The sequence below is a fragment of the Enhydra lutris genome, unplaced genomic scaffold (genome assembly GCF_002288905.1).
Source record: "Enhydra lutris kenyoni isolate GAN:26980312 unplaced genomic scaffold, ASM228890v2 scaffoldscaffold97, whole genome shotgun sequence".
Taxonomy (NCBI): domain Eukaryota; kingdom Metazoa; phylum Chordata; class Mammalia; order Carnivora; family Mustelidae; genus Enhydra; species Enhydra lutris.
The window spans coordinates 1687103-1746117 of record NW_019154181.1 but is presented as its reverse complement, the minus strand read 5'-3'; the positions used below and the strand labels follow the sequence as shown (position 1 = coordinate 1746117).

Below are 59015 nucleotides of genomic sequence, written 5' to 3'. Positions count from 1 at the left end.
TGTTTATTGATCTCTCTGCTTTGCTCGTACATTATTTTCTTGTTCCCCACATCTGTTTTTTTGTTTTGTTTTGGGTTTTCTGGTTTGTTTAGTTTTTTTGAGCATCTTTAAGACAGTTGCTTTAAAGTCTGTCTAGGGGGCACCTTGGTGGCTCAGTGGGTTAAAGCCTCTGCCTTGGGCTCAGGTCATGATCCAAGGGTCCTGGGATCAAGCCCCACATGGGACCCTCTGCTCAGTAGGGGGCCTGCCTCTCTGCCTACTTGTGATCTCTGTCAAATAAATAAAATTTTTTTAAAAAATCTTTAAATCTTTAAAAAAATTTTATTTATTTGACAGAGATCACAAGTAGGCAGAGAGGCAGTCAGAGAGAGAGAGGAGGAAGCAGGCTCCCCGCTGAGCGGAGAGCCCGATGCGGGCCTCGATCCCAGGACCCTGGGACCATGACCTGAGCCGAAGGCAGAGGCTTTAACCCACTGAGCCACCCAGGCGCCCCAAATAAATAAAATCTTTAAAAAAAAAAAAAAAAAAAAAAAAGGTCTGTCTAGTAGATCTACCATCAGGCCTTTTTCAGAAACCATTTCTATTGATTTTTCCCCTTTGAATTGTGGTAATCCTGGAAACCAGTTGCTCTCCCTTTCCCAGTATTTATTGTAGTCATTGTAGTAGTGGTAGTAGTAGTAGTAATAGCAGCAGTAGCAGTCGTAGTAGTAGTTGTAGACTGTCTCTGTGCCAAGGCTGAACCTGAGGGATAAGTTCTGGGCCTGCACATCTGGGTAAGTTTCTAATTTTCCCTGTATATGCAGTTGCTTCTGAATGTCCTAGTCTTTAAAGTCTGTCTCCCAAAAGGGGGAAAATGAGAAAATTGGGGGTGTGGGGAGGGAGTAAGGAGACCAGCCTTTAAATCTCCCAGAATTCTCAGCGGTTGGAGGGGTAGGGCTTGGGACAAGGGAAGGAAGTTCAACCCTAGTGGCTGCCAGGCCCCTTGTATCTCTGTGATCGGAAGCAGCCATCAGCTGTCAGAGCACAGACCTCCACTGTTTGGAGGACAGAGTCCTTTTTGCCCAGCCTAGCACCCACAAGCTGGGCGGGTGGCTCCAGGAATATGGGTACAGCTGCCTGCCCCGAGTCTGGGAGTGTGGGGAGGGGCAGGTATCTGCAGCTGTACTAAGAGCTCAGTTTGGCTAAAATTAACCATTTATTGTTCAAGACTCCCCGTGGAGGTTGCAAACCTTTGATAGACATCGGAGTTCCAAAACCATCAAATCTTATCCCAGAAATTGTCTAGGAGACAGACTCCTGCTGCTTCCCACTCTATGGTCTTCCCCAAATCCTGTTTGGTTCGTTTTTATTATTTTTTATTGATATTCTCTATTTGGTGAGCCATCTTTCTCCTGGTTTCCTTTCAAGGCTCTTTGGGCATATTTAAAAATCATTGATTTAAAGTCATCAGTAAATCTAATATCTGCCCTTCCTCAAAGAGGGTTTCTATCAATTTTTTTTCCTATGTGTGGGCCCAGCCCTGTTTGTTTACATGCCTCAGAATTGTTGTTGTTGTTGAAATCTGGGCATTTTGAATATTATAATGTGGGAAGTCTGGAAATCAGACTCTCTTCCTTCCCCAGGGTTTATTGCTGCTTGTAGCTGTCTGGTGGCTTTTCTGAACTAATTTTTGTAAAGCCTGTATTCTTTGTTGTGTATGGTAACTGACAATCTCTGTTCAGTCAACTGAATGGGGTTATCCCAGGCTTCCTTAAGCCTGAAAACAAAAGAGAAAAGAAAAGAAAAGAAAAAAAAAAATAGAGGAAGGGTGAAAGGGAGGGAAGGAGGGAGGGAAAAGAACCCAGTCTGCAGATGGGCTGCGTGTCTCACAACATGCCTTCAGCATTCAGCTGGGCAGACCACAGCTCTGCTTCAGCCTTAATTCTTGCTTGCACAGTCTGCCGCAGAGCTGCCAGAGGTGAGAGCTTACGGCTTTCTGGAGTCTTTTGTGAGCGTGTCCTCAACTCGGTGCAATCCCATGCCCTTTGTATCCCCAGGAATGTGTGCGAGCTTTTCAAAACCCTTTCCCCCTGATGTATCTCATCCCCTAGCCTTTCTCCCAAGCTTTTAGTGCTTTCATGGTATGCCCCAAGAAGAGTGGCTAACACATTTGCCTTTATATTTTTTCAACCATTGTCCCTCTGTTCTTTGGAGTTCGGAGTTGGGTAAAATTAAGACAAGTCCTTTGAGTCAGTACTTCAAGCAGCCAATAGACAGGTCCAAACAAGTAACTAATTCTGAGAACAGTATTCTACTCCCACTGGTACAAGGAACATGTACCAGAAATGCAGGTTATCATCTTCCACGCTGCCAGGAAACATGAAACGAAAGGTACTAGGGTCAGTTAAAGTGCCACAAAGCAAACTTGTCAAGAGTCAGCCATTTTTATTATTGTTTCGCCTTTTTTTTTTTTTCCCTTAACTGACCATTTACTTGGTTGCTGTAAACTTTGGATAACTTTCTAGAGTCCCAATACAGTTGATTCTGTTTTTGCCCATTGATTATCTCCTTTTATGGAGGAAGAGACTTTTGGAGTTCCCCATTCCACCATCCTGGTAGACGTGTGTCAGCTTATTCATTTGGAAGTAAAAGGAAAACATGGTTACTTTCAAGAGTCTCATAAAGCAAAGAAAACCATGCTCGCAACGTAGAAAGGAGAGAGCTTATTTTAAGGTCACACAGTTCTAAGCAAGAGTTAATGTCCGACATTAACAGTGCAGACTTCTACTTTGATCAGATCCAAGCATTACTTTAGGGAATTAACAAAATACCTTTCTTTCATGCACCTGCGGGAGCCCAACCACCACAGGCTGCCTGGCTGAGATCGCGGATCAGGAAGGGTCTGGACATTGCTGGGTGTGATGAGCACAGAGACGGTCCCCTGCTCACCACTGTTAATGGCACTCCTGCCCGCGCAGGGCCGCAGAACTGCTCCAGAGCAAGTCGTCAAGAAACCCAGATATGGCAAACAGTAAGTGACCGATCTTAATTTTGTGCCAAGTCACTTGCTATTTTATTCCAGATTCTAACACAGGCAGAAACCACAGGCTCAAGTGTTTTTGGAAGGAAAAAAAAAAATAGTCCTGGGGCTCCTGGCTGGCTCTTGATCTTAGGGTCGCGAGTTCAAGACCCACACTGGGGGTGACGTTTATTTGAAACGAAAAGAAAAATCTTTGCCTCCGTGAATTTGATGGGAGCGCCACTGCAGGACCTTGGTGGGAGAACATGCCGGCCTAACTCCCCGGCACCCAGCGTTCCCGAGCCTGGTACAAGTGTCACAGTCAAGTTCTGAGTTCTGCAGCAAGAACCGCCTGCTGCGCGGTTCTTGCTGCCGGACATGAACAAGGGTGTTATCAGTTGCCCTCCGCGACCACCGTGAGAATCTCGTCTTCTAAGGCATGCAGAGGCAGCACTGTGCTCAGCGCATGGCTGTGCTACTGAGCAGGAGCCGAACAAAGCCATGCCAAGACGCAGGCGGCAGCGCACACCAACCCGCTGACCTGCCCCCCGGGGCTCGCGGCCTGCGCCTCCAACTCCTCTCCTGCCACAGCCAAGTGATCACGCGTCAGACACGTGCAGGTCCTGGACAAACAGAATGGGAGACATTATACCCCTGGGAGGCTACTGTGCCACCGTGACAAGCCACAGAAGACAAAACGCCACAAGCGGACCCGACACTTGGACACTCGCAGCACATGTATTCAGTGTTCATTTTATTTTAGTTATAAACAACGGCCCGGACACAAAGTTTAAAAAAAAAAACACACACAATGTAAGTTTCATATTCCTTCTTTTGTTGCGGAAAATAAATAACGGTGAGGTAATAGTCGTTTGCCTATGCGTGTCTATAAAAGCGTTTCTAAAAATGTCACTTGCTGGGATTCGACGGGATCATCTTTTTGGCTTCTCAGTGGCAGGTATGACACAGTATACAGATCATTTGATTTCATGAACTTTTTTAAGCACTTGGGCTCCAGCAACTTTGGGAAAAGCTGTCTGTGGGCTTAAAAATCTTACTCCAGGTTATTGTTGAAATAGTTCAGCTATAAACAACCAGGTTGTTAATTCATTTAGGAGGAGAATATAGTTTTTCTTTTATAAAAATTGCCCAAAAAACTCACAAACACCTAAACCGACATTAAAAAGTTGGTCTATCTTCGTAGGAATCAACAAAAAGGAAGGAACAGAGCACAGACGGCCCCTGGGTAGTACATCGCATCAGGCATGACCCCTCACAGTACTGTCTGTTTCCAGTTTGGCCCTCCGGAGTTTTAAGAAAGGAAAGCTGTTCAGTCATCTAAACCTATGTTTCTGAAAAGGTAGGACATGGACTCCCCATTGTGAATCCGACGGATGGCTTCTGAGAGGATCATGCTGATGTCCACGGTTTTAATTTTGGGGCATTGGAGCTTCTGGATTTCATGTGGAATCGTATTGGTGACCACCACCTGCAAATCGAGAGGACAAAGATCCAAGAGCATCAGAGAACCAGGCAGCTTCCTGGCCGGATCTGAAAATACCACATATTCTCAAATCTCTGTGGTTCTGCTTGATAGGACAGTGAGCCTACTATACCTTCAGAAGTGTTTTCAGTCAATGTGAACACTACTTGTGTTTCTTCCTTTTTTTTTTTTTTTAAGATTTTATTTATTTATTTGACAGAGAGCGAGAAAGCACAAGCCAGAGGAATAGCAGAGGAAGAGGGAAAAGCAGGCTCCCCACCAAGCAGAGAGCCCGACGTGGGGTTCGATCCCAGGACCCTGAGATCATGACCTGAGCCAAAGGCAGAGGCTTAATCAACTGAGCCACCCAGGCGTCCCCCCCGCTTTTTTCTTTCTCTAAGATTTATTTACTTATTTGAGAGAGAGAGCATGAGTGCAGAGGGAAGGGGCACAGGGAGAGGGAGAGAGAGTCTTAAGCAGACTCTGTGCTAAGCACGCAGCCCAATGCAGGGCTCGATCTCACGACCTGAGCTGAAACTGAGAGTAGGACGCTTAACCAACTGTGCCACCCAGGAGTCCCCACTACCTGTTAGTCAAGATCTGATACCCTGACACCCACTACGTCTTAACTCAAGATCTGATACCCTGACACCCACTGAGACAGCTACAGGCAAAAAATCAGAACTACCGTGAGGTTGTGGGGAAACCAGACCCCTCAGATGCTGCTGGTGGGAGGGGTGAAAAATGGTTTGGCTACTTTGGAAAACAGTCTGGAAGTTCCTCAAAAGGTTAAACATAGAGTTGCCATAGGGCCCAAGAGAAATGAAACCGTATCTTTGTTCAAAAACTTATACATGGGGGTGCCTGGGTGGCTCAGTGGGTTAAAGCCTCTGCCTTCGGCTCAGATCATGATCCCAGGGTCCTGGGATCGAGCCCCACATTGGGCTCTCTGCTCAGCAGGGAGCCTGCTTCCCCACCACCCCCACACCTGCCTCTCTGCCTACTTGTGATCTCTGTCAAATAAATAAATAAAATCTTAAAAAAAAAAAAAACTTATACAGAAATGTTTACAAGAGTCAAAAAGTATAAATGACCCAAACTGCCATAAACTTACGAATGAAAAGGCAAAATGTGGCATTTCCATTCGACGAAATATTCAGCAACAAATAAGAATGCAGTACTGGTACCCTGCTCCGGCAAGGATGAACTTTCAAAATAGCACACCAAGTGAAAAAGCCAGATACAAAAGGTCACACATCCCAGGATTTCATTTATAGGAAATGCCCAGGTTCGGTAAACCTATAGAGACAGAAAGCGGATTAGTGGGTGTGTAAGGCTGAGTGGACTGGGAAGAAATGGGGAAGGAGTGGACTGCTAATGAGAATCAGGGCTTTTTTCTGGGGGGATGAGAATGGGGGCTGCACAATTCTGTGAGTACACTAAAAACCAGTGAATCTTAAACTTTCAATGGGTGAACTGTATGGTATGTGAATTATATCTCAGTAAAACTGTTTTTCTTAAAATTAAGATTTGATAAAAATCAAAGAAAGACAAGCACTTTCCAGCAGCTACAAATGGGAAAAAAAAAAAATACTCAGCCGTCTTTAAAAAAACAGGGGATGGGGGGGTGCCTGGGTGGCTCAGTGGGTTAAAGCCTCTGCCTTCAGCTCAGGTCATGATCCCAGGGTCCTGGGATCGAGCCCCGCATTGGGCTCTCTGCTCCGCGGGGAGCCTGCTTCCCCCTCTCCCTCTGCCTGCCTCTCTGCCTACTTGTGATCTCTGTCTGTCAAATAAATAAATAAAATCTTAAAAAAAAAAAAAAAGGGATGGGAATGATTGTTTAATTTTATTTATAATCTATACTCCCTACTTCCGAAATAAGCCTCGCGACTGCTTATGATAAGGACGCGCACACACGAGACTGGTGACACAGAGACGGACAGTCAGGATTGCTCCAAACCAGCACGAGGGACACGAAAGCCTAGCCTCATCTGATCCTGGTGACTCCTGCTTTTGTATCTGACATTCCTGGCAACTGAGGCAACAACGGAAACGTCAAGACTCACATAAATTATCACGGCCTGTAAAAGAGAACAGTTCCCAAATTCAACAACAACAACAAAGCAGAACCCCTACCCACTGGTATCAAACACGGGCCTCTTGGCACCCCTCCCAGAGAATTGGCGGGGGGAGGGGGGTGACCCCAGGGCAGGGCTGCTGTGCCTGCACTCCATGCCCCATGCTCCCTTGCAGGGGCCGGTTTTTCACGCGTCAACCCCCCTCACTGGGGAATGGATCTTCCACACCTATTCTAACCACGTTTTAGAAGACTGGCTTGAGGGAAGCCTGGGTGGCTCAGTCCGTTAAGCGTCTGCCTTTGGCTCAGGTCATGATCTCAGGGTCCTGGGATCGAGTTCCGCATTGGGCTCTCTGCTCAGTGGGGAGCCTGTTTCTCCCTCTCCCTCTGCCCCTCCCCCTGCTTGTGTGCACTCTCTCTCCGTCAAATAAATAAATAAAATTTTAAAAAAGCACCAGTTTTATTGAGATATCATTCGTGTACCCTCTAGTCAGCCATTTAAAGCGTACGCTTCACTGGTGTTTGGAACAATCAGAGCTGGGTTTCCCATGTCCCCCAAAAAGAGACCCTGCACCTCTTTGCGGTCACTCCTCATCTCACCCCTTCCCAAAGGCTTGGCAACCACTAGCCTACCACGTTATGGATGTCTATTCTGCACATTTAAGTTATTTGCTAAAACAAACCACAAACCCCACTTCCAATCCTGATTCATCAGGCCCGAGCACTACAGGCTCGTACTCCAGAAGAGGAGGACGGCAGCCTCCCCGCCTCTCCCCGCTTCCGCCTCCTGACTGGGGGCTCTGCTGTTGCCCCTGCCTGGCTTACCCTCCACCGTGGGACTGTGCTTTACCCGTAAGCTTAGAGGAAAAACCTGAGCATCCTAACCAGAATGAACACAGAAACCCCGCTGATTTATTTTTTATTTTTACTTGTAAAGATTTTATTTATTTGAGAGACAGAGATAGAGCGAGCGAGAGCAGGGAGGAGAGGGAGAAGCAGACTCCCCGCTGAGCAGGGAGCCCGACGCAGGGCTCAATCCTGGGCCCCAGATCATGACCTGAGCCGAAGGCAGGCGCTTAACCGACGGAGCCGCCCAGGTGCCCCAGAACCCGGTGTAGCCACTATGTCACTGGCCTGACTCCCCGTCCTGGGCATCGGCGTAAGGCCCCTCTCAAGACACAAGGGCGCCCATCCGCAAAGGCAGCCTCCCGTGCACTTGCGTCCATTTCTGCTGCTTTTATGCCTCCTCTCCAAAGTCCACTCTGCTCTAGGAGGCCAGGCTCCCGCAGGTCCCCCACATTCCTGTGGCTTGCTCTCTTGAATCTGCCCACACGCAGCGCCCGTGGGAACCACGTGGACAGCCCGTGAGAGCTGCTGCCTCGGGCCTGAAGACCTCTCCGTGTACTCAATATGGGAGTTCCTGTATCCGGTTTGTGGCCCTGAACGCCTTTCACGTGTTCTTGGCCCTTAGGATTATCTGTCCCGCTGAATAAGGAGGCTGGATGTGATCCCGGCCACACCAGCCTGGCCTCTGTCTGTGAGAAGGCACCTTGAACCCATTAACAGGGGGCCAGGCTCAAGATTGACCGCTGAAGAGAAGAGTGTGGGACTTGGAAAAGTAAAAGGAGTCTGAGCCATGTACAATTCAATACTCAGGAATTTACAGGGCAGAACACCTCCATTTCTTAAGAGAGATTAAAAATGTGATTTATGTGGTCGGAGTGGACAAGCAGATAAGCCGGCTGACCTGGGGGTTGGGGGGCAGACAAAGCAGGGGGAGTAAACCAGGACTTGGTTTCAGCCTCAAGGGAGCCACAAGCAGCTTGGGAAAACTGCGCTGTGTGCCTTCCTCCCAGTTTCATACCACAGGCATCTGTCTGTCCCAGTGAGAGAGCCGGGCTTTGCCATCATAAAGGCTCAGCCTACTAGCTGTGTGACCTTAAGAAGTCCCTGAACCTTTCTGAGGTAGGGCCTCCTGTCTTTCTAAAAGGGCTGCAGACGGGGAACCTGCAGGCCTGTGATGGAGTCTGGGGGTCAGGGAGGGGGTAGTGTGCATGGCACCATGCGTCACATGCCCCATTTACAAGAGTCAGTAAAACAATTACCATGGGCTAAAGACAGGCTTCCGGGCCCTGAAACGCAAACATAACCCACATTGTGAATCCATTCTTAACCACAAAATAACGCCCTCCCCCCACTTGCTCTAACTGGGACCGGGAGGCACACAGGTGCCGGGGCAGCTGTGCCCAGAGTCGTGGCCGTTACCTCGTCGATGGCAGACTCTTCAATCAGCCGGGGAGCATCTGACGACAACAAGCCGTGAGTTGCCATCACAAAGATCTTATACGCGCCCCTTTCCTTCAGGGTCTCTGCCGCGGCGAGGAAGCTGTCCACGTCATCAATGATGTCATCCTGTCAAGTCAAGGAGGGAGCAGAAGGTGCATAAACATGGGGGCAAAGGCGGGTTCCCCAAATCCAAAAAAACAAAGGGTATCATTCCACTCCAGCAGAACTGCGGCCCCATCTAACGTGGGGATATCGGGACACGGCAGGTCACTGTGCTCCTGACACATTCCCTGCAGGCCTCTTGGCCACACTGGGGGCTCCCTGGGGCCACCATCTCCACATTAACCCTTGTGGGTCTGGAAATGTTTCCTCAGTGGGCAAAGGCTCCAGAAATGCTCATTGAAGGTCTTTTGTTTTGTTTCTTAAAGATTTTATTTATTTGACAGAGAAGAGAGCAGCAGAGGGAGAAGGAGAAGCAGACTCCCCATGGGGCACAAAGTCCCATGCAAGACTGGATCCTAGGAATCCCGGGTCATGACCTGAGCCGAAGGTAGACACTTAACCGACTGAGCCACCCAAGCGTCCCGTTAAGGGTTTTTGGTTTTTTTTAATGCATAACAAAACTGCCAAAAGTGCTAGGCTCTAGCTAGTCCTTTCCTCTTTTCCTCTTGGTTTTCCTTATTTTCCACATCTTCTCCTCTGGGCACATGGGAAATATGCTTACTTACCTATGGCTTTAAAATGGAAAAGACGGTAATGGTGTTTTAACAAAATACACAGTCCAGTGGTTTCCCACCTAGGTGCCACAGGCTCCCAGTATGACAGGGTAGAAAATATATATATTGGTCTCCACCCCAGGCTCCTGGAACAGAGTTCCTTAAACCCTTGTAAATTTCTAAGTGATGATGAGAACACTAAGAACATCTTTTGTTCTACTATTTGTCTCTGATCCTGTTCCTGACACGGGGCTCCTAAGACCCTTGTAAATTCCTAAGTGATAAGAGCGCTAGGGGCATCTTTTATTCTGATGAGGTGACTCCCGGTGGGATCCTGAATGGGGGCTTGTCACCAGAAAGACCACGCCATGAGGAGAAGCTTGGGATTTCCATCCTCCAAACCCCATTCTCCAGAGAGGGGAGGAGGCTGGAAACAGAGTTAATGATCTATCATGCCTACGTGATGAAACCTCCATAAAACCCCCAAAAGTACAGAGTTTGGAGAGCTTCCGGACTGGTGAACACATCCACATACTGGAAGGGTAACATACCCCAACTCCATGGGGACAAAATATTCTGTCCTCTGGACAACCCCAGACCTTGCCCTATTTATCTCCTCATCGGTATCCCTTATGACATCCTTTAATAAACTGGTCCATACAAGTGTTCTGTGAGCTGCTGAATTCTGTGAGCCGCTCTAGCAAATTAATGCAGCCTGAAGGGGTCATGGGAACCTCTGCTTTGTAGCCAAATCATACAGAAGCTGCGCATAACCCAGGGCCGTACATGCAAATGGTATCGGAAGTAGGGTGGGAGAAGTCTTGTGGGACTGACCCTTAACCCGTGGGGCTCTGACACTAGCTCTGGGTGGATAGTGTCAGTACTGAGTTAAATTGGGGCACCTGGGTGGCTCAGTTGGTTAAGCATCTGCCTTTGGCTCAGGTCGTGATTTTGGGGTCCTGGGATGGAGCCCCACATCGGGCTCCCATGCACTCTTTCTCTGCACAACCCCCCATGCTTTCTCTCTCAAATAAAAGCTTTAAAAAAAAAAAAAGACCTCAGTTAACTTGTAGGACAAGTAACTGGTATCACAGAGAAAAACCCCACACGTTTGTGTGAGCTGTGAAGGGGATGTGCAGGAGAAAGACACAGGAAGTGGAAAACAGTCTTTCCTATCACACCCAGGCTACCAAAGTTACTTTAAGCCCACTAGGGTATCAAGCATAGGCTAGACTTGAATAAGTATTCACGCATTTATTTTATATGCATAGATATTATTCCTTTCATGTGTATACCGGTATTACCATGATCAAAGAAGAAAAACGTAGGTGTTACTTTAAAAGTGTTACTGGCAAAATGGTACAACCACTCAGAAACAAAGTTTGACGGGTTCTTATAAACTGTGTTCGCAATCACCGCGCAAGCCACTAATCGCACCTTTGGCCATTTAGCACAGAAAAAGTAAAACTCTGTTCACACAAAAACCTATACACAAATGTGCACAGCAGTTTTATTTCTAATAGCAGAAAACCAGAAACAATTCAGATGTCCTGCAGTGGTTCAACTGTGGTACCAACGTGCGTGGAAAACAGCGCAGCCTAAAAAGATGTGTTACTATACATAACCACTTGGCTGGATCCCCAGGGAAGCATGCTAAGTGAACAAAAAATCGATCTTAAAGGCTGACTGACTGTATTCTCCACTTGTATGATTTTCTCAAAGTCACCATTATAAAGACAGAGGACAGGTTAGCCACCGCCACAAGTTGGCATCAGGGGGCAAGGAGGGACCCGGAGATGAAGGAGTAGCATGAAGGAGGAGCCTGGCAGTGATGGCGTCGCTCTGTATCTGACCACGGTGGTGATTACACAAAGCTCCACGTGTGATAAGCCTGCACACGTCTACACGCATACATGTCATACCAGGGCTTTGGGGAGCAGCTGTGTGGGTGGTGGCGACCTCCATTTCCAGACTGTGTTACTGCACCACAGTTAAGCAAGGAGGAGGAAGCTGGATCAAGGAACTTAAGACTTGTCTGTACGATTCCTATGAATCAAAATTACTTCAAAATAAAAAGGGTTTTTTTTTTTTAAATGCAGTAGAAAGGGGGCAAAGGCATTACTAAATTCACAGCATCTTATTATGACAGATTTTGTTAAATAACGAATAAATTCATGGGCAGCTATTATTCTAGAAGATGACGTCAGAGACTCTGAACTCAGAAAAGACTTTGTGGATTCAGAAATTCACAAGCAAAACCTCAAGCACTGGGAAGAGCGAGGGGCCCCCACCATGGAGTCTTGGTGAACTGGAGCGACCACTCTGGAAACAGGCTGGCACCAGTCAGGGAAGTTGGAAATGTGTGTGCCTTCTGACCCAACCGCCCCACTCCCAGGAACCCAAGAAAGTTGTACATGTATGGTCCATAAAACAGGCATAAGACTGTTCAGAGCCAGTATTATCTGGAAAGAGAGAAGCTGTATGTTCATTGCCTGGAGAACGGATCGGTACGCCATGTCACGGTTGTACCAGAAACAGAACACAATGTGCAACCACATGTTACTACATGGAGAAATCCCAAACCAGCACTGAAGGGAAGTCATAAAGTACACAAAGACTTCATTATACAAACAGCAAGAACATGAAAAACAGAACCACCTAGCGTTTAGGGATACATACGGTCATGGCAGAATGTACAGCAAGTAAGGGCATGCATGGTGACTTTCGGGTTGCTGACAACCTCTGGGGGGAGGAGAGGTAAGAAAGACCAGGGAAGAGCCGAGGCGGCCTCATGGGGACAGGACTACGTTCTGTTTCCAAGCGGAGCAATGGGGTACACACACGTGTTCGTATTATTGTTGTTTTAATGATATCGGCATTAAATGTACTCCTTCTGTGCACTGGTTTTGTGAAGGGCAAGAGAATGTATGTTTTAAACAGTTACCAATTTTGCACCCTACCTTTATCGCAAAAAAATTTCCCGTGGTATGACAAACAGCTGCAAACATTTAGTAAAACTAAGGAGTTAGTTACAATTTCTTAATAAACTAATGATAACAATTTTCAGCTTGGGGACCAAAGTAAACATTTAGCACAAGGTACCAACTTAAAGGAGACTTACCTGGCCACACAGCTATCCCCACACCATTAACAAATAATTCAAAAGAATAACAATGGCAAATACAACAATTAATAATAAGAAGAGAGATCTACATACCACAATGATGGCGATCCTTCCTCCAACATCGCCAACAACTGTGATTGGGGGCTTTTCCTTAGGAATCAGCACTGGTCAGAATAAAACACACACACAAAAATCTCTATATTAAAGCCTTTAAAAAGTTAATGTCTCATGATAAAAAGAGCCAGAAACTAGAAACAGATGGGAACTTCCTCAACCTGAAGGGCAACTATGAAAAACTCACAGCTGACATCCTACTTAATGAAAGACTGAAAATTTCCCCCTAACATCAGGAACAAGCCAGGGATGCCTGCTCTCACCACTGCTACTCAACACGATACTGGACGCACTAGCCACGGTAATTAGGCAAGAAAAAGAAATAAAAGGGATCCAGGTGGGACAGAAAGAAGTAAAGCTATCTCTACTAGCAAATGACATGATCCTACATATAAAAAACACCAAAGAATCCACAAAGAACTACCAAAGCTAACACACCAATTCACCAGAGCTGCAAGGTAACACACAAAAATCAGTTGTTTCTACACGAGCGATGAATGAGCTGAAGGAGAAATTAGGAAAACAACTCCACTTGTAAAAGCAGTAAAAAGAATAAAATCCCTAAAAATAAATTTAACCAAAGAGGTGAAAGACCTGTACACTGAAACTATAAAACACTGCTGAGAGAAATTAAAGAAAACATAGATAAATGGAAAGACATCCCATGTTCATGGATCAAAGCATTAATACTGGTAAGATGGCAATGCTCCCCAAAGTGATCTACAGATTCAATGCAATCCTTATCAGAATCCCAACTGCTTTTCTGGCAGAAATTACCTGACCCCAAAATCCTAATATATCGAAATAAATGGGACCCCAAGTAGCCAGAAAAATCTTTTAAAAAGAAAGAATAAAGGTGCAGGACTCACACTTCTCTATTTCAGAACTTATTACAAAGCAATTAATCAAATGTGGTACTTGCATAAGAATGGAGATAAGCAGATCAATGGAACAGAACCAAATGTCCACAAATAAACCCAAACATCTACAATCTATTCTTCCCCCAGCTTTCTTGATATGTCATTGACATATAACACTGTGTACAACATAATGATTTGATAGACGTACATACTGCAAAATGATTACCACAATAAGATGAGTTAACATACCCATCACTTCACATAATTACAATTTTGTGTGTGTGTGGTGAGGATGTTTAAGATCTACTCTCTTAGAGGGACCTGGGTGGCTCCGTCGGTTAAGCATCTACCTTCGGTTCAGGTCATGATTCGGGGTCCTGGGATCAAGCCCCACAACAGGCTCCCTGCTAAGCAGGGAGTCTGCTTCTCCCTCTGCCTGCCTCTCCCCAGTTTGTGCTCTCACTCTCTCAAATAAATGAGTAAAATTTTAAAAAGAAAAAAAGCTACTCTTAGTAACTTTCAAGTAAATAATGTAGTATTATTAACTACAGTCACTATGCTGTACGTTAGAGTCCCCAGAAGCTATTCATTTTATAACTCTGTTTCATCCATCACCCCCCAGGACCTCGTAACTACCACTCTATTGTCTGTTTCTGTGAGTTCAACCTTTCCTTTAGCTTCTACATGTCATTGACACCATACAGTATCTGTCCTTCTCTGACTTATTTCACTTAGCACAACATCCTCAGAGTCCATCCATGTTGCCATAAATGGCAGGATTTCCTTCTGATGGCTGAATAATACTCTACTGTATATATACACATTTTCTTTAACCGTTCAACCACTGAGGGACACTTAGAATTGATTTTTGACAAGAGTGTCAAGGCCATTCGATGGGGAAAGGAAACAGTTTTTGACAAGTGGTGCTGGGAAAACTGGATATCCACATATAAAAGAATGAACTTGTACTCTTACCTCACACCATATTGAAAAATTAACTCGAAATGGATCAAAGACCTAAAAATAAGAGCTAAAGCTATAAAACTCTAAGTAGAAAACATGGGAGTAAATCCTCATGACCTTGGATTTGGCAAAGGATTCTTAGCTAAGACACCAAAAGACAAGCAATAGACTGAAATACAGATAAACTGGATTTCATCAAAATTAAAAGCTTCCATGCACCAAAGGACATTATCAGGAAAGTGAAGACAAACTACACAATGAGAGAAAACATACATATTTTCGACAAAGAGTCAAGTGTCCAGAATATGTAAAGAACTCCTACAACTCAACTATAAAAGGACAAACAACTCAATTCAATAATAAGCAAAAAATGTGAACAGACATTTCTCCCAAGAAGATACACAAATGGACAAGCACATGAGAAGATGAAACGTCATGAGCCATTAGGGAAATGCAGGAAAAAACTGTAACAAAGTACCCTTCAACCCACCAGGCAGATGATCATCAACAAAATCAGAAAACATTGGGGCGCCTGGGTGGCTCAGTGGGTTAAAGCCTCTGCCTTCGGCTCGGTCAGGATCTCAGGTCCTGGGATCGAGCCCTGCATCGGGCTCTCTGCTTAGCAGGGAGACTGCTTCCCCTCCCTCTCTCTGCCTCTCTGCTACTTGTGAACTCTGTTCTCTCTGTCAAATAGGTAAATAAGATCTTTCAAAAAAAAGTCAGAAAACAGTGTTGGTAAGGATGTGGAGAAATCAGAACCTTTAACCTTTGCTGGGAGGAATGTCAAATGGTACAGTTGCGATGGAAAATAGATGGGTAGCTCCTCAAAAAGTTAACATAAAATTACCATATGATCCAGCCACTGTAATCCTAGGTATAGACTCTGGAGAAATGAAATCACGTCCAGAAGAAACCTGCACGTGAACAAAAATGTAACAGCCTCACAGCCAAAGGTTGAAACAACTCCAGTGTCTATCAGCGGATGAAAGCACAACATGCTGTGGCATATCCACACACAATGGAATATTACTCAGCCATCAAAAGAAATTAAGTCCCGATACACACAAAGACATGAATGAACAACAAAGACAGTCTGGATGATTCCATTTATATGAAATGTCTGGAACAGGCAAAGTCATAAGAACAGAAAGCAGATCGGGACGCCTGGGTGGCTCAGTTGGTTAAGCAGCTGCCTTTGGCTCCGGTCGTGATCCCGGCGTCCTGGGATCGAGTCCCACATCGGGCTCCTTGCTCAGCGGGGAGCCTGCTTCTCCCTCTGCCTCTGCCTGCCATTCTGTCTGCCTGTGCTCGCTCTCTCTCCCTCTCTCTCTCTCTGACAAATGAATAAATAAAATCTTTAAAAAAAAAAAAAAAAAAAAGAACAGAAAGCAGATTAGTGGGGGCAAGGGGCGTGGGGTGTGATCATTCAGTGTGTAAGGGTGTTCCCTGGGGTGATGAAATGTTTGAAACTTAAAAGATACAGGGGTTGCACAGGACTGTAAATGTACTAAATGCCAGTGAACTGTATACTTTAAAACAGCTGTTATGTGAGCTTCACTTCAATTTTTACTTTTTACTTATTTTTAAAGATTTTATTTATTTATTTGTCAGGCAGGGAGAGAGAGCACAAGCAGGGGGAGCAGCGGGCAGAGGGAGAAGCAGACTCCCCACTGAGCAAGGAGCCCAATGCAGGAATCAAATCCCAGGATCCCGAGATCATGACCTGAGCCGAAGGCAGATGTTTAACCAACTGAGCCACCCGGGCATCCCTCACTTACAGTTCTGGAAGAAAAGTCAGTGTCACCAAAGGAAAAAAGCAGGAGCACTCCAGATCAGAGCTTCTCAACCTGGGCACCAGTCACATTTAGGGTCAGATAATTCTTTGTGGTGGGAGCTGTCCCGTGTGTTACGGGATATTTACGGCATCCTTGGCCCCCTCAATTATGACCACCAAAAATGTCAGACATCTCCAACCAAGTGTGCTCAATGGGACAAAATCCATGGCACCCCCCCACCCCAGTTGAGAACCAATGCTGTGGACTGAAGGAAGCTAAAGACATAGGACAACTAAATGTCATGTGATCCTAGGTGGCGGGGCGGGGGGGGGAAAGAGGGGGGAAGGACAACAGAAATGTAAAACCAAACAAAGCAAGATAAATCCCAAAACTGAATTTTTTACACTTTCCATACTTCCTTTCCCAGGCACCTGACCCCAGGACTGGAAAAAGAGTACAACAGTGTAGCCTTTAGGGAATCGGCCTGACAAAGAGCCGCATGAACAGTCTTACCTTTGAATTCATAAATCTCATGCATAAGCCCAGGTACAGAGCAAGAGTTTACCCACACACGTCCACTGAAACATTACACTGGCAAAGGACAGGCGCAAACATCAGGGCACCTGGGTGGCTCAGCAGGCTAATCATCTGACTCTTGCTTTTGGCTTGGGTCATAACCTCAGGGTCATAAGATCAAGCCCCGCATGGGGCTCCGCGATCAGCGCGGGGTGTTCTGCAGAGTCTCTCCCTCTCCCTCTGCTCCTCCCCACTGCTCACTCTCTCTAAAATAAATAAAATCTTAGGAAAAAAAAAAAAAAGGCAGGTGAAAACACACACCTGCTAGACCCTGACTGAGCTTAGGTTTCAGCCACATCCGCAGATGGGATATTCGACAGCCGTTAAAACTGCTGTTCAAGCAAGTTTTCAATCACCTGGGAGAAGGTGTGTTATGGAATCTGTGCCTGTTGGCACCGCGGCTCCGTAACCCAAGGAAGGAAACCATGGGAAGAGCCCCAGCAGAAGGTAAAAATGCTGTGTGTCTGGATTTAGTACTGATGAGTGTTTCCTTCCTTTACTCACTCTGTTTTGAATAATTTATATAGTGTGTTCCTATTCCGGAAAAGTACTGTTTTCTTTTTTAGTTGGCATTTTCCTTCTGTAAGAAACCAGAAAATACAAACTAATTTTTTAAATATAATGCTGAATATTAAAATCTTTTGATGTCATCACAATCTCAAAATATACGTGTGAAGCGGCAGAGGAATAACGCTTTCTACTGCCTCCAGATGTCTATTTGCATATATCTACTTGCTACCAACTTAAACAAGGCTAGAAGGCCAGGCCAGCAAACGTGCAAAAAAAGTTGGACAAATTCTGGTATATTCTCCACCAAGTCCTCTAGTGTTCACTGCTTGAGTCAAAATGTAAACACAGAAATGTTATTATTACAATCATGATGAAACAAGCTGAAACATAAAGGAAATGTCAGAAAACCCTAGTCCCTTGTTTTTACATGGGGGACGCGTAGCTCCGTCTCTCCAGCCCAGAAATGACTGGCTAAGACTGCACTTAAAACTAAAGCCCAGAAGTTAAAAGGAGCTGGTTCATCTTGCTGAAACGTTCCTGAACATACCTGACGTAACTGCAAAGCTGAATGGGAATGTGCTTCCCCCCCACCCCGCCCGGAGCTCAGGGAATGGGCTCATCCCTGTAGAGCCCTGTAGGGCTGCCTGACACTGCCCCTCACTGAGCAGACGTGGGCTCTGAAGGCAAGGCCAGCCATAGGCCTGAGTGCCCAGCAGCCTTGCAGCGTGGTACACGCACTAATGTGGGGCCTAATTAGCAAATCCCTAACCCTGGCTCCAGCCCCAGCTCTCTCTCCGCGTTTTTGTTTTTTTTTTTTTTTTTTTTAAGATATTTACTTATTCATTTGAGACAGAGAGCACAAGCGGGGTCAGGGGCCGAGGGAGAAGCAGACTCCCCACTGGTCCATCCCAGGACCCCCGGATCATGACCTGAGCCGAAGGCAGACGCCTAACGACTGAGCCACCCAGGTGCCCCCACCCCTTTAAACTCCCGGCACAGTGGGAGAGCGCCAGCTCCCAAGATGGAATGGGAGAGCACAGGCCTTCCCGTTCAGTGAGCCCACTGCTAGACTCCCAGGGCAGTGATATACGCTAAGTCACAAATGGAAGCCATGGATATCATGTTAAATTTTCTAGCAGCCACATTACAAAAGCACAAAGAAATAGATGAAACTAATTTTAAGAATACATTTTATTTAATCCAATATGTCAATTAATCATTTCAACAGGGACTCAATAAAAAGGGACTCTGATTAATAAAGATCTTTCACACTACGGTTTTCACACCCAGAGTGCGTGTCCTTCACATTCCCTGCACACCTGGTTCCCATTCGCCCCATTCCAGTGGACAGGGGGCCGCTAGACTGGACAGGACAGGACAGCACAGCCCAGCCCAGCCCAGCCCGAGGTCAAAGCCCTCCCGTGGTGCATCTGTGTAACTCTATCAGCCTCCCAGATCCGCCCTCCCTGTCTCTTGCCTCTCTTCCCTGCAATCTAACACCCAGCGCGGGCTTGGACTTCCGAAGACACCGAAGATACCCACAGCGCCAGCTCCAGAGAACTCTGCAGCCTTTTGTAATGCAAGTTAAAGACGCGGCATTGAAAACCCTCCCATCCCTCCAGCAGACTCCTGCCGCCTCACCCCCATCTTTGTCCCCAAGGACCTTCCAGTAGTCAGGGCAATGTCCTTCCTGGTCACACTGGGGCTGGACACAGGCCCCAGCCCTTGCCCCCAGAGGCTGCCCTCTTGCCCCTATAGGCGGTCCTGGCTCCCTGATCCAACCGACCCCCGGATGCTGGCTCTCTCCACCTCAGCCCACCGAGATCCCCAGGCATGGCCCCAACCTCAGCTTCCTCCCGGCAGCCCCAGTACAGTTTTCCTTCTCTCAAGTGTTCTCTATTTGCAAATGAGCCACCTCCTGGGCAAAGCAAGAACCCAAAGGGCTGCAGAATATGCCACAGTGGCATGAAAATGATTCTTAGCTGAAGGTACAGGAGCTCCTGAAACCCCTTCTGGTTGAAAAGCAGAGCTCCCCAAAAGAACTCGAAAGAATTCAAATGTCATAAATCCCCTCCTAGGAACAACCAGGGAAGACTAACTTACCACCCAGACGAGAAGTCAGCACACACCCAGACAGACACAGTCACAAAACCATCCAACTCCTTTCTGTGCTAAGGGCCCTCCATCTCTTCTAAAAGTCACCTGTTTGCCAGCTTCCCCTGGTAAGATCCCCCAATCCTAAACCCTGTCTTTTCTTGCGCTCATCTATCTTTTGTGAGATTTGCAGGCCCCTAAGTCTGAATCTAAAGAGGACAGAGGACAAGTTTTTCTTCCCCAACAGATGCAAAGGCAGAATTTTTTTTAATTGAAAAGATGTTAGTAAAGCACGAAGGAAGTTTCTTAAAACAGAAACAAATTCACACATAACTGCCCCACCCTGTCACCATCTTGGCACCTTTTGTACTCCCTCTGGGACCTCACACAAGCACAGAGATACACTCTTGTATTCTGCCAATTCCCATATATTCCAGATTTTTCTCTTGTATCCAGCTAGGCTTAACTATTTCAGTGGGCTGCATATTTAGTTGTGCTGATACAAGATAACTTACAAGGGCCTACCCTCTACGAAGCCATTTAGACGTTTCCCATATTCTGTATTCAAAGTAACACTACTGGTGGGTAATATGCACAATTTTTTGCTTGTGTTAAACTCTCCTCAAGGATCTATTGCTGAGTGAATAGATGAAATTCTCTGAAATGGCAGAACTAAGCCTCTCCCTCGTTCTTGTTATGATCACACAAATTGCTTCTAGAAGGCTCTATGATCCACAGGGCTATCAGAAATACACTTGTAATGATGGGGTATTAATCAGTTTTTGCCAACTTAAAAAAACAAGAGAAGGGGCCATTCACAGTGGGAAGACAATACGTTTAGGCAGCCCTGAAAGCAAAGAGGAAAGTGACAAAGAGGGGCTGGCACACTTACTGGGGATCTCCAGGCTGGGGTGGATGGCAGCCACGCTCCTGACCATGGGCGGGGAGTGCCGTCCATCCACCAGGTCGGACTCGGCGTCCTGAGCTTCTCCGTGAATCACCGCGATGCCCAGTCGCAGGCGCTCCGCGAAAGACTGCGCCCTGAGGGAGAGCACGAGACACGGTTCAGAGAGCACACAGCCTCCGTTTTCTGATGTTTACGAGTGGAACATACAAGAACAGGCATCCAGTGCAGTTTCCAAGAGGATTCGCGAAAAGAGAAAATGATCTTCAAGTCCTGGGATCGGGGACAAAGCGTGGGGACCCCCAGTGATGAGCATGTCCCTATGGCTGTGGGCATGGCAGTGGCTGGGCAGTGGCAGGCCCCGTGGGCGCTCAGCGGGCTAGATGCACCTGCGCTGGCTGACTGGGCTAAGCCTAATCTTCCCCCATTCTAACTGCTAATCCACCTCGCCACCCACCGAATAGTGAGAACCAGCCACAGGAGACAAAGGGCATTAAATACTCGTCAAAGTTGGAAGCGTCAATTTTTAAGTTTTACTGAGATATAAGTGAGACCCAACGAACTCTATGTATTTAAACTGTACAATCTCATCAGCTCTGATGTGCACACACATCCGTGCAAACCATCAGCATGATAAAGACAATGAAAAGATCTACAGATGCCAGACACGTCCTTGTGCCCTTTAGGAACTCCTTCCAGCACCTCGCCACCAATAATCTGCCTTCTGGCACAGAGTCTGACCCCTTCTAGAACCTTGTAAGTGGAATCGGAGTCTGTCGTCGTTTCTTGTCTAACTTCGCTCACTAAGGATAACATTTTGGAGATTCAACCACATTATATGGCACAGCAACAGGCCATCCCTTCACACAGTAACAGTCCGTGGTTCGGGTCTACCAGACCTTGTTCACTTACGCGATACGTTTTTGAGTTATTCCCAGTTCTGAACTATGGCAAAACCGCTTTGAACATTCACGTACAGATTTTTGCATGGACTCACGCTTTCCTCTCTCTTGGTTAAAGACCTAGGAGTAGCATGGCTGGATCATAAGGTAAGGCATATATTTAACTCTCCAAAAAACAACCAGACTGTTCTGCAAAGTGGTTATACCATTTCACAACCGCCTGAGCAGGGCACAAGGGTCCCAGGGCCTCCACGTTCTCACCGATACGTGGTGTGGCAGATTTCAAATGCTTTCCATTCTGATGGTGCCTAGTGGTACCTTGCTGTGCTTGCCGTTGGGATTTCCCTCATAGCAAACGGTGCTGAACACCTTTCATGTGCTTATTTGCCCTTCGAATGTATACTTTGATAAAGGGTTTGCTTATCTTTTGCCAATTTTTTTAGTTAGGTTGTTAGTTCTGTACTAACTTTTGGGAATTCTTTCTATCTTCTGCATGTAAGTTGGGTTTTTTTTTATGTTTATTTATTTAAATTTTTAAGTGATCTCTCCACCCAACATAGGGCTTGAACTCATGGCCTTGAGATCAAGAGTCGCACACTCTTCCCACTGAGCCAGCCAAGTGCCCTGAATATAAATTCTTTATCAGGTACATGCTTTACACATACTTTCTCCCAATCTGTGCCTTCTGTCATTCTCCTGTTATGTCTTCCGAAGAGTAGTTTTACTTTTGATGATGTTTAATTTAATAAATTTTTTCTCATGGGGCACCTGCCTGAGTGGCTCAGTGGGTTAAAGCCGCTGCCTTCGGCTCAGGTCATGATCCCGGACGCCTGGGATCAAGTCCCACATCCAGCTCCCTGCTCAGCAAGGAGTCTGCTTCTCCCACTGACCTCTCTCCTCTCATTCTTTCTCTCTCTCCCTCTCAAATAAATAAGATCTTTAAAAAAAAAATTAAAATATAAAACATTTTTGTCCAACCAAAGTCACAAAGATAAAAAATTTTTGTCCAACCAAAGTCACAAAGATTTTTTCTCCCACAGTTTCCTTCAGAAGTTTTACAGTTTTAGGTTCCACATTTAGTTATAGGATTTTTAGTTGATTTTTGCATATGATGTAAAATATGACTCAAAATCATATTTTGTACGTGAATCATTCGAATACCATTTGTGAAAAGGAAAATATGACTCGAAATCATTATTTTGTCCATCCAATCATTTCAACACCATTCGGGAAAAGGGCGACCCCTTTTTCTCCACTGTAATGCTTTTGCAGCTTTGTTGGAAGCCAGCGTTCTAGATACGCACAGGTCTGTTTCTGGACTTGATTCTGTTCCACTATTCTATTTTTCTCTCTTTACCCCAACGCTGCCCAGTCAAGGTCGCTTTAGCATTATAGTAAGTTTTGACTTCAGTGTTAGCTCTCCCAGATCTAACTCCCAGAAGTTATTCTTTCTCAAAGTCTAACCAGCACTGACACATGCCTGAGTGGATGGGCAAGTCAGTCTCAATCCTACTTGGCCAACACCCAAATCCCTAATCACAGGTGTGGAAAACACCCAAGAAGTGACGAGCGCTGCCACTGTCTTCCAAGAAACAACATGCAGCTGAATCACCGTGGATCACTTTCTTCAACCGCTCTCGTCTGTGAGAGATCATAAATGCCAGAGAAGAGCAGATGAGGTAGGTCGAGGTCTTCATACTAGCTGCTGTTAACACAGTAACACAGACTAAGGGTGCTTCGACATAGAAATGTATTCCTCACAGTTCTGGAGGCTGGCAGCCCCACATGAGGGCATGGCAGAGCTGGTGCCTGGTGAGGGCCTGCTTCCTGGTTTGCAGACGGCCCCCCGTCTCTCATGGTACCTTCATGCGGCAGAGAGCCACGACAAACGTCTCACTCTCCCCACAAGACCACTAATCCCAGACATGAGGGCTCCACCTTCATGACCTAATCATCTCCCAAAGGCCTCACCTCCTAATCTCATCATACTGGGGGTTAGGATTTCAAGATGAATTTTGGGGGGACACACACACACTCTGTCCACAATAGTAGCGAAAACACTGGACACTACACATAACCTTCCTGAGGGATCTTCTCAGGCCTCATCAAACCTGACACAAATGGCTAGATGCCAAACACTGGGGGCGCCTGGGTGGCTCAGTCGGTTAAGCCTCTGCCTTCGGCTCACGTCATGATCTCGTGGTCCCAGGATCGACCCCCATGTCAGGCCCCTTGTTCAGTGGGGAGTCTGCTTCTCCCTTTTACTCTCCCTCTGTGCTCCCCACCACCAAATAAACAAATAAAATCTTTTAAAAAAATGACAAACACTGTAGTACAGTTGACCCTTGAATAACATAGGTTTGAACTGCGTGGGTCCACTTATAGGTGGGTTTTTTTACATATATAAATACGGTACGATACTGTAAGTTTATTTTGTCTTATGATTTTCTTAATAACATTTTTTTTCTCTGCCTTACTTGCAGTAAGAATACAGTATACAATACAAACGACAAAATAGACATTAATCGACTATTTATGCTCTCAGTATTACTGATTAAGTTCTGGGGCAGTGAAAAGTGATGTGTGGATTTTTGAAGCATGGGGGGGTGGTGCCCTAAAACCCGTGTTGCTCAAGAGTCAACTGTGCTAATAAAAGCCAAATAAACTGAGCCAAAGGCTACCATAGTGATACAATCTCATCAACAAACGGAATTAGATGTCAAGTGAGTATTATGGAAGTTATGAGAAGCCTATCCATAGGGGCGAGACCAAAGAAAATTCATCATATTCTTTGGGTATTTAGTGGGAAAAATGTATCAAAATGCCCTGTGGCTACTTCTGTTACTGAAGCTACTTCTGTTTCCGCTGAGATGGGGCAGCCTCCCAAGTCAGAAAACTCTAACACACTGACTGCCCTTCTCCAGCCAACCGCCACAGAAATCAGCTACACCACTGCTGACACAGCAAAGGTCAAGCAGGGGGTCTACCCTTCCTCCCTTGCCAGGCTATAATGATGAGACCCAAACCCTCCAAAGGGGCAGTTTAAGAGAATGCCAAGTAGAGAGCTGGGACTTTCATCCCTACCGAGCAGTAATGATCCCCCACCCCCCACAGTCAGTGCAGAGTGAACCCTGGACTTCCAACCCCACTCAGCAGTAAAAGGTGCCTTTCCCTCTCCCCTCTGAGGTGGTGTCAAGGGAGGCCTCGTGGAGTCAGGACTCTCACCAGCCCCGTGGTGACAAGGCCACTTGGTGTCAGCAGAGGATTCACAGGGAGTGGTACTCCCACGTCCACCTACTTGTGGGTGTTCTGATCTGATTCTTACTACAAAGCTACAGTAATCAAAACTGTAGTATTGACATTCAGACAACAGAACAGATCTGAGAGTCTGGAAATAAACACAAACATCGATGGCCAACTGACTTGGGACGAAAATACCAAAGCCATTCGAGGGGGCTAAAGCACAGTCTTTTCAACGAATGGTGTTGGATGGCCAGATATTCACGTGGGAAACAAAGAAGCTGGGACCCGACACCTCCCTCCATATATAAAAATGAACTCAACATGGATCAACCACCTAAACATAACAGCTAAAACTAAACCACTGGGAGAAAACGCAGGGGCAAAACTTAATAACCTTGGATTTAGCAATGGCTTCTTAAATATGATGTCAGAGCAAAAGCAGTAACATAGCTAACCCAGACTTCATAAAAATTAAAAACTTTTGTGTGTCGAAGGACATTGTCAAGACAGGTAAAAGAGGGACACCTGGGTGGCTCAGATGGTTAAGCATCTGCCTTTGGGTCAGGTCATGATCCCAGGGTCCTAGGATTGAGTCCCACTGAGCAGGGAGCCTGCTTCTCCCTCTGCCTGCCGCTCCCCCTGCTTGTGCTCTCTCACGCTCTCTCTAACAAATAACTAAAATTAAACAACAACAACCACCACCACCACCATACAGGTAATGATCCCAGGGTTCTGGGATCAAGCCCCACATCAAGCCCACTGGGCTCTGCTCAGTGGGGAGCCTGCTTCCTCCTCTCTCTCTCTCTCTCTCTCTCTCTGTCTGCCTCTCCGCCTACTTGAGGTCTCTGTCAAATAAAAAAAAAAATTAAAAAAAAAAAAGATAACCTACAGAATGGGGTAAAATATTTGCAAATCCTCTATCCAATAAGGGCCTAGTACCCAGGATACACAAAGAACTCCTATAACTCAACCACAAAAAGGCAAACAACCCCGTTAAAAAAAGTGCGAAAGACTTGAACAGACATTTCTCCAAAGATATACCAATGGTTAATGAGCACACGGAAAGACGCTCAACATCCTTCATTGTTAGAGAAGCGCAAATCAAAACCACGGTGACGGACCACTGCACACCGACTGCGATGGCCATAACAACAACAATAATAATAATAAAACCGAAAATACATGTTGGTAAGGATGGAACCCTTGTACATCCCTGGAGAGAATGTGAAATGGTACCCGCTGTAGTTCAGCAGTCCCTCCAAAATGTAAGCATAGAATTACCATATACCGAGCACTTGCGACCCTTGGTACACTGACTTTGACAAGAAATGAAAACATACATTGACACAGCAACTTGTACATAAATGTACAGCAGTATTCTTTGTAACAGTCAAAAGGTGGGGACAACCCAAATGTCCTTCAATACATGAACGGATAAACAGTGTGGTCTATCCCGACTGTGGGGATTTTTCAGCTGTAAAAATGAAATGACTGACTGATACACACTACAGTGTGGACGAACCTGGAAAGCAGGAGGCTACATGAAAGAAACCACACCCAAAAGGCCATGTGTTACGTGGCTTCATTTATATGAAACATCCAGGACAGGCAAATCCACGGAGACAGACAGCAGATTCGTGGTTGCCAGGGGCTGGGGGAGAGAGGGTCACGGACAGTGATTTCTTCATGGGTATGGAGTGTTCCTCTGGAGTGATGAAACAGCTCTGAAACCTGAGAGAGGCTGTGCCTGCAGAACATTGTGAAGGCACTAACTGCCCACGGACTGCAGACTTTAAAATGATTAATTATACCTTCTGTGATTTTCACCTTAACGGCAACTGAAAGCACGTATATCAGAGAAAAACAAATTACTACATTAAAACTGATCCAGCATGGGGCGCCTGGGTGGCTCAGTGGGTTAAGCCTCTGCCTTCGGCTCAAGGTCATGATCTCAGGGTCCTGGGATGGAGCCCCACATTAGGCTCTCTGCTTAGCGGGGAGCCTGCTTCCCCCTCTCTCTCTGCCTGCCTCTCTGCCTACTTGTGATCTCTCTCTGTCTAATAAATAAATAAAATCTTAAAAAAAAAAATTGACCCAACACAATGCCCAGAGAAGCGTCTGGAAGTTTTAGATTCTAAAACGAGTCATGGATTATGACGACTTCATCAAATGGATGATACAAAACTCCAGAGACTGAGCTTCTCGAAGGACGTGTGGTGTGGGCACAGCCTCGGCTGTACTGGACATGGCAACTTCATGTCTTTATCTCAAATGCTGGCCTAATTTATTTAATCTCCTAAATGTCCTTCATCATTTATAACGGAAAACTACGTATTATAATATCTTTTAAGTCACTGGCTTACTGTCTGCAAGCTCTCCCTCATCCTTCAATATTAACAGCCCGTGGGGCCTAGGATGGTTGTTTCTATGTTTGCTTATGCTCTGCAGGGCTGCACAGGGATCCAGCGAGCAAAGGCATTCAATCGTGGGACATGATTTTAAGAGCATTTTTAGGGGCGCCTGGGTGGCTCAGTCCATTAAGCATCTGACTCTGGATTTCAGCTCAGGTCATGATCGCAGGATCATGAGATCAAGTCCCGGGTCAGGCTTTGTGCTGGGTATGAACCCTGCTTACAAGTCTCTTTCTCTCTCCCCCACAACAACCTCTCCCTGTCTAAAAAAAAAAAAAGAAAAAAAGAGGGGAGCTTTTTTAGGAAAAAGACTTTCTTCCTACATTTGCTTTTGCTCTCTCCCTTCCCAACAAAGTGGCTTCTCCAGAAAACGTGAGTAAATGAAATCCTATCAATCCCTAACCACTTTAAATATTGTCTTACTGATTCATCGGTCACTCCAGGTTACCTGTAACTCTCAGCACTGCCCTATCTGTATGCCTCAGGGTGTTTTTGTTCTGTAAAATGTCACTTTTTAACACATACCAATAAGTGGCCTCTCGGCTGGCTACAATTCTGTTAATGAATTACTGAGTTCTTGTAATAAAAGGCAAAAAACAACTACACAGTATATTCACTGGTACTGTAAATATCATGGGTTTTAAACACCCTGGAACTGAAGGTGACCGCCAATCTGGAAATGAGAGAAGCACTAGGTCAGGCTTCCCGACACCTGGGTGTCTTTGATAGGTGGGCACAGATTGGGATTGGGAAAAAAAAAAAGAGGAAAATTAATCATCATTTTTAAAATGGAGTCAGGAGACGATCTTTTAAACTATCAGCCCATAGAATAAAAACAAGAGACACCACTGGGAACCACTGAGGTAGAATCCAGAGTGTTTGGGATCCAATCGGGGATGTGATTCTCCACGCGGACCCGAGGGGTAGCCATGAGCTCCCACCTACCTCTTGGCCGAGGCTGGAGATTTGGCCACAATCACCGCATTCCTGTAATCCGGGATCTGTGACAGACAAGAGGTCAGGGATTACTCCCATGTCTCCATGAGGCTACCAACATCCGACAGTCCATAAAAAGGAACATTCCAAGACTCAAAAATGTCATCTGGCCACTTGAAAGTTTTCCAAAAAGAGAAAAAGTTCAAAGTAAATTTCCCCTTCGGAAAACAAAGAAACCCCTACCTAGGAAAAAGTATTATCAGGGTATGAGCCGCACAGACTGAAGACAAAAAGAGTAGGGCTCGTTGCCGATTAGCTCGTATCTATATCAGCAAATGCTGATGATGATGGCATAAAGACATTTTGATCAAGTCAACAGGAGGTGCTCTCGTGAACCCGTTGCATGGGATTTCCCAGTGCCAGGATGGTACCCATCCAAAGTGAATCCAAAGTAACTGTCCAATTCCAAATCAGTGCCGTCCATACAAAGGAGTACTGGGTCTCAGTCACGGCATATTGAAGAAACCAATTTGTTAAAGGATAATCGCAAAGGTGGGGTTTTAATCAGGTATGAAGAACCCTTAAGAAGATAACTAAAATACCAATCTACTTTGGAGTCTTTCACTGTTGAACATTTGAAGTGATCTGTGCTAGTGACGATCATAACCAAAGATATACCATTAGCAACTTCTAAGAATTGAGAAGACGGAACACTTTTTAAGCTGTGCAGTGGGGTGTTTCTGACTTCGTCCTGGCCATATTTTCCGATTATGTTCTTAAAATTTAAACACGTCACTAAATTATAAGATTTCCTTCAATATATCCTGGCTGCTTTTTTTCTCACAATTAGGCTAGATCAATGATTTTCCATGTAAGCATTAATAACCTTCAGCACCTCGTACAATGCCTTGCACATGGGAAGTACTAAATAATACTTAGTAAATGAACAAAAAACTGATTCATCGAAGCAGTGGGTACATCAAATGGACGTATACATCTAATACAGGTGCATCCGGCATAGCCACATGGATTGGACGTCTTTATGGGAGAACCTAATACATCCAGGGCTATCAGGGAATAAAGTAGCAAAACATATTTCCATTTAGGCGCTTTTCCTATTTTTGCTGGAAGTCTTTCTAAACTGTTTTACGGACTTATCTCACCAAATATCACCAAACAGCACCAAACCCAGTCAAGAGAAGAAGTAACAATGAAGGAAACAGTTAATAAAGCAAATAAAAAGAGGCTTTAAAAGAAAGGACTCTTTGCGGGGTCTGGGTGCTGCTGTCGGTTGAGTGTTCGACTTGGTTTCAGCTCAGGTTGTGAGATCGAGATCCGCATTGCCTCTGCACTGAGCACAGAGTCTGCTTGAGTTTCTCTCTCCTTCTCCCTCTGCCCCTCCCACCATGCTCTGTCTCTAAAAATAAATAAATAAATCTTAAAAAAAAAAGTCTTGAAAGAAAGAAAGAGGGTGCCTGGGTGGCTCAGTGGGTTAAGCCTCTGCCTTTGGATCAGGTCATGATCCCAGTGTCCTGGGATCGAGCCACGCATCAGGCTCTCTGCTCAGCGGGGAGCCCGCTTCCCTCTCTCTCTCTCTGCCTGCCTCTCTGCCTACTTGTGATCTCTCTCTCTCTGTCAAATAAATAAATAAACTCTTTAAAAAAAAAAATGTTCAACATCTAACAGTTCCAAAAGGAAAGATGAGAAAACAGAAGGGATGAGACACTCAAATTATAGGGGGAAAAAACCAAAAACCGCCCAGGGAATGAAAGGGCCCCAGTGAGTAACTCCTGAGATGAATGAAAACAAGACCTACACATCATGCTGCAATTTCAAAACCATGATGGGCAGAAAAATGAAACATGACTTTAGATGGGGGGAAATTCCTGCCTGCCCCTCAAAAAAACACACACGAGATGCTCGATCATACTAGAAATTGAGAAAGGAAAAAATTCAAATTCAAAATTCAAATACCATAGTATTGTTTCGGCCTTTCAATTTGCAAAATGAAGAGCACAGGGAAATAGACAGTATCCTGTATACTGTGAGCGGGACTATACATTCCTACAGCCCCTTTGGAGAACTACAATTCTCGCATTTGTTAAAATACTAGATTTTCAGAAAATTGCCATTTTGGCAATATCTTTTAAAGTATTAAAAACACATACTTTTCAATCAAGCAATTCCATCTCCTAGTATTTTTTCAGAAAAACACTTGCATAAGTAATCAGAGAGGTAAGTACAAGAATTTTCAATGCATTTCTATTTACGATAATTTCTTTTAAGTAATCTCTACACCTAACATGAGGCTTGAACTCACAACCCGAGATCAAGAGTTATATGCTCTAGGGGCGCCTGGATGACTCAGTGGGTTAAAGCCTCTGCCTTCAGCTCAGGTCATGATCTCAGGGTCCTGGGATCGAGCCCCACATCGGGCTCTCTGCTCAGCAAGGAGCCTGCTTCCCCCTCTCTCTCTGCCTGCCTCTCTGCCTACTTGTGATCTCTGTCAAATAAATAAATAAAATCTTAAAAAAAAAAAAAAAAGGTTATACGCTCTATCCAATGAGCCAGTCAGGTGCTCCTTAAGATAAATTTTTAGAATACAGTATTTCACTTAATAGAGCGAAAAATTATGGGGCGCCTGTGTGGCTCAGGTGGCTAAGGTCATGATCCTGGAGTCCTGGGACTGAGCCCCGTGTTGGGCTCCCTGCTCAGTGGGGAGCCTGCTTCTCCTTCTGGCTCTCCCCACACTTGTGTTTTCTCTCTCTCTCTCTCTCTCTCTCTCTCAAATAAACAAATTTTTAAAAGAGAGTGAAAAATTAAAACAACCTAATATCCAATCAAGAGGAAAATGCTTGAGGGGTTCCTGGGTGGCTCAGTGGGTTAAGCCTCTGCCTTCGGCTCAGGTCATGATCCCAGGGTCCTGGGATCCAGCCCCAAATCAGGCTCCCTGATCAGTGGGGGGTCTGCTTCCCCACCCCGCCCCCGCCTGCCTCTCTGCCTACTTGTGATCTCTCTCTCTCTGTCAAATAAATAAATAAAATCTTTAAAAAAAAAAAGGGGGAGGAAAATGGTTGAAAAAATTGTGGCTTATTTAAACTTGTGCTTTAAACATTTAAACACATAGCTATTTAAACTTAATTAAACTTAAAGATGATTTGGCTCTCCATTCACACTAGCCACAGGTGACAAGTGGCTACCATACTAGACAGATGCTACAGCATTTTCATGATCACAGAAAGTTCTACTGGACATCACTGATCTAAACGGAGGACCGGTATGCAGCAATTAGAAACAAAGCAAGAAACCTACATATCTTCACATGGAAAGACCTCCACATACCAGCACAGCAAAGAAAAGAAGCTGCAGAAAGGCAAACACTATGGCAACTGTTTTTAAAAAAAAAAAAAAAAAAAAAAAAAAACCCACAAATCAAGGCACCTGGCTGGCTCAGTGGGTAGAGCACTTGACTCCTGATCTCAGGGTCATAACTTCGAGCCCCACACTGGGGACAGAGCTTACCTTAAAAAAAAAAAAAAAAGTCATCAACATCTATAACCATATAGACAAGGAAGCAAATACAAAGAGAAAGGTCTGAGAAGACAAAGGACACAAAGCAAGCTAAAAACAAGGGTTACCCCTGCAGAGGGGCCCAGGACCAGGCTGGGGGTTCAGGGAAGCCAGGGCTTTACCACTGTTGTCAGAATTATTACACGTGTCCCTACACTGCCACTGTCAATGGGAAGTTTCATTTTTCATTTGTTAGAAGACAACTCTTAACCGTCCCAGAGGGGGAAACACACCACATGTCGTGGAAGCCCAGCTTCCAAACTCCAGTAATCGTCCCCTGCAGGGCCACCATGGAATCACAAAGTATCAAACTGCCTTACACACCATGCTCCCTTGCTGTACACCCCTACTCTTGTCCCTGCTTTCTCAGTCCCCGCCGTCTCTCGTTTCTGTGCGGACAGTGGCTTGATACGAAGACATTTAGAAGAATGCAGAGGGGAAAAAAAACAAAAGCAACTCAAGAATCAGAAACAAAATAACTCGGGACGCCTGGGTGGCTCAGTCGGTTGAGCCACTGCCTTCAGCTCGGATCATGATACCAGGGTCCTGGGATCGAGCCCCACGTCGGGTTCCTTACTCGGCAGGGAGTCTGCTTCTCTCTCCACCTCTGCCTGCCATTCTGCCTCCTTGTATGCTCTCTTTCTCTCTCTGACAAATAAACAAAATCTTTAAAAAAAAAAAAAAAGAAAGAAAGAAACAAGATAACTCTAGAAGCTCCTATTTAAAAAAATTAATGGGATGGGATCTCTACATACACCACAGAAATATAATTGTAGCCCCCTCTTCATCATTTCTTTTATTTTTTTTTTAATTTTTTTTAAGATTTTATTTAATTATTTGACAGAGAGATAGAACACAAGTAGGCAGAGCGGCAGACAGAGGGAGAGGAAGAAGCAGGCTCTCCACTGAGCAGAGAGCCCAATGTGGGCCTCGATCCCAAGACCCTGGGATCATGACCTAAGCTGAAGGCACCCGCCCAACCGACTGAGCCACCCAGGCGCCCCTCATCATTTCCTTTAAAAATCCTGCTGCGGGGGGGCACCTGGGTGGCTCGGCAGGTTCAACATCTGCTTTCAGCTCAGTTTGTGATCTCCAGGTCTTGGGACTGAGCCCCTCTAACCCTTCCCCATCCTGTCCCTGCCCCCTGACTTATGTGCTCTCTCTCCCTCTCAAATAAATAAATAAATCTTTTTTTTTTTTTTTAAATCCTGGTGCAGACCAGCGATTTCTAGGATTGTCGCTGGGATACATAGTCATTTTTTAAAAACACTGCACTGTACTTAATCAATGCCCAGACACGCGCACCACCGTGCAACTGAGGGCAGGAGAAACTGCCAAGCTCCCAGAAGAGAGCAGCAAAGCCGCCAGGCCCTGAGCGTCCAGTTATCTAGACTTTCCTTCCAGCTCTGGCAGAAAGCATGGAAATGCCACAGACGACTCAAGAGAAACAGAGTGTGAGGTGTCAAATCGGAAGACGTGAGCGTCACTCTTGCAGAACAAGATCACTAAGTGACATGAAGGCGCTGTGTCATACTATCACCTGTAGTGTCGTCTTCTCTCCTGACGACCAGAGTAACGCCAACCTCCACGGGCAGCATCTTCCATTCAGGACAGTATGTCCTACTAAAGCAAGTACGTGGCAGAAGGCAAAGAGAACGAAAGTCCTTTCGAACACTGACTCCCATACAGTAGCTCAGTTCTGATAGCCTGTTTTAATTTATATTTATGAATAAAGGACAAAGAATCTTAAATCTATAATGTCTGCCGTTATCACTGCCAACTTGCCATCAAAAACAAAGAACCATTTTCCTTCCTTGCTGAACCACAAATTAGGTATGAGGGAGAGTTCGACCCTGAGAGTTCAATCCTTTCCAACAGGGAAGCCTCAAATGGGACTTTTCGAGTGGAAGGCAGCCTCGCACAGAGGCAGAAGCCTACAGAAAGGGGCCATGGCTGGGGCTGCTCGAGCCTGGTCTCTGGACCAGTGCCGGGGGGGCCGTAGCCCAGACTCAGCTGGCCAACGGGTGCCTCCCATATGTGAACAAACAAGGAGCCTGGTACCGTGGACCGGACGCGTCCTAGAAACTCACAAGATGCAATCATCAGTCTATAAAAGTCTACGCCAACTGCTCCATTTTCCAAAACTGTAGGTTCCTTCATGTGGATAGTTCTCTGGACCATGCTCTCCCACGTACCCAAGTCTCATTCTCTGGTGCTTCTTTCTGGCCAGATCCCATTTTCCTGCCCCATCAACACACTTACTGTTGTTCTCCGATCCTTTCTCTATCGGGAATCCTACTCCGTTAAATTCCACCCTATATTGTTTTCCGAACTTTTTATAGTTTGTATGTTTCTCGTGTGTAACTTTAAAGAGAACAAACAGACTGCGGCTCTTTCAAAAATACTTTCTTTTTCTTTCTCACCACTCAGGGCCAAGGCTAACTATCGGAGGACAGATATGCAGACCAATGGAATGGAACGGACGGACCAGAAATAAACACAAACATCTATGGCCATTTTTTTTTTAAACAAGGCCATTCAATGGCGAAATAGTCTTTTCAACAAGAACCACTAGATATCACAGGCTAAAGAACGAAGTAGACCCCTGCCTCACACCATATACAAAAATTAACTCCCAACGGGTCAAGCTAAGTATGAGCAAAAACTGTCAGACTCTCAGAAGAAAACACAGAGGTCAATCTTAAGGACTTTGGATTTGATGGTGTTTTCTTAGAGCAAAAGCAAGAGTAACAAAAGGAAAAAAAAAAAAAAACAGATAAACTGGACTTCCTCGAAGTTAAAACCTTTAGTGCATCAAAGGACAGTATCTGTCAAGAAAGTGAAAAGACCAACCACAGAACGGTGGGAAATATTTGCAAATCATGTATCTGGTAAGACTAGTGTCCAGTATATATAAAGAACTCCTACAACTGAATAAAAAAGACAAACAGCCCAATGAAAAAATGGGCAAAGAATCTGAACATCTACCCACGGCTCTTGATCTCAGGGTCGTGAGTTCGAGCCCCACGATGGGTGCAGAGATTACTTAAATAAATAAAAATTTTTAAAAAACACACAAAGAAGACATACAAATGGCCGATAAACACATGAAAAGATGCTCAACATCATTAGTCTTTAGGGGAATACAAAGCAAAACCACAAGGGGATACCACTTTAAAACCACCAGAATGGCTATAATAAAAAAATAAATGTCAGTAAGGATGTGAAGAAGTTGAAAATCTTATACACTCCTGGTTGGAATGTAAATGCTACAGCCACCCTGAAAAACAGTTTGGCAGTTTCTTAAAATATTAAATGCAGAATTACCATGTAATCAAGTAATTCTAATCATAGTATATGTCTAAGAAATGAAAGATACATCCACAATAAGAGCATAAGTCTGTTTAGAAACCTGTACATGAATGTGCAAAGTGCACTGTTCACAACACGACCCAAATGTTCATCAGTACATGAGTGGATAAACAGTGGTACATACATATACTGGAATATTATTCAGCCGTCAAAAGGAATGAGGTCCTGACCCCTGCCACCATGTTGATAAGCCTCAAAGGCATTAAGCTAAGTGAATGAAGCTGAACACAAAAGGCTGAATATTGCATGATCCCCCGTATGGGAAGTGTCCCGCGCAGGCAAATCCAGAGCCAGAGAGCACACAAGTGGCTGCCAGGGAACTGGGCGGGAGGCAGGAATGGGGAGTGATGACTTAACAAGTACAGGGTGTGCTCCTGGAGTGACAACAAAGCGTTGGAACTAGACAGGGGGCAGCTGTACAACACTGCACGTGCACGTATTAAATACCACTGAACTGTTTGTCTTAAACTGGTTAACTGTATGTTACATGGGTTTCACCCCCACAGGAAAAAAAATTGACTATGTCTGCTCATCGAGACTCCCTAAGGCAAACTACAGGCTGCGAATGGAGAGATCTATATGAGACCAATACTAACAAATGGCTAGAATCCAGACTAAAAACCAGGATGCCAGCAGCTCAGAAAAGAAGCACACATACAAAACCAGGGAGGAACAAACAGAAGTGCGTTCGGGGCTTTTTCCCAGAACAGGAAATATTCTTACATCATCTGAGATCCATCCAACACACCAGGACACCACGCCAGAGCCAATCAGCCGGCAAAAATCATCAACTCTGGTAATGAAAGTGTTGACACAGGATGGACCCACAGACCATCTTGTTTCACGGCTGCCGGGAAGGTAAGCCAGCATAACTGCTTCGGGGAAAATCCATCACTCCCACGCCATGCCTCCCAGCTACGCTCCACTGGGGCTGCGACGGCGACGCACATCTGCTGACATCCCACAGGAGACACGGACAAGAGCGCCCGCAGGAGCACGATCACAACGGCAAAAACCTCACAAATGAACTGGGATAAAGCTGCGCAGTGAGTATCTCTCAGCAGTCAGAACTGGGACACACGACATGGCTTACTGACGGCACCTCAGGTAACAAACTACCTCCAAATTACACATTTTGATTCGTTTTTTATAAAGTTGGTTTTTTTTTTAAAGATTTTGTGTTTATTTATTTATTTGACAGAGAGAGATCACAAGTAGGCAGAGAGGCAGGCAGAGTGAAAGAGGGAGGCAGGCTCCCCGCCGAGCAGAGAGCCCAACGCAGGGCTCGATCCCAGGACCCTGAGATCATAACCTGAGCCAAAGGCAGAGGCTTAACTCACTGAGCCACGCAGGTGCCCCCATTTTTTATAAAGTTAAAAAATATATATTGTGGGACGCCTGGGTGGCTCAGTTGGTTAAGCGACTGCCTTCGGCTCAGGTCATGATCCCGGCGTCCTGGGATCGAGTCCCACACCGGGCTCCTTGCTCATCGGGGAGCCTGCTTCTCCCTCTGCCTCTGCCTGCCATTCTGTCTGCCTGTGCTTGCTCTCTCTCCCTCTCTCTCTCTCTGACAAATAAATAAATAAAATCTTTAAAAAAAAAAAAATATATATATATATATATTGTGTGTGTTTTTGTCTTTGAATGGTAGCTCTACATGGATATACATATAAGATAAGACCATATACAAAGGAAATTAAGAGGACGACGAAACGAGATTCAGAACAGTGGCTCCCTTGGGTGGGAGGTGGCAGGCGGGATACGCCGGAAAAGGACCACATGAGTGGACATTGGTTATGACACATCTAGTGTTCTTGCTGGGCGGGGGGATCACAGATGCTGACCACTACAGACAGACAGACAGAGAGGCAGAGCAATGGATACGCAAACAAGGGCCAGATCCATGCATGGACCAAGGATGAGAGTTACGTGTCATGACCACAACAACTAGTCCAATTCTAGGTACCTGAGACCCCAAGGAAAACGCAGCAATTTTAAGAGCTTAGCAAAAGAAATAAATTACAGATTGAGAATTTTAAAATACACTGAATTACACTTAGTGAAGTAAATAGTACCTTACTATTATTTTTTTAAGATTTTGTTTCTTTGAGAGAGGGAGAGAGAGAGGGAGAAGCAGACTCCCTGCTGAGCAGGGAGCCCAACACGGGGCTCAATCCCAGGACCCTGAGATCATGACCTGAGCTGAAGGCAGACGACCAACTGAGCCACCCAGGCCCCCAGGAAATAGTACTTTAAGCAGAATACACCAAGTTTTACTCCTTTGCAGACAGCCCAAGGAAATGTAACTGTATCTTTGCGATCTTAAACAGGATGTTAAAATGCAGAAGTCTCAGCTAGCTCACCTCTTCTTGAATATACTGCAGTAAGAAGGGAGAAGCTCTTAAATTATCAACAGGAATATTGAAGAAGCCCTGAATTTCCTTCTGGTGTAAATCCATAGTAATGAGATGAGTGAGACCTTTGGAAACAAAGCAGACACAAACACATGAACAGCTCAATAACCAGCCGCAGTGTATAAACTAAACAAACATGATACAATATATAACAGCTACTAAAAAATTGCTCTGGCATCAAGAAGACTCAGTCTCTTTATTTCTCTGATTTCTGAGTTTGAGGAGACTGTGAGAGAACAGAAAATTTGTATAGTGGTCTCTGCCCCCTGGTTCCTGACACAGGGCTCCTGGAACCCATGTAAATTCCTAAGGGATAAGAGTGCTCAAAAGCTTCCATTAGGATCTTTTGTTCTGATGAGGTGACTGCCGGTGGCCTCTTGGATGGGGAGGCCAAGAAAGACCAAGCTGTGATTAGAAGCTTGGAATTCTCAGCCCCCACCTCCCATTCTCCAGAGGTGGGGGCAGAGGGGCTAGAAACGGAGTCAATAATTGAGAAAGCAGAGGCTTCGGGGAGCGGCCAGGTGGGAGAGGAACAGGTGGGGATGCTGGGAGACTGGGGCCTGTTGAGAGGTCATGGGCTCCGCAGCCCTCCCCACATCCTGTTACCTTCTTATCTCTTCCATCTGGACATCCACCTGTACTCTTTATCACATGCTTTTACGATAAAGAGGCCAACAGTAAGTGAACAGTTCTCCTGAGTTCTGTGAGCTGCTCTGGCAAATGAATCAAATGCGAGGAGTGGGTCCTGGGGACCTCTGATTTGCAGCACATTAGACACACAGGCAACAACTTGGCCTTGCAGTTGGCATGGGGAAGGGAAGGGTCAGTCTCGTGGGACTGAGCCCTTAATCTGTGGGATCTGACGCCATCTCCAGGACTGAGCCCTTAATTTGTGGAATCTGACACTGTCTCTGGAATTTAAACTATAAGAAAGCTAGCTGGTATTCTCATGGAGAATTGCTAAGTGTAGGGCAAAACCTCTCCACACTTGGTGACCAAAGTGTCAGAAGTAACATCTTCTGTGTGTGAGTAGAAGAGACACATGGGAGGTGAATGGGCTTTTTCCTACTCAGAAGGGAAGGACTGGTGGTTTTCTTACACTGAGATACATGATTTTCACAACAATTTAGAGTCTTAAAATAGCAAAGATAATAGTAATGAAAAAATGTCTCTGATAATCTATTAGAGCAAATTACACCTCCTTGAGGTTTCCTTAGTAGGCACAGCAAAGCCATATTAAAACAAATACCGATCTTAAGATATGAAAACAAACCGCAAAGGCCCATCTCTGGAGAAAAGGAAGACCCTTCACCCCCACCGGCTCCTTAAAGGATATGATCACCAGAAAAGTTAAGGAAAATCTAATTGGAAAAGTTTCAAAAAAGCAAAACTTGCCCAAAAGAGCAGGGAAGTCAACCTGGTGGCCCAGCCAGGATCAAGGCCTGAAGAGCAAAGCAGAATCCTTCTGGAAGGTTTGGTGAGCTAGCCTGCTCCCTTCAGCCAGCTTTTAAAACTCTGAAGACTGACTTTTTCAACAGCTTATACTGTTGAGGTGGCTGGGGCTCAGGTTCCATCAAATTTGGGTGTATGGGTTTTCTTTCTTTTTTCTCTCTCTCTTTTTTTTTTTTTTTTTGCCTTCTTTGGAATGCTACAGTAGAACTTTTATTCTGCAGTGTTCAAATGCAATGCTATGGGGGCTGTCTTGTCCCTTCCTCTCTGTGCCAGTACTCTGGGATATGGGGCCTCTAGACACATACACACACACACACACGGTAACAAGTTCGAAGCTTATTTAGAAACAAGGGGGAGACACTCAGGATGTGACCTGAAAATGCATAACACGCATACAGTTTGCAAAATAAGCCAATCTGTCCTGGGAAGAGACTGAAAGTTGTTGCCGTGTTACCATGGTTCCAAAAGTTAGAGTTTGGTTCCCAAAACGCCCTTTTCCCCTTCAAAAATGACTTCCATGCAATTTTAACTCATCATTTCAATGTAATTTTTTAAACAAAGAACTTAGGGAAAAATGAGTCGTTCTTCTCAACTTTGTGTTTCAGAGGAGTGGGAACAGGAGAGAATTCTCTGCACTGCTTTCTCGTTATAAATTAACTGTCTTTAGAAAGGGTGATTTTTCTGTTGAGCATTCTAATTTAGTTAAGATAAGGGGTTACAATGTCTAAGGTAAAAATCAACTGCCCAGGCCCCCAGTAAATGTCAAGCATCTGCTGTTCTCACCAGCTTTGCACATCATTGAAGCCAGCAGTTTAGAAACGATGGAGCCTCTCTTTCTCATCTTGCACTGTTTGCTGTAAGGGAAGTAGGGAATCACGCCGATGATGCTTTTGGCACAAGAGGTCTTACAGGCGTACACCATGATCAGGAGCTCCATGATGGTGGTGTTCACGTCCCTGCATTCCAAGAGAGAAAACCCCAGTGAGGAACGTAAGACATGGGATTAGTATCTCCCTGTTCCCACTAAGTGGCAGCAACGTGCTACTCGTGCCTCTACTGGGACCCAAGGCTCGAGACACAGAAAACGGACCAGCAAGTTCCCAGAATCCCTTGCGCCAATGACTCTACTTCCTTTTTCCCTGAAAGAAGAACCCAGTCAGAAGGGAGAGGTTCCACGGGCTCCCACCACCATGTGCAGCCGCACCCTAAAAGTTGGCCTGCCCTCCGCCATCACAAACTTTCCACACCAAAGTTACTCTGCAGTTAGCCCTCCTGATGACGCCCTAACCACCCCCTGCCCCCCAACCACCCCCCCCAGCCTACTGGAAGATGGGACTCCAGCCCTTCTCCCCGCTTGCATCCTCCATCAGCTCAGAACACTTCCCTGGCTTGTACCCATCGGCCTAGAAACACTGTTGTTCCCTTAGAAACGACTGGAGGCCACTTTTCCCACGGCCCTATTCTTTGCTCCCCTGTGTATACATCTCAGGACCGTTGTCTACACTCACTGTCTCGCTCTCACCCAAACTCGGGCCAATCCAGGTCATCCATGACCTCTATGTGCCCAGATCCAAGGACAATTCTCCTCCTCTTCTCACCTGAGCTGTGGGCAGCAGCTCTCACGGCTGTTCACTCTGCCTGACCCACTTGGCTTCTAGAACTTCCTCACTGCTCTCTTGTTCTGCCCTACTTGGCTTTGTTCGCTAGTTCCCCTCCTCCCCACCTTCCTGCCCAACAATCATTCGTGTGCGCCCCCTTGGGCCTCCCCTCTTCCCTGGGCTTCTCGTCTAGTTTCACAGCATTCCAGAAGCTGGAGACTCCCGCTCACAGCCCCAGGCCAGGATTCTCTTCTCAACCCCAGTCCAGCAAATCCAACCGCTATGTGACGACAGAGCTACTCCAGTGTCTTTAAAAACACCTCAACACTTAACACCCCCAAATGAACTGCTCTTTGCCCCCCAAAGTCTGCTTTATCACAAAACCTTTTCCATCGTGGTTGATGGCGACACTACTCCTCCAGCTTACTCAGGACGAAAACAAGGCGCCCCTCACTGTTCTCCCCTCCCGAAGGTTAGAGCATCTCACCGCCGCACAGCTGCAGGGCTGTGCTGGGGCCGGGCCACGCTCCCCATCAAGCAAGTGACCGGGAGGGCCTGCCACCAGGGGCCTCCCTGCTCCCCAGCAGTCCCTCTGTGGCCCATTCTCCACAAGGCGTCCCAGTCATCTTCAAGGGCAAGTCACATCAGGCATTCTTTTTTTTTAAGATTTATTTATTTATTTATTTGACAGAGAGAGAGAGATCACAAGCAGGCAGAGAGGCAGGCAGAGAGAGAGGAGGAAGCAGGCTCCCTGCTGAGCAGAGAGCCCGATGCGGGGCTCGATCCCAGGACCCCGAGATCATGACCTGAGCCAAAGGCAGCAGCCTAACCTGCTGAGCCACCCAGGCGCCTCCACATCAGGCATTCTATGCTCAAGACCCAGAAATGCTTTCCCATATAGCACATGGCTCCACCGTGGCTCCCAAGGCCTCTTCCTGATCTGCCTGCCATCCCACCTCTCCGCTCTCCTCTCGTACACCCTCTGCCAACACCTCAGTCCAGCCACACTCGACGCCTTGTCAGTCCTCCCTCCTGCCCGAGGTCCTGTACCGTAGGTGCTCTCCGGGACTGGAAAGCTCTCCTCCCCCTGCCCCCACTGGCCACCTGGCTTACATCCCTACAGGCTTCCAGTATGGGGCAAATGTCACCTGCTCAAGGAGGCCTGCCCTGCCTGCCCCCTCTCCACTCCCCACCATCACTCCTAATCCCCTGGGGTGCCGTTAAGGTGTTTTCTTTGAGGGTTGTTTTCTTTTCCCATGCCACCCATCATCTTCTCACCAACTAAACAATCTACTTATTGGGTTAGCTGCATGTCTCAGATAATAGACTCCATGAGGACAGGGTCTTTATCTGTTTTAATCATTCGTGCGTCTTGCACACCTGGAATGGTGTCTGGCACATAGCAGACATTCAATCAGTATTTGTTAATGAATGAATGAGTGAAGGGAGACACAGAACACGTGGGTGAGTGGATTCTCTGTTAATATCTGCCCCGATGTCTGAAGGCTTTCAGGATAGCACTGTGTGTGAAAGAGGAGGAAAAGAGGACCCAAGAGTGGGCGCAGAGTTACAACAAGCATCCTAAGCCATGCTTGCTGGGGCACTGTTTTTAGGGAAGCTGCTGAAAGGCTAACCTCAAATCATGACCTTGTCTGAATGACCAGAAAAGGAAAGCTAAGGGACAGAATTTTCTTCATTTAAAACGTTTCTAATACTTTTAGCTTCCACCATTAGTCTGACCTAAAACGAGAGATAAGATGTTTCTGACGACATCAAATCTCAGTGTTAAATATTTCACAAAGACCCGGATGGCCAGGCTCTCTGCAACCAGGCAAGACTAAGAATCCCCGAGCTCGTCCAAGGTCATGGTTTGGAACAATGCAAAATGAGACATGCAGACGGTTTTAGCTATGGGAATAAGAGACCAACAAGAGGCAGGGGCAGAACGATAAGTGTTGAAATAAACCAAAAAGAAAGAAAAGGAGAGGGATGGAAGGGCCTGGAAACAGGAAAGAGTACACGAGCCACGCTGCTGAAGCCCCGAATCCCAAGTTCAATTTGGCCTTCAAGGCCCACCTATCCCCTTGTGTAACACAAGCGACTTCTGTACATTTATCCAAATGGACTCACAAGTGTCTGTAAGGAGGTAAAAGTACTGTAGACAGCCAGAAGCCAGAAGCGACGTAAGACATAAGTCCTAAGTCGTTCTGCGCTCTGCGCTTTCCCCACCCACTGCTGGTGGGTGAAGGGCAGGTGTGGGCACAGGGGAGCTCCCCATCGGCTGGTGGGGGAAGGAAGATGGCAGTGCCTCCTAGCCCCGGTCTGCCGAGGCTGCTTAATGGCACAGAGGAAATGAAACAAGGGAACCTTGGCAAAGGCCAGCCACCCTGTCCCTTCTTCTGATCACACACACTCCCAGGAGGGCTTGAGATGCCACGACAGGTCACCCTCAACTCCTCTTTCCCAGAAGAGCCAGAGATTTCATCCCCACGAACCAAAGACCAGGACAGACGTTCAAAATGTAGGTGAATCAAAGCTAAAAAATGATGCCCCATACAAAGTGATTTCCAGACATTACTGAAAACCGCCCTGAGTGAAGAACTTTCACATATGGGGACACGCGGGGACATCTGCGGACAAAGCAGTCTTTGATCAAAAAATACAGACAACCTCACTGCACTGATTCCTCCACACCCAGCTTATACAGTTGTGACAATTTCCAGAACACACATTTGTCAAACGTCACGCCAGCCAGGAATACATATTTCTTCAATGCATTCTTTTATCTTCTCTACTCATTTATCTATACAACTAAATAAGAACTGGTGATCATTTTTTAACTTGCCTGCAGTCGAAGCTTTAAGAACCCCAAGTAAGTAAATACCTCTCCTTCTGCCTTTTTGGGGGAACTAGAAGAGCTTTCCTGCGAGTTTTACCAAATTCTGGCTATGGAGAGGCAATGTAATAGGTTCTATTTTCATTAAGAACATCTACTCCAAGACTTGGTTACTTCCCTCTTTCAAGAACACGAAAGAACACGTGGAAGTCAACAGTTATGTCAGAAAAATTAGCAGAGTAAGGCATACCAGTTTTCAAATGATCCTAAACACTCATACCCACAAAGAAAAACCCAGAGATCGACATCATGTATGTTGGATAAGGACTCACTTTGAGACAGTCTGGATGATGAAAACATCCTTGCCCCTCACAGATTCTTGAATCTGTACTCTTGTTTCTGGCAGGAAAAGGAAAAAAGGGGGGAAGGGGTGGAAAAGACATATAATTTACCTTTTTTTAAAAAATCTGCTTCATCCCCAATATTATAAAATATATTATAAAATATAGAAACGAACTCCTAAAGAAACTCATAAGGTCTTAGGTGCTGTAGAAGATGATGAAAACACTGGCATTAATCACACTTTTTACTTTTTTTAGAGTGGGGAGTGAGGGAGAAGAGGGACAGAGGGACAGGGAGAGAGAGGACAAGCAGGCTCCACGCCCAGCACAGAGCCTGACATGAGGCTTGATCTCATGACCCTGAGATCATGACCTGAGCTGAAATCAAGAGTCAGAGGCTTAACCAACTGAGCCACCCAAGTGCCCCAATCACACTTTTTAAACAAGTTGGGTTACATTACGTGCTTCAAAAAGAATTCCATTTCTGACTTGGAACAAGTAAATCTATCCTTCTTACTTCTCTGAGGACAGTATCTCTAAGGGAAATTACTCATTCATAAAACCATCACAATTAAGAACTTACTAGATGAGACGCAGGGGTGGCTCACTTGGTTAAGCATCTGCCTTCGGCTCAGGTCATATTCCCAGGGTCTTGGGATCAAGCCCCATGTCAGACTCCCTGCTCAGGGAGCCTGCTTCTCCCTCTCCCTCTGCTTGTATGTTCATGTTTTCTCTCTCTCACAAATAAAAAATAAAATCATTGCCAAAAAAACTTTACTAGGTAATAAATGTTATAATAATGTTCTGAGACTAAAGATGAATTAAGGTCCAACATCCCTACTCTCAAAAAACGTGTAATCAGCCACAATTAGAAAAATGCAGAATGGGACATTCTTCAAAGTCAATGTCAGGCGAAAAAAAGAGCTGTTGTAGATTAGGGGAAACTACAGGGATAAAAAAGTATTGTTTGAGCCAAGAATCCTAGTTGGGGGGAAAAAAAAAAGGCTCTCCAGGACAACTAGGGAAATTTGAATATAGACTGGATATTAGATAATTAGAGAATAATCGTTAATTCCTTTAAGTGTGACAACAATAGTGTATTCATGCAGGAGAAAGTGCTTATTCTCCAGAAGCATGGTCAAGCGTTCAGGGCTTAAGTGACATGATGCTTGCAACTTACTTTCAAAACGTTCCACCCATACGTATCCATCTTTCAAAATGTTACCTGTTGAACCCAAGTAGCAAACATACATACCTATACTCACTGCACTACTCTCTCAACTTTTTTATTTTTTTTAAAGATTTTTATTTATTTATTTGACAGACAGAGATTACAAGTAGAAAGAGGAGGAAGCAGGCTCCCCATCAAGCAGAGAGCCTGATGTGGGGCTCGATCCCAGAACCCTGGGACCATGACCTGAGCCAAAAGCAGAGGCTTTAATCCACTGAGCCACCCAGGTGCCCCCTCTCTCAACCTTTTTATAAGTCTGAACATTTTCATTAAAAACCAGGGCCACCTGGGTGGCTCAGTGGGTTAAGCCTCTGCCTTCGGCTCAGGTCATGATCTCAGGGTCCTGGGATCAAGCCCTGCCTAGGGCTCTCTGCTCAGCAGGGAGCCTGCTTCCCCCACTCTCTCTGCCTGCCTCTCTGCCTGCTTGTGATCTCTGTCTGTCAAAAAAATAAATAAAATCGTTAAAAAAATAAAAAATAAAAATGTGGGAAAAAACAGAATATGTGTTTATAAAGGAATATGGTACCAAGGAAAGAAAATAAGCCTTAGATTGAGGGAGATCTGGGTTTGAATCCTGACTCTGCTAGTCTGGGGACCCATATCTACTATCACTCCTGAACATAGTTCTTTAATATTCGGTAACAGTGAGGAATCCACAAATGGCAATTCCTGCCCTCTCCCAATGGACATCAAATATTTTCTCTGTCCTCATTCATGAACCCGGAGGGTGGATCAACCTTCTCCTGGGCCTTCCACCACCAGCCCTCCCTTACCCTCCCTTCCAGACTACACGAAGGACATCATGCAGTCCCCCTTAGCTGCAGATTAAATCATTTGCAGTTTACAAAGCTCCAAGCCCTCCACGGGACCTGCTTGAAATTCTCTCTCCCTCTCCCTCTCCCTCTTCCCTTCCCACTTGTGTGCTCTCTCCTCTCTCTCCTAAATAAATAAATCTTTAAAAAAAAAAAAAAAAGGAATAACAACCAATTAATACTGTGGCCATATGAGGTTTTCTCATCCCGCCTAAGGGACATAAACTCAGACAACTGTTGAATTTCCGTTCGGTGGACCAGTTGCACGCATCTCTGTGGTTTTTACTGGATGAGGTCTGAGACCTGGAGTTCAAGGCCCCACAAGCTGTATATCCAGCTGGTATCAGTAGGAGCTAAAGCACCACTCTCACCACCTTGCCCGCCCAACTTCTTGCAGAACTAACCGGCCACTGGGTCCAACTGTTTCAAGAGTGGAGGATACAGGCCTGAGCCAGCATGTCACATGCCACGAAAGGATCAACGTAACGCACATCCCAGATAGCTCACCTCTGTTAGGCTCCTGGTAAACCTGCACTTTGCCCATCTCCACCCCAAGTCGCCTGAAGAAGAGAAAGGGGGGAAAAGTTGAAAACGTAACAGAGACAGAATCTATCCATCCAACATCTTTACAACTTGAGGATGCTTCACAAATTCATAAAAAGATAAACCAAAATAAAATAGAGGCACTCTTATTATAAAATTAAAAGTGGATATGCTATTGTTCTGTCATTGCCACTATGTCACACCTAACCCCCTACCTCCCCCCACACCGGCCCCAAGAAGGCCTCCAGAGTCCTGCTCAGCCTGCCTCACCAACCATTTCCTTGTGCCCTCTGCCCTCTAGCTGTGCTCCTGGGCCATACCAACACCTCCTGCTGCACACCTCAGGGCCTTTGCACCTTCTGTCCCCTCTGCCTAGAAGGTTTCTCAATTCACATATCATCCCCTCGGTTTAAAAGTTTCACCAGAGCCCCCAAGCTAAAGCAGAACAACCTGCCCAAATCATTTCTTTCACACTGTTTTCTTCACGCTATAGATCACCACCTGAAATTTTGTTTTGTTGACTTCCTTCTTGTCTGGCTCCCCAACTAAATATAAGAAGGAAGGATCTTGACTGGTTTGTTCACCATTAATCCTCAATATCTAGATCAAGGCCCAGTACCCAGGAGGGTGTTCAATCTTCATTTATTGTTCTCTATTTTTTTTTTAATTTAAATTTTGTTAGCTAACATACAGTGCAATATTGGTTTCTGGCGAATCTTTATTTAATAAATAACTAAGACCATACTGAACTGTAATCTAGATAAACTATTTTCATCCAGAATATGCTGCACTGTTCCTTAGAGTCAAGTAATTCTATAGACATGTGGCACCTAACACACTCCCGGGCACTCACAGAGACTCAATAAATGTGTTTTTAACGAACACACAGGGAGTCACAACGGTTTACAAAAATGTTAGCCCTTAATATATAATCTGCAGATGAACTATACAGTATCTGCTCTTAAGTTTAACAACCAGTGCTCTTCCAATCACCAGGGTCAAAACAGCACAGAACGACTGTGGATCTTAATGGTACGATTATAACTCACTCAGCGATCTTCTTTGAGAGCTCCATACACGAGGAATTAGAATTTGCTGAAAACAACACCAGACCTCCTTTGGTTATGTTCATCTTGGTTTCCAATTCAGGTGGTGCCACACAAAACATCAAAACCTTCTTGGTTTTCCAATTCTCAGAGCCTAGGAGGATTAAGAGAATATGATTAATGGCCGGAAAATATTAAAATGCACCTGAATGAACTTTTTTCCTTAAATAGCAAATGACTTAAGCTGAAGGAGATTAGTGTTCACTGATGGAGTCTCTTACGTTACATCTATGCATGAACAAATAAGAAGTTTGTTTGGATCTTTAGGGCTCCGAATTTATAGAAATATGTTACTATATGATTTCGCTAGTTTTCATGACCACTGGGAATAAATGACAAACTTACAAGAAAGGCGGAGCTGAAGTGCTCAGAGTTTTACTGTTTTGCTGCTTAAAGTCAATTATGGACAACCTCCTGTTATTCTCTGACAACAATATTCCTCCTGGATTAACACACAGAAAAATGGCAGAGCCATTAGCAAGGACATGGACTGAGCGACCCTTAAATAATGAATAAATAACCCATCTATGCCCAGCTTCTCCTATAATAACTGTTTACCCCAAAGCCCTCCCTCTGGGCTGCCAGGGGCCTCTCTGATGCCCTGAGCCATGTCTAAGGTGACCCTTCCACCTGCACTTTCCTGAACTAGAACCTAGGGCCAGCCAAAAATAACCCTGAGGGCAAGTGAACAGACCACCCAGCTGACAGGGCATGGACAGAAAAGCCCCCGGCCTCAAAGTCATCAGAGCTGAGACAGTCATCCCACGGGCCATTCACATGCCCTTTCTCCTTCCACTCTCTGGGCTGTGTCCTTATCACACAAGGAAGGTGCCGGACTTAGGTGTCCCAGCAACATCTCATAGGCCACAGGGCATGAGGGCATCTTCCCAGCAAGCCCACTGTGCTTGCTCGGTCTGTAGCTTTCCGTGGGATGGTCCTGGGAAGGCTGGCGAAGATTGAGAAAGGGATGAGGCCGAGTGGCTCTTTTTTGCTGTTCTTTCATTTTAATTACATGAGTAATACACAAACACATTCTCCTTGGAAAAAATGAAACCAGAACCAAAGTTTAGGCTAAAGTCACCAGCCCCCCCATTCCAGGCCCCTTCCCACCCACCCTCCCGGAAAGGACAATTCTTACTACTTTGATACAGACACCATCAGACCTTCACGCATTCACACATGGCCCACCCTCCATAAAAAATTGGACAAAAATACATTTCAAACGATGTATTTTGACAGCCCAGGGTTACAAAATATATGCCCATCGGGTCCTTTTTAACTGCTGCTAATACTCCATGATACTGGAGATGCCGCCTTTAGTGGGTCACCATCCTAAACAGGCCTCCTAGTGCATGTGGGTGTCTCTCTGTGGTAACTTCGAGAAGAGAACCACTGGGGCCTGGGGCTGGTGCAATTTACAGGTATGGACACACAAGCAGGCCAGGAAAGTACATTTCCCCACAGAGTGCTTCCTCCCGGGCATGCTGCAGTGGGAAACGGGGAGAAGGGCAGTGAAATTTACCTACATCCTGTGAATTAAAAACAGAAACGCAGGCACAGATGGCCAAAGCCCTAAGGAGACCAAGGAGAGCTAGTTAGTGGTGCCTTCCACAGAAGGTGTGGCTCAGGAGCAGGCATCAGCCGACTACTGCCCACGGGCCAAACCAAGTCCTCCAAATGCTATTTCTGTACGTAAAACTGTATTGGAACATGGCCATGCCCACTGCCTACCAACTGTCCATGGATTCAATGATGGAGTTGAGTGCCGGCCATCAAGCTGAAAACGCTGCTTATCTGGTGCTTTACAGAAAGTCAGCTGACCCCTGCTTTATGGTGTAGTGTAGGACAGAGTGGCTGGTCTACAGGAAAGAAAGAACATCCTCAATATTCCAAGTTGGAAGAGATCTTAAGTTTCTTCCAACACTGCCTCTCAACCACTGTATGTCTGTGTTTAGGAACACAAGGTACTGGCAGAGAAAACTTGTTTTCCTGTAGTTATAAATACAGGCTTTGGAGTCAAGCTCTTGTTTGCATCTTGGCTCCTATTTGGCTCCCTGGGAGGCCTTGCATAAATTAATCTCTCTTTGCCTCAGTTCCCTCCTCCCTACGATACACAAATACAGCCCTTACAGGGTCACTGTAAAATTAACTCTGTACGGCACTTAACAAAGTGTCCCACATTGAGGATCTGCTTGGTAAATGGAAGCTACGTAGGAATCAACTGTTAATATTTTGATTTTCTCCTGTAGGAGTACAGTAACACACATGCAGTGGCCATCTTTTTTCATCCCCCAAACGTTAAATAAGAAGCTTCTTAAAGTCCACAGCATTCCTGAGAGGGCTTGGAACACTCAGAACGAAAGCATCTGAGGGTAGAAAGAGCTCTTATAGGTTAATGGGCCATCTACAGGACTCCCACTAAGAAACCACTCCAGCCCCTTGAAGAGCTCCAGAGACTATGTCCACATCCTCAGGGCCCATCCATTCCTAACTCTTCCTTAGAACATGCTCACTTCCTCTCCCTGCGGTCACCACCCACTGGTCCTTGTCCTTCCCTTGGTAATTTACAAGAAACATCAAATTCCTTTGCCCCAGGGCAGTGCTCAACCTGTCTCTAGAAGGCTCTCTTAGCTCTGTATTCTCTTCTCCAGGTTACTTCCTGGAGCCTGTCCTTACTGGTCAGAGTTTAAATGCCCTTCACCACTGACCGTGGCCTCGTCTTCCGATACCGAGTTTCTAGAACCGAAACCCAACCTGAGACCGCCATCAGAAATGGCACTGGTAGGGGAGTCCGTTTGGATATGGTTATTGATACAGTCATGTTCTGTGACCATGACTCCACATTCCACAAGATGTTCAAACCTAAGGGCTGTTGTTAGTTTTGGTTCTGCTTTTCCCTACTGGAAATGCAAGCTGTGCTCTTTACCAAGCTTCCAGAAAAGTGAGTTTTAGAAGATTATCCTCAGAAACATCATCACCAGGATGGGGGTGGCAGGTGGCTGATCAGCACAAAGCCTCATAAACTACAGTTGCTTCTACATTTATCCTAAATTTACTCTAGGATGTGTGAGAATTATTTCTAACACGTATGAAAACACACACTTTAAAGAGAATTTCGACACCTTTCAAAAAGCAAATCCTGCTCGTCTTTGAATGAGACTTGACAACCTGTTAGGTCTCATGAATGAATTCACAGGGAAAGACCACTTGCTTTGCATGTTGCCAGCCGTCATTTCAAAACCACTTCTCCAGATCCCGGATGAGGAAGGCTCGCATTAGACTGTGACATTTTCCCTCCAGCTTTTCCTCCAAAGTGCCCACTGTACAAAAACCTCCTATCTAAAGATGCTGGAGGAGGAGGGTGGTCTTGGGTCTGTCTTCCACAGTCACTAGCTACCAGTCTTTGGGGAAGTCCCTTGGCCTTGCCAGGCCTGTTCCTCTCCCTTTCTGACAACAGAGACAGATGCTCAGTAAAACCAGCTTAAAAATAAGGTCCAGGGAGTGCCTGGGTGGCTCAGTGGGTTAAAGCCTCTGCCTTCGGCTCAAGTCATGATCCCAGGGTCCTGGGATCAGCCCCACATCAGGCTCTCTGCTTAGCGGGGAGCCTGCTTCCCCCTCTCTCTCTGCCTGCCTCTGCCTACTTGTGATCTCTGTCAAATAAATAAATAAAATCTTTAAAAAATAAATAAATAAATAAGGTCCAGACAGCAGAGATTTTTTTTTCTCTGAGATTTTTTTCTCACCATTATGTTCTCTACTGTATGCCAGAGCCTAGGACCCAGCACATCAAAGAGGCTCCATGATACTTGTCAATCAACAAACATGTGTTGAGTAAAGTCTGACCTGGTCCAGTTGCAAGGATTAACAAATGGAACTAGAAGGCATCATAAAGTGCAAAGAATGATTATTTTTATTAGCGATGTCCCTCACTCAAAAAAAAAAAAAAAATTCTTTTTATACCAGTGCTGAAGAGAATTAGTAGGGCAAAACCTAAGCTGAATTAATCCTCTATGCCTCTGTGATCCCAGGCACTTGGCACATCTCTCCATCAGCACGTTTTCTTACGGCCAACATCACTTTCTGAGTGCTCTGAATTCCCAGGACAACTCAATAAAGCAGGCACCAGACGAGGACCCATTTTACACATGGGGAAATGAGGCTTTGAGATGAAGAAATGTGCTCAGGTCTACATGGCCTCTAAGCAGCAGACATGAGCTCAGTTTCAGTCTGACTTGGAGCACAGACAGTTGTGTGCACAGCTCATTTCTCAACAGCACAGAAAATGACTGGACTCCCCCGGCCAAAGTCGGCGTTACAGTGAGCAGGATTGGACAAACATACAGATTTTGAAAAATGTCTACAGTAAACATGTCTTGTTTGGGAAACAAGTTACATCGAGTGTTAAAGAAAGACCACAACACAGAACTTTGATTCAGTATTTCCCCTTTTGGGAATTTATACCAAGGGGAAGAAAGGGCCATATATGCTCCATGACGGTCACTGCAAGACTTTTTTAAGAGCAAAAATGGACATGCAGAAAGGATCCGTAATGGGGTAATTAAGTAAAATTCTGAATATATACTCAACATAATAAAAATTCTCCAGGACTGTGCAGAAGTCCTTATGGTAAGTGAGTAGGAGAATTTCATCTCCTCTGATCAAAACTGGGTGATAACGGTATAGACCAGGTCGGGATAGGAATACGGACAGGAAGAAGGGTATGATTTAGTGGAGTTCAATAATGTGGCTGAATTATTTTTATTTGTGCATTTAAATCTCTCAAACATTAAAAATCACACTTCCTCATGCCCCAAATCCCCATTCCTCATTTCCTTATTCTTTGTAAAAGCTAAGCAACCCAAACTGCGCCAGTATCAAGATAAAGGGTGAAAAAAATCCTTATCATCAATGTAATATACAGGGGGAAAACATTTTACAGTAAAATAATACCTAAAAATTACATCAAGATCCTCCCTCCTGGGTGAGTTCTGGGGGGGGGGGGCGGGGGGAGAAAAACCGGCTGTAGGGAACAGAAATGTCTGCCACAAGCAAGGCCAATCAACTTAAAATCAGGGGCCGTTTCAGATTAGGGACCGGAGATAGTTGGGTTGGAGGCTTGTTTCCGAGCCGCCCGGCCGCAGGTCCCATAATTAGGGCTCGACTCCCAACGGCGCCTGGAGCGGGGTAACCCCGGGGGCCGCGCGCCGGGCCCGAGCCCCGCGGACACCGGACGGGAGAGGAGGGAGGGAGGAAAGGGGCGGCGGCGGGCGCGAGGCCGGGGTCGCCCAGCTGTACCCCACCAGCCGCCGCCCCAGGACCGCGCGACCCGTCCGCCAGCCGGCGCCGCGGGGCTCCCCGCCCCTTGCACCTGCGCCCCGCACTGCCGGAGCCCGCCGGTCCGCGCCGCCACTCGTCGCTGGCTCCCGCCCGCCTACCTGGCCCCGACCCCAGCCCCGGCCCCGCCGCAGCCTCGGCTGCCGAAGGAAGAAAGCGCCGGCTCTCCAGGCGGCTTCTCTAGGACCAAAATGGCGACTCCATGCGCAAGAACGGCGTCCACGGCGACTTCGAGGCCTGTGGGCGGGGCAGAGGGCGGGGCCGGGAGCCGGGATTGCGGCGGCACCTGGCTTGGGGCCGTGGGCGTGGCCCACTGAGGGGAGGAGCGCGTCCGAAGAGCCGAGCTGGAGGAGTGGGGCCAGGCCGGCACGAGGGGCGGGGAGATGGGCGGGACTAAGCCTTATTGGGCCCCTTGGACGCGCTAGCCCAGGTGGTTGTGAATGAGAGGGTGTGGAATTACAGATGTGTGGGTTCCAGTCTTTCCTGCCCTGTAACCTTGGGCAAAGTCACTTTGCCCCTCCGAGCCTCGACTTCCTCATCTGAGAAATGGAAATGATAGTAGCATCCATCTCATGGATTGTGAGATTGTGATTTAATCCTCACCGTGAGGATTAAATGAGATAGCGCCTGCAGAGCTTTTTAGCTCAGCTCCTAGCAAATAGTAAATGCTCCATTGTTACTGTAATTATTTCCTTTCTTCTTTTATTATAAAGGAATTGGTGTTTTTGGTATCCATTGACCGAATTCCTTATAATTTAAGTATGTTTACCTTTTATTTTATATATATAACCTAATAATAGCGACCACGTATGTAGCATTTACCATGTGTCAGACCAAGTCCTCTCAAGAGCTTACCATATATTGACGGTAATTTATTTGATCCTCACAAGAGAATGAAGTGGGCATTTTAACAGCTGTGGGAACTGAAACACCGACGCTAAATGACTCGACAAATGACTAAGTGGACAAGAATTGCAATCCAGGAGGCCTGGCACTAGATTGCTCTAAGCTAACCCGGTATACCGCACTGCCTCTCCAACATCGCTTTGGGTTTTTCACAAGCATAACGCATGAAATCATTCATCGAAGGTTGGGCAGCTAGATGGAAGCGGCCAATCTCTTATTTTACAATTGGGGAATGCGAGCATCTCAATTTATGAGTTATAAATTGGATGATACTTCATGAAATGGAGTCCTTTAAGACGTCTCCTTTGCCTCACAACTGTACGGGGATAAATACTTCCGCAAAGAGAGAGGCCCATGAGCCCACTGACACATTCGCCGGACAATTCTGAATCCTTTCCAAACGGACGTTTGCTGGGTTTTCTTCACTTCTGCACTGTGATCTAACCCTCGTCCAACCCCACCTGCCTGCCTCCAGCGCCCCACCCCCCACCCCCAACCGTGGGCCTTCACGCCACCTGTTGCCCTATGAACGGATCTGACCAATCAGGACAGCTCATCTCTGCTCTCTGATTTGTTCAAAGGATAGGCCGCGGAGCCTCTAGGGGACTGCGGCTAGAGGCTTCCTCTCCTGCTATTGTCAGGATACCTGGAGGGGAACCGCCCGAGGAAATGCTGATAGAGGAAGAAAGGGGGAGGAATATAGTCGGGCCCCATTCAGTTTAGGCTGAATCTGAAGTCAGTTGTTCCCTGGACTTTTCAATTATGAGAGCCAATAAATTTCTCCCCTCCACCCTCTTAAGTCACTGTGGATTGGGTTGCTATCATTCCCAGGGGCCTGCGGGTTCTCCACCAGCTTACCTATTGTTCTTTCTCACCAGCCTGGTTCTCTATGTCTGAACTACAGGGCCTTTGCACGTGCTGTTATGCCCTTCCTCCTGCAGTCTTCTCCCCCATGACTGCTACTGAAACTGCATCTCAGCTCAATTGTCATCTTCAAGCCTTCTCCAACCCCCCCAAATCTGCTTCATGTACTTTTTCTTCATTAAGCTTATCATGATTGCTAATTACTGCTAATTATGTATTTACTTTGATGATTATTTCACAAATATCTTCACCCCAGGTCCCATAGACTGTAAGTCCTTTTTGGGCCGGTCCTTTGTCTCTTTTGATGACCCCTATTTCCCTGTACCCAAAACAGTGTATGACATAAGTATAGTACTCAAGAAATGTCTGTAAAATAAGTGACCTCAGATTTACCCCCTTGGTGGGAAGGAGGTGGACAATAGCACAGAATTATATAATATTTGCACCACATATAGAGAATGTTCTGGAAATTTTACAGATCCCGAGTATGGCTCTCCTGAGCCAGTATGGCTTGCTCAGGATTGCTTCCAGGATTCCAATGAAATGGTTAGTTTCTCATCAGTTTCTCCTCATTGCAGGCACCTACCTTCTGGTTCCCTTTGCTCTGTTATATCAAATATCACTTGTCCATCTGCCTTCCATTCTCCGAAGACTCTTTTGAAATCCCTGGGGCTGATGCCTCATCTCCCATTCTCATTATCCTTGGAGTTTAGGCCATGGGGGGAAGCTATGGTGGACATCCATCCCCAATGACCCAGCAGTAACCACAGTCACAGTCACCCCCCGACAGCAAATGTATGAGAGACCCTCAGTGAGTATCACCCAGCTGGGCCCAGTCAACCACAGAACACTGAGAGATAATAATACATTTTTGGATTAAGTCACTGAGATTGGAGATGTCTTATTACACAGCGATGGGTAATGAGCAAGAAAGGAGCAGAACCAGGATTTAAAGACTGTGATCAGCTCCACTCAAATGCAGTTTTGGGCTAGGTTATTGCTAAGCTTGAGAATCCCTTGCACACTTGAAGGTTTACAAGTCTTTATATATGATGGATGTAATCAGCCTGCCTACATTGTTTCTTTGACCACATTCAAGGGCCAAACGTCTGCACATAAGATACAAATCAAGACACCCAAGCCTAAGACATTCCCCTCCAACCTTTTTTTTTTTTTTAAGGAAGAGAATCTTTGCTATAGTTTTATAGAAGTTTGTCAGCAGTGCAGTAGAGCAGAAAACACAGACTTCTCCTTCAAATAAATGTTGAAATGAAAACTCAGGGACTTGACTGTCAGTCACTAGGACCAGGGTCTGCATCCTGTCTTCCCGTTGCAGAAATGACCTTGGACAGAGTGGTGAGGGCACCTCCGTGAGCTTCAGTTTCCTCACCTGGAAAATGAGTGCTGAGATTAGCAGCTGTTTGGGGATTCAGGGTAGGGAATGACCTTTCTGTGGAGTCCAGGAGTAAAAGGCTATCAGGGGAAGCTGGTTTGCCTCTGCCTCTCCATTCTCACATCTCTGGCCATCAAAAGTCAACAGCTTTGGGGCGCCTGGGTGGCTCAGTGGGTTAAAGCCTCTGCCTTCGGCTCAGGTCATGATCTCAGGGTCCTGGGATCGAGCCCCACATCGGGCTCTCTGCTTGGCAGGGAGCCTGCTTCCTCCTCTCTCTCTGCCTGCCTCTCTGCCTGCTCGTGATCTCTATCTGTCAAATAAATAAATGAAATCTTAAAAAAAAAGAGTCAACAGCTTTGTTTCTTCTCTAAGCAGAGGAGGATGGCAGCTGGTCTGGCTGTAGGAGGCAACAGAGACCAGCAACCTTGTCAGTCGTCAAGGGGAACTTGGAAGCTTCCATCCTTGAGCCCTTTCCCTCATCCTCCAGATTTTCTTTTTTTTCTATTCCCCCCCACCAAAATATAAAAAGCTTCATAATCTTTGATGATTATTAATATTTACATGTAAAAAAATCAAACACACAAAGAGAAGAAAGTAAAAAAAGATATTTGCCCTTATCTCACCATGGAGAGATGCTCATTCCTGATATATTTTTTAAAAGATTTATTTATTTATTTGGAGGGGGAGGAGCAGAGGGAATCTTCAAGCAGACTCCCCACTGACCGTGGAGCCCAACACGGGGCTTGATCCCACCACCCATGAGGTCATAACCTGAGCCGAAATCAAGAATCTGATGCTTATCTGACCATGCCACTCAGGCGCCCTGTACCTGGTATATTTTTTAAAGATTTTATTTATTTATTTACTTGGCAGAGAAAGAGAGACTACAAGATGGGGAGCAGCAGAAGGAGAGGGAGAAGCAGATTCCCTGCTGCACAGGGAGCCGAATGTGGGGCTTAATCCCAAAACCAAAGGTAGACACTTAACTGGCTAAGCCACCCAGACACCCCTCCTGATATTTTTAAATCTCCCTTTTCCACTTAACAATTTATTGCAGACAGTTCATGTGAATGAACTTAAGTCAAGGTCATCGTCATGTGTACCTGGACTAAATATCACAAACTTGGAATGAGACGACCTCTGTCTAAATTCCTTCTCCCCTAGTCTCTGGCTGTGTGACCTTGATTTTTCTGCACCTGCTTCCTCAGCTGTAGGAGGGGAATGATCACAGCGTCTACCCCAAGGGTTGTCGTGATGACCAAGTGACTTATTACCTGGCATACAGTTGCCAACCAGTTTCTGTTAGCTGCACTTACTATGCACTACGGTAATATGGATGGACCGTGATGCTTTTAAGTCATCTCTAATTCTAAGCATTTTCTACTCATCTACACAGCCTGTCTTTGCACTTTTGCCCAAGTATTTTTTTCATGTTAAATTTCTCCAGGTAAGTTCATTGATCAAAGGATATGCACTTTTCAAATTTTATCCCCAAGAAATTTTGTATTAATTTATATTCTCGCCAAAAACATGAAGAGTGTCGGGGCACTTGGGTGGCTCAGTGGGTTAAGCCTCTGCCTTCAGCTCAGGTCATGATCTCAGGGTCCTGGGATCGAGCCCCGCATCGGGCTCTCTCCTCAGCAGGGAGCCTGCTTCCCCCTCTCTCTCTGGCTGCCTCTCTGCCTACTTGTGATCTCTCTCTCTCTCTCTGTCAAATAAATAAATAAAAATCTTTAAAAAAAAAATGAAGAGTGTCCATTTTTTTCTACTTATCCCCGCCCACACCAACCACGATCCTTTTTTTTTTTTAATTGGACCAGTGGATGGTCAATATTTCCTGGGCTTTTAAAATACTTGTCCAGGGGCGCCTGGGTGGCTCAGTGGGTTAAGCCGCTGCCTTCGGCTCAGGTCATGATCTCAGGGTCCTGGGATCGAGCCCCGCATCGGGCTCTCTGCTCGGCAAGGAGCCTGCTTCCTCCTCTCTCTCCGCCTGCCTCTCTGCCTGCTTGTGATCTCTGTCTGTCAAATAAATAAATTAAAAAAAAATTATTAAAAAAATAATAATAAAATAAAATAAAATACTTGTTCATATCAAGATGCCTGCAGCTCCCTTGGCCGCCTTGCCAGCTGACCTTCAGCTCCATTCACTCACTCAACAAATATTGATTGAGTACCCACCGCGTGCCAGGCCCAGTTAGAGAGCTGGGCCACAGCAGAGAATGACAAAGCACCTGCCTTGTGAGATGACCAAGGGATAGGTGAGCCCCGGCATGCTAAGTGTTTGGCAAGTGCCTGCTTTAGCACCCAGGAAACAATACTGTATAAGTGAGACCTTCATAAATAAATACAGAATATACATTTTATAAATACATAAATGATATTTTATCACCATATATGACATTCATTATCACTATACATAAAATGATATTATCAAATATTATCATTATCATTTTGAGCCATAGGACCTTAGAATTCACTTTTCTCCATCCCTCAGTTTACTCATCTATAAATGGGCTCAGGGGGTTGAGGATGGAGTGGAACCATGTATTTACTGTGCCTGGCCATCATGGAAGTTGCAGTGAGGTTGACGCAGCCTCCTCTTGCTGATAGCACCCAGCCGAGATGCGGGACTCTGAGCCTTTGCTGACATTCCACTTTCTGCAGCTGTCCCCCTTACCCGTTGCTTGTGGGAATGTGAAATGGTGCAGCCACTCTGAAAAACAGCTTGGCAGTTCTCAAAAAGTTAGACATGGGGCACCTGGGTGGCTCAGTCAGTTAAGCCTCTGCCTTTAGCTCAGGTCATGATCTCAGGGTCCTGGGATCGAGCCCCACATCGGGCTCCCAGCTCAGCGGGGAGTCTGCTTCTCCCTCTCCCTCTGCCCACCTCTCTGCCTACTTGTGCTCTCTCTCTCTAGCAAATAAATAAATAAAATCTTAAAAAAAAAAAAGTTAGACACAGACTTCCCATATGACTCATCAGTTTTCCTCGTAGGTGTCTGCCCAAGAGAACTAAAAACAGTCTTTCAAATACTTGTCTACAAATGTGAATGGTAGTGGTTCTTAAACTTGAGCGCCTCTCTTCTTTATATTTAATTTTTAAAAAATTTTTTATAGATATATATTGTATTATTAAACCCAGGGGTACAGGTCTGTGAATCGCCAGGTTTACACACTTCACAGCACTCACCATAGCACATACCTTCCCCAATGTCCATAACCCCACCACCCTCTCCCTACCCCCTCCACCCCTGGCCACCCTCAGTTTGTTTTG

General features: G+C 45.8%; 1 protein-coding gene across 3 annotated transcripts; it reads right to left on the bottom strand.

Annotated features, from left to right (window-relative positions):
- Nucleotides 1-3737: 3737 nt before the first annotated feature.
- LOC111139252 (phosphoribosyl pyrophosphate synthetase associated protein 2) lies at nt 3738-52747 on the bottom strand. 3 transcript variants are annotated; one of them, XM_022491471.1, is made up of 13 exons: nt 48979-48997; nt 47593-47689; nt 47191-47341; nt 46106-46158; nt 43547-43613; nt 39564-39736; nt 37278-37393; nt 27982-28037; nt 20469-20617; nt 12778-12848; nt 8824-8970; nt 5596-5780; nt 3979-4487 (listed from the first exon to the last, which is right to left on the bottom strand). In XM_022491471.1, the coding sequence occupies exons 3-13, from the start codon at nt 47307-47309 to the stop codon at nt 4409-4411; spliced, it is 1215 nt and encodes a 404-aa protein (XP_022347179.1). In that variant the 5' UTR covers nt 47310-47341; nt 47593-47689; nt 48979-48997; the 3' UTR covers nt 3979-4408. The 3 variants fall into 3 exon arrangements, with proteins under 3 accessions (XP_022347180.1, XP_022347179.1, XP_022347181.1); XM_022491472.1 differs by lacking the exons at nt 5596-5780; nt 48979-48997 and adding an exon at nt 52683-52696 and having other exon boundaries at nt 3738-4487; XM_022491473.1 differs by lacking the exons at nt 5596-5780; nt 47593-47689; nt 48979-48997 and adding an exon at nt 52683-52747 and having other exon boundaries at nt 4329-4487.
- Nucleotides 52748-59015: the final 6268 nt, after the last annotated feature.

Coding starts and splice junctions, on each gene's coding strand:
- LOC111139252 (XM_022491471.1), bottom strand. CDS start 47,309: ATGTTTTGTGTGGCACCACCTGAATTGGAAACCAAGATGAACATAACC. Junction 43,614..46,105: donor TTACCAGGAGCCTAACAGAG/GTGAGCTATCTG, acceptor TTTTCCTGCCAG/AAACAAGAGTACAGATTCAA. Junction 5,781..8,823: donor AAGAGTCTGCCATCGACGAG/GTAACGGCCACG, acceptor CTGTCTCTATAG/GTTTACCGAACCTGGGCATT.